The 53,256-nt window shown below is 35.8% G+C and overlaps 3 protein-coding genes and 2 pseudogenes across 3 annotated transcripts; 1 reads left to right on the forward strand and 4 right to left on the reverse strand.

Annotated features, from left to right (window-relative positions):
• LOC133857490 (receptor-like protein kinase 5) overlaps positions 1-3,533 on the forward strand; it is a 3,578-nt pseudogene extending 45 nt beyond the window's left edge.
• A 6,714-nt stretch (positions 3,534-10,247) lies between these two features.
• LOC133857491 (uncharacterized) lies at positions 10,248-11,431 on the reverse strand. The gene is made up of 6 exons (XM_062292759.1): positions 11,342-11,431; positions 11,011-11,244; positions 10,792-10,884; positions 10,581-10,682; positions 10,420-10,486; positions 10,248-10,264 (listed from the first exon to the last, which is right to left on the reverse strand). The coding sequence occupies exons 1-6, from the start codon at positions 11,429-11,431 to the stop codon at positions 10,248-10,250; spliced, it is 603 nt and encodes a 200-aa protein (XP_062148743.1).
• A 7,535-nt stretch (positions 11,432-18,966) lies between these two features.
• On the reverse strand, positions 18,967-29,911 carry LOC133857493 (uncharacterized). The gene is made up of 5 exons (XM_062292761.1): positions 29,903-29,911; positions 19,812-19,933; positions 19,613-19,686; positions 19,426-19,484; positions 18,967-19,281 (listed from the first exon to the last, which is right to left on the reverse strand). The coding sequence occupies exons 1-5, from the start codon at positions 29,909-29,911 to the stop codon at positions 19,045-19,047; spliced, it is 501 nt and encodes a 166-aa protein (XP_062148745.1). The 3' UTR covers positions 18,967-19,044.
• Positions 29,912-30,665: 754 nt separating this feature from the next.
• On the reverse strand, positions 30,666-33,918 carry LOC133857495 (receptor-like protein kinase HSL1). The gene is made up of 2 exons (XM_062292763.1): positions 31,275-33,918; positions 30,666-31,146 (listed from the first exon to the last, which is right to left on the reverse strand). The coding sequence occupies exons 1-2, from the start codon at positions 33,916-33,918 to the stop codon at positions 30,785-30,787; spliced, it is 3,006 nt and encodes a 1,001-aa protein (XP_062148747.1). The 3' UTR covers positions 30,666-30,784.
• A 3,281-nt stretch (positions 33,919-37,199) lies between these two features.
• LOC133857496 (receptor-like protein kinase 5) lies at positions 37,200-50,695 on the reverse strand (annotated as a pseudogene).
• Between the last annotated feature and the right edge of the window lie 2,561 nt (positions 50,696-53,256).

A 53,256-nucleotide genomic window follows, 5' to 3' on the forward strand; every position in this document is an offset into this window, starting at 1 on the left:
AAAAAAATGCATCAAACTCTCTTTCTACACAAGCCTCTTCCTTCTCCTCTTCAGCCATGCAACCTCTGATCAGCTCCATGATCAAGAGCACGCAGTTCTACTGAAGCTAAAGCAACACTGGCAAAACCCCCCGCCCCTCAGCCATTGGACCTCATCAAACTCATCCTCCCATTGTATCTGGCCAGAGATCACCTGCAGTACCGATAGCTCATCAGTCACCAGACTATCCCTCAAAAACATGAATATCATCGGAACAGTCCCTCCCTTCATGTGTGACCTCAAGAACCTCACAACCCTTGACCTTTCATACAACTATATGACCTCTAATGAGTTCCCACGACTTCTTTACAACTGCTCCAAACTCCAATACCTCAACCTCTCGCAAAATTTCTTTGCCGGCACGGTCCCTGACGACATTCACCGCATGGCTCAGCTTCGCCTGCTCAACCTTGGAGCCAACAGCTTCTCCGGAAACATCCCAGCATCCATTGGGAAATTAATAGAGTTGAGATCACTTCAGCTTTTCGCATGTCAGTTTAACGGTTCTTTCCCGCTAGAAATTGGCAACTTGTCCAATCTTGAACAACTAGAATTGGCCTACATGACGACGATCATGCCAGCAAGGTTTCCTTCGGAGTTCACAGGGTTGAAGAAACTGAAGTATCTTTGGGTGGCAGGCTCCAATTTGGTAGGAGAAATCCCAGACACGATTGGAGAAATGGCGGCACTGGAGCATTTGGATTTGTCAAGGAACAATCTCAGCGGTAAAATCCCGAGCGGTTTGTTTTTGCTGAAGAATTTGCGTATAATGTACCTTTACAAAAACAAATTGTCCGACGAGATTCCTCGGGTGGTTGAGGCTTTAAATATAGACGTCGTTGATCTATTTGAGAATAACTTGACTGGAACAATACCCGATGATTTTGGAAGACTCACCAAACTATCGGATTTGGCTTTGTTTATCAATCAATTATCTGGAAAAATTCCAGATAGCATAGGCTGTCTTCTAGGGCTGATAAATTTTAATTTGTTTAGCAACAATTTATCAGGTACTCTACCTCCAGACCTTGGGTGGTATTCTATGCTTGAAGAGTTTCAGGTGTCTTCCAATAAGCTTTCTGGCCCGCTGCCACAACACTTGGATGATAATGGAAGATTGGTAGGAGTGGTAGCTTTCAACAACGACCTGAGTGGTCAATTGCCCCATGCAGTCGCTTGGAAATTGCAACAATTCACTACAAAAACACCTTCATTTTGACGCGTGTCTACAGTACCCGTTACTGTAGACACGCGTCCAAATTGACACGTGTCATTTTATAGATTTTCTGGAAATGTTCTTAGTGGCCGATGGACATTATTGAATTTGAGCATCTTGATGTTAAGTGACAATTCATTTACAGATGAGCTTCCTGAGAGATTGTCACGCAATCAATTAGAGATTAGTCATAATAGGTTTTCGGGTAAAATTCCGGCGGGAGTGTCTTCTTGGAGGAATTTGGTGGTTCTCGATGCAAGTAATAACCTCTTAGATGACACAATTCCTCAAGAAATAGCAGCTCTTCCTAACTTAACTACTCTTTTGCTTGCTAACAATAAACTCTCTGGTAAAATCCCAACAGGAGTGTTTTCTTGGAAGAATTTGGAGGTTCTTGACGCTAGTAATAACCTCTCAGATGGCACAATTCCTCAAAAAATAGCAGATCTTCCTCAATTAACTTCTCTTTGGCTTGCTAACAACCAACTCTCGGGTAAGATTCCGACAGGAGTGTCTTCCTGGAAGAATTTGGTGGTTCTCGACGTTAGTAATAACCTCCTAAATGGCACAATTTCTCAAGAAATAACAGCTCTTCCTTATTTAACTACCCTTTTGCTTTATCATAATCGACTCTCAGGCTCTCTTCCTTCAAATATTCTATCATGGAAATTGCTGACTACCCTAAACCTTTGCAGAAATGCAATCTCTGGACAAATTCCAGAGGAATTTGGTTTATTAGTAGGCCTTACTGAATTGGACTTGTCAGAAAACCAACTGTCTGGCCAAATTCCAGTGCAACTTGGCCGCCTATCAGGAATTTTTCTCAATCTCTCTTCCAATCATTTGACTGGGAGGATCCCAATTGGATTCGATAATGATGTATATGCAGGAAGCTTCTTGAACAATCCTGGTCTTTGTGCTTATAGCTCATCTGTAAACATTGACAAATGCAATTCCAAATCAAGCAAAATTTCGATTCGAATTCTTGTTTTGATAATATGTTCAGTGATAGCAACACTTCTACTAGCTTTATTCTTCGTGATCAGCATTTTCATGAGAAGAAAGCAAGGATTGGATTTGAGTTGGGAGCTCACCCCATTCCACAGGCTGAATTTTACGGGATCAGACATTATGTCAGGAATGACACAAAATAACGTGATAGGCCGCGGTGGATCAGGGATCGTATACCGTGTTGCAGTGAATCCTTCACGTGATATTGTTGTTGTGAAGAGGATTTGGAATAGTGGAATGCTAGAGCAGAAGCTTGAAAAACAATTTCTTGCCGAAGTTAAAACACTGAGTTCCATACGACATTCCAAGATAGTGAAGTTGCTCTGTTTTATCTCCAGTGAGGATTCAAAACTTCTTGTCTACGAGTATTTGGAAAATGGTAGCTTGGATCTATGGCTGCATAGGAAGAGTGGAGCATCAACTTTCTCAGATTCAGTCCAGCAAGGCAACCTGGATTGGCCTAAGAGGTTGCAGATAGCAGTTGGTGTTGCCCATGGACTCTCCTATATGCACCATGACTGCTCACAACCCATTGTTCATCGAGATGTGAAGTCAAGCAACATTCGTTTGGATTCTGAGTTTAATGCAAAAATCGCTGATTTTGGTCTCGCCAAGATGTTGATCAAACAGAGAGAATCTGCTACAACGTCAGCTGTGGCTGGCTCTTTCGGCTACATAGCTCCAGGTGTACGTGTAACATAATAATTTCTAAGTTCTATTTTGATTATGGTGTTTGTTTCTCCATTTTGTCCAATGGGCATGGCGACAGATTCAGGACAGCAAAAATATAGTTGATGTCTTGGACGAGGAGGTTAGGAAACCCTGCAACTTGGATGAAATGTGCTTCGTCTTCAAACTTGGAATCTTGTGTACATGTACGAATCCTTCTGAAAGGCCGTCCATGAAAGAGGTTTTGAAGAATCTGCTCCGACCAAACCCAGCCCCAAATCGTTGCTCTTCAGGTCCAAATGAACCGCACAGTAGTTCTGGCCGAAGGCCCACCTGTCAAGTATGTGGCAAATTGGGCCACAGAGCTTTGGTCTGCTACTACAGGTTTGATCAAACCTATCAAGCTGATGGGCCCAATCCCACAGCCGACACTGCTGCCGCGGCACAATTCCAGGACCTAAATTGGTACCCGAACATCGGTGCTACCCACCACATCTCCTCCGACCTAAGCAACCTAAATATTCACTCGGAGGAATATGATGGCTTCAATCTAATTCAAGTGGGCAATGGTACGGGACTGATGCAGGAAAATCAGTAGTTTTTTTTTTTTTTTTTTTTTGACATGTCTATACAAGAGAGGGGAGTGAGGATTCGAACTAATGACATCCGCTTCATGTGGCATGGTCCCCAGCCGATTGAGCTATCCCTTGGGGACGGAAAATCAGTAATTTAGTTATCGGATATTGAATTAATGACAAATATTTCAATGCCATTAAAAATATTTTGGTAATTTTTTTTTTCTCCGAGTTTAAACATATCTCTTTTCCACCAGTGATGTAAGATGCTAGTTGTCTGTCTTGATTGAATTTTTCAATTATTAGTTTGTTTTTGTTTGTCTGTTTCTTATTCCCTGTAATTTGTTCCTTCTGCAATACTTATTAAAAGAAAAAAAAAGAGCATTTACAAAAGACTTTCCTATGAAGATTATTTGTTCCATTTAGAATCGATGCATAAAAAGAATTTTTCTCTGAATTTGTCAGAATTTATTATTGGTCATAGTAGGCATTATATTGATTTTTGGTGCAAAGATGAATTATTGATTTGTCCTGATAATATTATTTTTGAGGCTTAAGAATAGAAATAGTTGAAGAGGGGCACTTGAATAAAAGATCAAAGATGACCGTTTTGAAGATTAGTACGTAGAAGAAAAAAGACGACCATTTGTAATAGTTGAACATGCACTATTACACTTACTAATCATTTTGTCATAAAATTTTTATTTCATTCATTATTTAGCTTAATACATATTAGAAAATTGTTATTCACATATGAGATAATACCAAAACAACGTCGTTTTAATAAATTTAATTAAATATATTTTATAAATAAAATGTATGTGGATGCAGTTAATAACTGTATCTGTATACTCTAAAAACTGTTATTTATGCGAATGATAATTTTTGCTAACCACATCCGTATATACGAATAATAAATATGTTCGAATAGCATATGCGAGTAATTATTATCCGCCCCGTTTTTACTCAACCTAATATAACGTGAACAACGGGAAAGATGGCATTGAACATTCAAAGGAAAGAGATCACTTACTTTTGTCTGTGAGCAATGAAAGAGACACTTGGACAAGGATGGATCACGCCTTTGTGGAAACATGGAAGTTCGACAAAAAATTGGTGGAAGACTTCAATTCCACGCACTTTTAACTGGCTCACGTTTGTTTCAATTCACTCACTTTTCCAGTCAAATTTTTGTTTGGATTAGTACATTTCCAGTCAATTTGCACGTTTTCCCTCCTAAAAAATACAAAAAGTTAGAATAAGATGATCATTCCTATTCATTCGTTTAGGATCAAAACAGAAATGATTACAATACCCTAATTCTAAAAATCATATACCAAAAAAAAAAAAATGATTTTTTGAGAAAATGATCTTTAGAGCTATTCCATTTTCGAGAGACAGCTATTCCTACCTTTTTAAGGTTAACAACTATTCCTCATTTCCTCCTTTTAAGGAGAAATATCTCTTAATTAGGAATTGATATCTCTTGGCACAACAGAAGGAAGCAGCGAAATATGATCCGACATACTTTAATTAAGAACTGAAAATACATGTATTAACATAACAACTGACAATAATCTTCATGCGTAGGAGTGGAATTGTTGTTAGAAAAAAGTTAACTAGTCAAGCACTGAGAAAGAACTGGTAATCTAATTTTTATACTTTTATTTGAGTGCTGAGTCCAATCTGTCACATTCTACATCCCTCGAAATAAAAACATATTTAGAACAGAAGATTGAATTGAGTGGATTTAATTTTCTTCTTTCTTGATGCTAATTAACATGGCATCATGAAAATGATTAGTTTGTCTCACTAAAAGAAGCCTATTGGCCGGTAAGACCCTCCCCGTATGTAGCTAGGGATCCCCACCAAAACCTTCCAAAATAAACACTTGGGGTATTATTTCCAAAGATTACTGCCCCAGACCAAACGTACAACAGCTTGATGTAATTGAGTTATATATAAGGTTTTGGCTTTAGGGTTGAGTCGGTCTCAAGTGGGCGCGGTTCAAGAAAATGATAGAATTAAAGTTTAGAAAGCTTCGATTGCAACTCATTCGAATGAATCAGTGCATCATAAATGTTTCAATTCTAAAATCCGAGTTGTGTTTCATACTTAAAAGCTAGAGCCTCGATTGTTGGATTGAAGTGATGTGATATTTAGAAACCCTAATTTTCATTCAAACAAACTTGATCTAACTAGCACAAATTGTTTTAATTCTTAACCGACTTGGCTTAAAAAATTCAAATTTTCCCTCACCTATATAAGTCTTTTGAGCCATGATTTTCATAAGGTGTGGAGGTAGAGGTGAAACAATGAACCCTTTAGGCTGGGGCACTATCCCCCCAAAATTTTAAAATATCTTTTGAACTTTTATATTTTTCTACGAGATGAACTCGATCTTCAAAATTAATTTTTACCTTCCATAGTTTTCTTTTTAGTTTTACCTTCCCAAGCCTAAACTCAAACACAAACCTTCCTTAATTCTCATTAAACCACATAAAAACTTTCAGCCATCAAAGTTTCAAGTTGTAGAGAAAATTCTATAGAAGAAAGGCCGGAATTTTGAAACTACTGCATTATTAGACAATCAAATTGTTTGTCGGGTCAAGTCAAATCCTGAGCTTGCTGCCTTTATTGTTCATATCTTTCCAGTTGAAGATTTATTGGATTTTTTGTTTCAAATTTTTATAATATTGGGTTTCAAAAGAAATACTTTGCACATTATTGAAGACCCGGTGATCTACCTCATCATCCACCAACACAGATACTCAAGATTAAAGTAAGTTTAAATAGGGAAGGAGTTCACCTCTCATCTTTTAGATTATATTTGGATTATCTTGAAGTTAGAAATTTGATGAGAATTGTATTATCTTCGATAAAAATTAGATTACGTTGAATTTAGAGATTTGAGGATATTGAATTACCCTAAATTAAGAGATTTGATTAGGATTATATTGAGTAATGATTCACTACCACCTAAATATACAACTTTTCACCACCTTGTCTATGTGGCAAGGTGGTCCCTCACCTTAATTTATTTTTAAAAAATAAAAAAACTCAAAAAGTAGTGGGGGACCACCTTGCCATATAGACAAGATAGTGAAAAGTTGTATATTTGGGTGGCATTGAATCATTATTCGATTGAGAAATGATCCCTACACTCATTTCTCACAACAGCCCCACAACAAGCTGACGTGGCTGATAATATTTTATTATTTTTTTACTAGAAGAAAAGAAAACAAAACAAAAAAAATAATAAAATAATACCAGCCACGTCAGCTTGTTGTAGGGCTGTTGTGAGAAATGAGTGTAGGAATCATTTCTCTATTCGATTATATTTCATCTGTAAACTTTATAAATAAGAGTAATGTTTCTTGCACAACTTTCACATATTGCACAACTCTAACTACTTAATTTTTTATTTTTTTTATTTTTATAATCAACCATTGAATTTGTTTTTTTCCATGTAGGCCATTTTGTACTGTAAACTCATCAATGAATAAAAGCAACAATGTAGCCCTTTGGGCTTTACATTGAAGACATGGGTCAAAGACAGGACATAAGTTAATACAAATCGGTTTGTAGGAAATTTCATACAATTCACATACAAGAGTAACATGTGTCATTTAAACATGTGATAAACACATATTTTGTTATTAATGCTACAAAAAAAAAAAAAAAACATGGTACAAGAGTAACATGTGTCATTTAAACATGTGATAAACATATATTTCCTTATTAATGCTACAAAAAAAAAACATGTGAAAAACGCATGCTATTAAAACAATGTGCTTCTCACATGTCAATAGACACATTTCAATCTTATATGTGAATTGTATGAAATTTCTTACAAACCGATTTATAAGAAATTTCTATCCTCATAAACTGAATCACGTAAAATTTTTATTCTTATTTTCTTTATTTTGATTTTGATTTTATATTTTTATAGCATTATCTTTTCTCTCATAGTCTCCGACACTATCCTCCACCTACAAAGATACTAATTAATTTAGATCAGTATTAGATTCTAATTTACTTTAATCTTGAGTATCTTCGTTGGTGGGTGATGGGGTAGCTAGACTCCTACTATCATCCACCTACAAAGATACTAATTAATTAAGATCAGTATTAGATTCTAATTTACTTTAACCTTGAGTATCTTCGTTGGTGGATGATGGGGTAGCTAGACTCCTTGCCTATCACTGAGTCTTCAACACACGTCATTATCTCAAAGATATGTGACGCACAACAACCCCAATCACCATAAAAAGAGGATGAATTATGAATACTACTTTTTCCACAACAATCCAACCAAAAGTCACGACTTAGACTTAGACTTGCCTTATACTTGACTTGACCCGGTCTATACGCCTTTTAATATTATATTTTAAAGTATTAATTGAACACTATTTCAAGATACGATTTTTTACTACTTTGCCTATGTGGCAAGGTGGTCTCCTACTTTAATTTATTTTTAAAAAATAAAAAAACTCAAAAAGTAGTGGGGGACCACCTTGCCACATAGGTAATGTGGTGAAAAATTGTATATTTAGGTGGTGTTCAATCATTATTCTATATTTTAATGGCAGATTGCTTTTCCTTCTCCCCACCCCACCCCTTTAAAAAATAAATAATAAATAAATAATAAAAAAGTTCAATACAATTTAGCATTCTTGGCTAACGCTCATTTTTTTTTATAGAGATAGATTAGCTAGATAACAAATTTACCCAACAATTATATAATTATGCTGATGTATTCAGTATTTTTTTTTATTATTAATTTTTTTTAGAAAAAAAAAATGCTGACACATTAACGTTGTTGCGTATATAAGAGTTGTGCAAATAACGTCTCTTTTTCATAAAGCATTATGAATTGACAAATGTTATGTTTTGGCTCTTCAAACTGTCAATTTGTTGCAACTTAACGCATTCCACCAGTCTTGACCGTTATGTTTAATAGAAAATTAAATTTGACCAAAATATTTCGAAATATTCATATTTTGATCATTGAAAAATCAAAATTATCCTTTGTCTTTTTCTACTAATTAACAAAGAAAATGGGTAATTTTTGTTTTTCAATTGTCAAAATAAGGGTATTTTAAAAATATTTTGGTCAAATTTGATTTTTTATCCAATAAAACGATCAAGATTGACAGAAGAAGTTAAGTTATAACAAATTGGCAGTTTGAAGCACCAAATCATAACACTTGTCAGTTCACATAAGCCTCTTTTTAATATTGAGTTTGTTAAGTTAGCGTAATAGCCCTCACTTAACCATAGAGTTTGTTAAGCATATTACCCTCATTTAACCACAAGGTTGTTAAGTGTTTAATAAGTACTCCCACTCGACGCCTTGGATCATGAAAAAATAAAAAAACCTTTTTCTCAAACCCTTTTTTATTTTTCATTTCACAAAACTTTTTCTTTTCCTTTTAAATTAACTTATTTCCTTTAAAATCTCATTTATTTCAAAATTCCTTTTTATTTTTAGAAGTCATTTCCTTTCTACTTATCTAAATCTCAATGTATACGTAATATACATGAACATATTTAAAACCTCAATTATTTCAAAATTCCTTTTTCTTTTTAAAAGTCATTTCCTTTCGACTTATCTAAATCTCAATACGCACTACAAAAAAAATTACTTTTCGCAACTTGCAGTTCGCCGCGTGTACGGTCACTGTACACGTGGCGAACTGTTAGCCGCGTGTAAGTAGCCGCGTACATACACGCGGTGGACTTGGTAGCGCTAAATGCACAATTGGCCGCGTGTATTTTAATACACGCGGCCAATTTGCCGTGTGTACACTAATAAGCGCGGCCAGTTGGCCGCGCGTATTATTGTACACGCGGCCAACATCTGGCCGCGTGTACATTAATACACGCGGCCAGTTGGCCGCGCGTGTAACAGATGGCCGCGTGTACAATAATACACGCGGCCAACTGGCCGCATTATAAAAATATATATATATATATATATATATATATATATTTTACTAAAATTCTCCAAATTTATTTCATCCAAAAATATCACAAAATCAAATTGCACTAATTAATCAAAACAACAATATTTAAAATTACTTTAACCATGTACTAATAAACATATTCATTACTAACAATAACTACTTACACAACAATATCAACAAATTTTTAAATCTTGATTTAATAAAGTTATTCGTGACTAACAAAAAAAAATATATATACAAAATATCTACAAATCTGGAGGACGTCGCTGCGGATCACGAGGTGCAGTCCCGGGCGTGACCTCGCCAACTGTCGATTGTCCCGCAAGAGATGGTGTAACGGGCGATGGAGTCCCGAGAGGGGATTGTTGGCTCAGCAATTGTCCAGAAGGCGACAACGAACCAACCGTTGTCGCATTACCTGCAAGTAATAAAAATAATTAACCTACATAATATTATATGCAAATTTAAACAAATAATGAGAACAAATTAAAAATAAACCTAAATGTATACATAATATGAACCATACCTGCAGGCGCACTACTAACAGATGACGTACTACCTACGTGTGCGGGTGAAGACTGCTGAGCACCAGGGCATACGAACGATAATCCTGTAGAGGACATGAAGGCATCAAAATGTCGCATGCGCTGCTCCATAACATCAAAATGTCGCATGCGCTGCTCCATAGCATCAAACTGTCGTATGCGCTGCTCCATGCTGTCAGCCCGCTCTCTCTCGGCCTGCACTATGCCCTCCAACTCCGCAATTTTATGAGCAGCCCAATCCTGAGACGTGCCCTCGGCCGGTCCCCCCCGTGTGCGGTCCCTATACGAGAAACAAGTCCCGCGAACAGGAGTAACGTTCGGCCCAACCTGCCGAACCCTACCCGCATACTCGGGTCGCCCAACCGCTTGCTCTTACGCGTCGCCAGGTGCCCAACGCACCGTATCTGATGAGACGGGGTCCGAGGCAACAGGATCAATGGACAAACTCTGTGTCATCCGCTCCTGTACGTCGTCAACATACAAAACACTGGTAATTAATAAATACTTTATCACACGCATAACTAATAATAATCGATAACATTTAACAGTAGCATACGCATAGGTCCCGTGTCCGCTCGTTCAGGTAAGTGCCGTCTTTCCTTGTGTGCGTCTTCACAAACGACTCGGCGCGAGTGGGGGGCGTGCCAGATATAGATGCCTGTCGCCATACAGTATAAATATATAACAGACATTGGATATTCATTTAATGTTAAGAAAGAACAATTATGTCCAAATAAGAATTAGGGTTTTTACATATTGTTCCATACCTCATCGTGATTAAATCTGGCATAACTTTTGGACCCCAGACTATGGGGGATGTCATTCTGCTCCCGCAGCCGCTTCATTCGTTCAGACCTCTCCTTTACATTGAACATTTGCAAAAAAATTTAAGAATTGATACACTTAATTACTTATGTGCTATGATTGAATGAACTGTTTATTAAAAAAACACAACATTTTAGTAATACATTGAAAGACCTACATACCACATTTATTTTTGTGCACCACTCGTGCAGTACGTCCTCCACATCCGTTCGGTCATACTTATCAAAAAACGTATCTGGCATTCTCGCACGTATTGTCAATGGCGTGTCACCGTCTCGAATATTTAGCTGGGTCCTCAACTTCGACTTCCACGAACGGTGCTTACGGCCCATATCACCCCAGAATTCATTCTGTGCCAGGCGCTGGTCGACGGATACGGGTACATAAAATTCTTGCTGCACATTCAATCTAATAATTAATTTTAGCCGTTCAATAAAAAAATCATCTTAACTTTAATTTCACAAAATACATATATTAGTTTCATACACATACCATTATGGCATCCCACATCGCCTGCTTAATCTGTTTATCTACCTTCGCCCATTTGTCCCGCAAGTGAATGTGGGATCCGCTCCGTAACATCTTGCCCGCAGCCCGTCTATAACGATTGCATGCTCGTCCCACGGGTTGTGTTGCAGCATTGTACTGCAACACAACTTTCTTACCCCTCGGGAGCACCCAATTTCTCTCCGGGTCCTTAATTACCTCAAAATAGATGCTCCCGTCTGGGTTATACCCTAGTCAATAAATATAAAACGTTAATATAGTAACACTAAATAACTTAATTATATTAATAAATTAAGAATTCAATTTAAATATTATACGAACTTACTAAATTAAGATATAATGATGTATAAAAATGTTCTTACCCATCAGCCGAATATGGTCGAATGCTATGTGCTCGGTCGCTGGGTCACCAGCATGCTCCTCGCCTAACTCATCCTCTGGGTGATGCTCATCATCATGATCGTCATCCGAAGGCATATCCTGAGGGACATCATGGGCTAACTGATCAAGACCCAACATCACATCGTCCCCCTCGCGGGGCAGCTGGCTCTCCCCCACATCTGGGTCCTGACTCTCCCCAGGAAGCGGCAACTGGCTCTGTCCATAAACAGGCATCTGGCTCTCCCCAGGTGCCGGTCCCTGGCCCCCCACCGGTGCCGACAGCTGTCCCGACCGCATACCCGGCATAGGCATCCCCCCCCGCTGTGGCAACGGAAATCTGTCATCCTGATTCTCACTATCAGGGTTGACTGGCATAGGTGGTGTAAGGGGGTGTGGATAGTACAACGGAAATCTGCTCAGATCATGAAACTCTGGCGCCCACCATCGATCAATATGACCCGGTGAGGTCAGCCCCAACTGCGAGAACGTCGTGTATGGAGAAGGAGAATATCCAGCTGAGCTCGTCTGGCCGGGATCTGACCTGCTCATCCCCGCCGTACCCGGGGGCAATGGTCTGTAAAAGGCATCCGGGCCGTGTGGCCACGGTGTGGTATGTAGTGCCGCTGACATCGCCGGTGTGGACGTAGGCGGGTATAGAGAAGGAGAATATCCAGCTGTGCTCGTCTGCCCGGGATCTGACCTGCTCATCCCCGCCGTACCCGGGGGCAATGGTCTGTAAAAGGCATCAGGGCCGTGTGGCCACGGTGTGGTATGTAGTGCCGCTGACATCGCCGGTGTGGATGTAGTCGTGCAAGGCGCGGGTAGGCGTGGTGCACGATGTGCGCAAGTAGGGGGTCTCTGGTCCATCGAAACCTGCGAACAAATGTGAGACAAAATATTTGAAATTCGTTTTAATTTTAATATTACAAAAGAATATGCATAATATACAATGAGCTCTATGCAAACTAAGAAAGTACTTTGAGTTTAAGGAAATTGTACCAATAATAAATATAGCAATCATTGTATAACAGGAGCTTCAATCGAATCAATGTCGGGCCTGTCGTGATCGAATTCATCATTCATATCATGCAGGTCATCAGTGGGTAATATGATCGGTACACACTCGTGATATGCATTATCTGCATCACTACTCCCTTTCCCCTGACCAACATCGTACATGTTGCGCGGTTTAGTCCTCACGGCACAAACCCAGTTTGGGTTCCTTTCATCCTCGACATAAAACACTTGGTCTACCTGAGATGTAAGCACGTAAGGCTCGTCAGTTAGCAGTTCTCCCCTGTGGACGAGGTGAGTGAAGTTGACAAACGCTAGACCATACTGGTCGACTCTAAATCCTCTGTCCATCGTGGGGTCCGCCCAATTGCACTTAAATAGGACGTACGTAGTCCTATCGTAGTACTCGACCTCAACCACATCGGTTAACTACCCGTAGTAGGTTTCGCCTTCAACGGTTGGCACACATACGCCGCTGTTCTGAGTCCTCCTTCCCACATCATGGGCTAGCGTGCGGAACAGTTTCCCGTTTACCACGTACCTGTTATACTTCACTGCTGTCTCCTTCAACCCTCTACTGCGCATAACCAATTGCAGCCCCAATTCCTCCCTACCTTGATCGTCAAGGCCATCAACCTATGTTATCATTTCATATATTACAAGAATACATCGGTTAATACCGGCATATTGTCGAACCCTATCTTAAATTGACACTGAAAATAGGTAAATACTATATACGAAAATACCACTATTTCCTTACATATGCGCGGTACCACTCGCAGAACTGCTCGTGATGTTGGGCTTCAATCAGAGCGTCTGTGATGCGACCCCTAACGCATGATCACCTAATAGCGTCTTTGTGCATCCTACATTCAGCGGATATAATTAAAAAACTAGTTATTATCAATTATATCATTTGAATCCGGTTCAATATGTAAACACTACTTACATCCGCAAATTGAGAAACTCTTCAGAGTTGAACACAATATAACGATGAATCTGATGCATCGTCAATCGGTTCAAACTAACTCGTGTTCCCGCCCCCTTGGAACCATCAGGGTTTCTCAAAGGTCTGTTGTGGAAGGTTGGTGCATTTTCTAGATATCTCGAACAGAACGTTACTAGTTCGGTCGCTATGTAACCTTCCGCAATGCACCCCTCAGGAGCCGCTTTGTTGCGCACATTCGACTTGAAACCTCCAAGAATCCTGGTGCACACACAAACATTAATGGCTTGTCCCCGTTTAATGCCACGAGTGACATGAAAAATAAATAAATATATATATATATATATATATATATATATATATATATATTCTGCTGTATTTTACCTCTCTGCCGGGTACATCCACCTATATTGCACGGGTCCGCCGAGTCTACACTCGCGCACAAGATGCACGACCAAGTGGACCATGCTAGAAAAAAACCCAGGAGGAAAAACCTGTTCCAGCTTGCACAGTGTGATACAGACGTCACCCTGTAGTCGGTCCATCTCAGCTTGGGTTAGCTTGGTTGAGCATATGCCTCTGAAAAATGCTGACATCTCAACTATAGGTCTGACCACTTTGTCTGGCAATGACTGACGCAATGCAATTGGTAGAAGCTGCTGCATCAGTATGTGGCTGTCATGACTTTTTAACCCTGAAATTGTACGGTCCTTCATCCGAACACACCGTGAAATGTTAGACGCATATCCGTCTGGAACTCTCACATTTCGAAGCACCTTTAAAAAGCTTTCTTTATCCTCCCTGGACATCGTGTGACAAGCCGCGGGTATAAATGTTTTACCATTTGCGGCGGTGAACGGATCCAATTTAGGTCTCAACCCCATCTCCTGCAAATCCAGCTGAGCTGCCAAGTTGTCCTTCGTTTTCCCTTTGATGTCCAAAATAGTGCCAAGTATATTGTCCATGACATTTTTCTCTATGTGCATGACATCAAGATTGTGTCTAAGCAAATTGTCCTTCCAGTACGGCAATCTGAAGAAAATACTTTTCTTCTTCCACACAACATCATCAGCACCCCGTGCACCCGTCTTCCACTTCTTCCGTCTCGTCTTACCCGCGGTCTCATCCCCAAACGCAACTCCGTCCAACTGTTGGAGGATCTCGACCCCGCAAGGCACATCAGGAGCACATTCTAACTCCTCAGTCCCATCAAACGTTCTTCTGTTCAGCCGCCACAGATGTTCGGTTGGCAAGTACCTCCTGTGTCCCATGTAACAAAATTTACAACCATTCTTCAGATGTTTAGAACGTGTCGAATGCATGCAACAAGGACATGCCTTCACACCTTTGTTAGGCCAACCGGATAAATCTGCATACGCCGGGAAGTCGTTTATTGTCCACATCAACTGAGCACGCATATTTAAATTCTCCATCTTCGCAGCATCTAGTGTTCGTACCCCTACATCCCACAGCTCCAACAGCTCATCAATCAGTGGCTGAAGGTAGACGTCGATATCCATACCAGGTGAGCTCGGTCCGGGGATAACCAGTGACAGGATGACGACGTCTGTTTCATGCACATCCAAGGAGGCAAATTGTACGGTACAAGCAATACGGGCCATGTGCTGTGGGATGTACTCATGTTCCCAAATGGATTGAATCCATCTGCTGTCAGTCCAAGCCGCACGTTCCTACTGTCAGCCATAAAATCCGGATGTAGAGAGTCGAACGATCTCCATGCCTCACCGTCCGCGGGGTGCCTCAATACGCCGTCCCTAGTGCGGCCATCTGCATGCCATCTCATATTGTGCGCCGTGTGCTCCGACATGAATAACCTCTGTAACCGTGGGATGAGTGGAAACCATCTCAACACCTTCACTGGACGTTTTTTCCTCGACGATATTACCTCACCATCCTGATCGAAATGTATATCAGCCATCCACTTAGATTCTCCACATACTGTGCAGGTATCTAGATCTTTATTGTCTTTCCAGAATAGCATACAGTCATTACGGCATGCCGGAATCTTCTCATACCCGAGACCCATGGAACTGAGGAATTTCTTCGCTTCGTACGTATTCACCGGCAATGCCTCATCGCAATTAGGCAATAACTAACTGACAAGCTCAAGAATATCAGAAAAAATCTTGTTACTAATACCTCCAATGCACTTCAAGTTGTAGAAATGTACAGTAGCACTCAATTTACTGTGCTTTGTCCCGGGGTGAAGTGGCTTGTCGGCAGTCTTCAACAACTCAAGGTACTTCAATGTGTCCCTTGCAGAGGTTCCTTCATTTACTTCTCCGGGCTGCCCAACATGATCGGTATCTGATGCATCGTGCACGCCGAAGGCGTCATGCAACATGGCGTGCATGTCACCACCTTGTTCCAGGTCTCCGCCTTGTTCTGTGACTTCTACATGTTCAATGCCACATGCAGCCATATCTGTGACACTGGGATGGTCGTGACCCCGAACAGGAACAGCAGGGTTTAGGGTTGTCTCACCGTGCATATACCAGAAACCGTATCCCGTGCACATTCCCCTCCCCCCTGTCAGGTGGGCAAGAACTTAATCTGTGGGTGCCGCTGGTTATTCCGGCAGTACTTACATGGGCAGTAAATTTTGCCATCAACAGACCTACAGTTACGAACGGCGAATGCCACGAACGCTCTACACCCGTCGTTATACTGTGTCGTACCTCTAGGTGCTGACATCCACGACTTGTCCATATTCCTCTGTACGAGAGTTAACAGTCTGAAACGAAATATGTTATTTGATTACAGCAAATAAAGTGCTTGTTTGTTTAATGTTTGTTTTAAACAGTTAACTCAAAGTATCATTTTTTCATACTTTTTTTAGGGGTTAGGGTTTTTTCTTTTTAGGTTTTAAGGTTAGGGTTTAGGTTTTTAAGGGTTTAGTTTTTAGGGTTTCGGTTTAGGGTTTAGGTAAAAATATTTGTAGGGTTTTGGGTTTTTTAGGGTGTAGGGTTTTAGGGTTTAGGGTTTAACTAAAATAAAATAGTAAAAAAAAAAAAAAAATAGAGAGATCTCGAACCTTTTTCTTTTATATTTTTTAATATTCTTCTTTCTTTTTTTAGGGTTTAGGGTTTTGTTATTTTTATTTTTAGGGTTTATGGTTTTAGGTTTTTAGGGTTTAGTTTTTAGGGTTTGGGTTTAAAGGTTAGGGCTTAGGTTGTTAGGGTTTAGTTTTTAGGGTTAGGGTTAAAAAGGTTAGAGTTTAGGTTTTAAGGGTTTAGTTTTTAGGGTTTCGGTTTTAAGGGTTTAGTTTTTAAGGTTAGGGTTTAGGTTTAGGGTTTAGGGTTTAGGGTTTAGGGTTTAGTTTTTAAGGTTAGGGTTTAGGTTTAGGGTTTAGGGTTTATGGTTTAGTTTTTAAGGTTAGGGTTTAGGTTTTAAGGGTTTAGTTTTTAGGGTTAGGGTTTAGGGTTTAGGTAAATATATTTGTAGGGTTTAAGGTTTTTTAGGGTGTAGGGTTTTAGGGTTTAGGGTTTAACTAAAATAAAATAGTAAAAAGAAAAAAAAAAATAGAGAGATCTCGAACCTTTTTCTTTTATATTTTTTAATATTCTTCTTTCATTTTTTAGGGTTTAGGGTTTTGTTATTTTTATTTTTAGGGTTTATGGTTTTAGGTTTTTAGGGTTTAGTTTTTAGGGTTTGGATTTAAAGGTTAGGGCTTAGGTTGTTAGGGTTTAGTTTTTAGGGTTAGGGTTAAAAAGGTTAGAGTTTAGGTTTTAAGGGTTTAGTTTTTAGGGTTAGGGTTTTAAGGGTTTAGTTTTTAAGGTTAGGGTTTAGGTTTTTAGGGTTCTAGTTTTTAGGGTATGGGTTTAAAGGTTAGGGCTTAGGTTGTTAGGGTTTAGTTTTTAGGGTTAGGGTTAAAAAGGTTAGGGTTTAGGTTTTAAGGGTTTAGTTTTTAGGGTTTCGGTTTTAAGGGTTTAGTTTTTAAGGTTAGGGTTTAGGTTTAGGGTTTAGGGTTTAGGGTTTAGCTTTTAAGGTTAGGGTTTAGGTTTTTAGGGTTTAGTTTTTAGGGTTAGGGTTTAGGGTTTAGGTAAATATATTTGTAGGGTTTAGGGTTTAGTTTGTAGGGTTAGGGTTTGGGTTTACCTCACCATAAAAAGTAATTAAAAAAAAAGAGATCTCTCCCTTTATTAATTTTTTCTTTTTTAATATTCGTCTTTCTTTATTTATGGTTTAGAGTTTTAAGGTTTCTTTTTTTAGGGTTAGGGTTAAAAAGGTTAGGGTTTAGTTTTTAGGGTTAGGGTTTAAAAAGTTAGGGTTTAGGTTTTGAAGGTTTAGTTTTTAGGGTTAGGGTTTTAAGGTTAGGGTTTAGGTTTTAGGGTTTAGGGTTTAGGGTTTAGGTTGTTAGGGTTTAGTTTTTAGGATTAGGGTTTAGGTTTTGAAGGTTTAGTTTTTAGGGTTAGGGTTAAAAAGGTTAGGGTTTAGGTTTTTAGGGTTAGGGTTTTAAGGTTAGGGTTTAGGGTTTTAAGGTTAGGGTTTAGGTTTTTAGGGTTTACGTTGTTACGGTTTAGTTTTTAGGGTTAGGGTTTTAAGGTTAGAGTTTAGGGTTTAGGGTTTAGGGTTTAGGTTTTAGGGTTTTAAGGTTAGGATTTAGGTTTTTAGGGTTTAGTTTTTAGGGTTAGCACTACAAAAAATTTGGATTTTAGTAACCTAACCTTAGTAACATGCAAAACCCTTTTGCACGTTACTAAAATTTAGTAACGTTACTTTAGTAACGTGATTTTCAGGTGACTAAACCCACAGTTACTAAAATAATTTTAATAACGTGGAAATTGACACCACGTTACTAATTAGTAACGCACAAAATTTCGCACGTTACTAAAAATTTAGTAACGCGCAAAATTGTTGCACGACACTATTTAGTGGCCTGATAGTTTTGCACGTTACTAAAATTAGTAACGTGATAAAATTGTCATGTTACTAATTTTAGTAACGTGCAACACTTTTGCACGTTACTAAATTATAAATTATAAAATTTTTTTAAAGAAAAAAGCACGTTACTAATGTACATAAAAAGAAAAAAAAAAAAAAAAAAATATATATATATATATATATATATATATATATATATATATATATATATATATATATATATATATATTTAGTAACGTGTGTTCACACGTTACTAAAATTATGTAAAAAAAATTAAAAAAAAAAATTATTGAACTGCCAGATGAAGCTGCTGCCAGACGGAAGCAGCCTGGCAGTCCAGCCTTCAATCTCTTTAACACCAACATCAAATCGAGGACTTATAACCCCGCACTTGTTCAACCTTCCATTCAATTCAACCTCAAATTTTCCAGATCTGTGATCGTCAACATATATACTCAAACTCCACAATATAACCTTCAAAACAAAATAAAAAAATAAATAAAATTATAAGAACGCAATCGAACAAACCATGGTTCTGCATGACCAGAAGAAACTTGATGATCACTTTGGAGGACAGCCTGATCATGACCTGTTGCTTCCCCCTTTTCTCGGCATTGTACATGCTCTTGAGAGCATCATTCAACACACTGACTCTCACCATCCTCACAAATTCAAGCTCCTGAAAAAGGTTACACCCAATCATTCACAAGCCCAAGATGTACTATTTACAACTCAATCGCTACAGAGGGGTTGCCATTCAACAAACAATATAAACATTTACAAATCTTGCTAGAGAGACAAAGAGTGAGATCCTGTGGTTTACCTGACAGCAGAGATGGCAGCCGCGAGTGGAGCTGATTGCTTTTTCTGGATCATGTCTTCCTTCGGTAGCATCAGATAAAATAAAATAATTAAAATTATGTAAAACAGAGTAGCGACGTAGCACAGATGGCTTTAAACATTGTAGCAGATTTCAATAATTACAATAAATAAACCAAAATTTGAATTACCAGATTTGTGGATCTGATCAGCTGAAGCGTCTTTTTCCTTCTTCTTTCTCTTTTTTCTGGTTATTGCTGGTTTTCTTGAGAGAGAGATAGAGAGAGAGAGAGAGAGAGACAGACAGATAGAGAGAGAGAGAGAGAGTGAGAGTGATGGAGAGTGCAAGAGAGAGAGTGAGAAAGTGAGAGAGATAGAGAGAGGACGTACCTGTGGTCGACGGAGAGCGGCGACAGGTGGTGGCCGACGGTGTCTGAGAGAGTGAGACATAGATAGACGAGTGAGACGAGAGAGTTGAGAAATGGACTGAGTTGAGAGAGAGAGTAAAGCAGCTTTTTAGAAAGGAGCAAAAAAATAAAATTTGAAAAAATAAAAAACAAAACAAAAATTAAACTTTTGTCTTTTGGGTGAGGCGCGCGCGGGACACGAAAGTTTCGTGTCCCGCGTGAACGCCCCCTTCCCCCCAAATGCTCAATATGAGCCTTTTTTATCTTTTAATTAATTTTTTTGAATATCAGTTATATTTTTTCGTTTGTATTTTTTTAAAAAATAAAATAAAATTCTTTCTCTTTTTTTATTTTAATAGAAAACTAGTTTTTTCTTTTTACTTTTCGATTGTTTTCTTCTTCTTCTTCTTCTTCTTTTTTTTTTTTTTTTTAAAAAAAATGTTTTAATAATTATTAGTTATTTTTTCGTTTGTTTTTTTTTTTTAATAAAATTCTTTTCCGTTTTTTAATTTTCATTTTTTTTTTCGTTTTTTTTTATTTTAGTTTTTTTTTTCAAAAAAATGGTTTTTTATTATTTTTTTTAATTTTAATTTATAATTTTAATTGATAATTTTAATTACAACTCAATCATTGTAGATCATCCGATCGATCATGATAGATCAATAGGATCGATAGATCATCCGATCAATCATGGTAGATCATCCGATCAATCATGGTAGATCATCCGATCGATCATGATAAATCATCTGATCAATCATGATAGATCAAAAGGATCGATAGATCATCCGATCGATAATGATAGATCAATAAGATCGATAGATTATCCGATCAATCATGGTAGATCATCTGATCGATCATAATAGATCATCCGATCAATCATGGTAGATCATCCAATCGATAATGATAGATCAATAGGATCGTTAGATCATCCAATCGATCATGATAGATCAATAGGATCAATAGATCTTCCGATCAATCATGATAGATCATCCGATCAATCATGACAGATCATCCGACCAATCATGGTAGATCATCCGATCAATCATAGTAGATCATCCGATCGATCATGATAAATTATCGATCAATCATGATAGATCAATAAGATCGATAGATATTCCGATCAATCATGGTAGATCATCTGATCGATCATGATAGATCATTCGATCAATCGGATCGATAGATCATTCGATCGATCGTGATAGTATTGATCATATCCGATCGACCGTGATAGATCAATAGGATCGATAAATAATCTGATCGATCAATAGGATCGTTAGATAATCTGATTGATCAATAGGATCGTTAGATCATCCAATCGATCGTTATAGTATCGATCCTATCCGATCAATCGTGATAGATCATCCGATCGGTCGTGATCGATCAATAGGATCGATAGATCATCTGATCGGATCGATAGATCATCCAATCAATCGTGATCGATCAATAGGATCGATAGATCATCCGATCGATCGTGATGGATCAATATAATCGATAGACCATCCGATCGATCATAGTGCGTTAATTAGTCTGATCAATTGTGATAGAGTTCGATCAATCGTACTTGACACATTGAAAGTTTGATCTAACGTGCAATTGATCCTAATAAGTACTAGTCCAATTGATCATGACATGATCAAATGATCGATCAAACTTGACACAAGTGAAGGTTTGATCAAATATCTAATTCATCCTAGTGCATCGGTCTGATCTATTGTGACAAGAACATCTGATCAATCAAACTTGACACAGCTATAGGTTCGATCTAACGTGTGATCGATCATGACATGATCATAGGATCAATAGAATTATCCTATCGATCCTAGTGTATTACTCCGGTCGAAAAAACCAATTTTTCGAAAAAAATAAACTAAAAATTTATTTTTTAAAAACAAATTAAAAAATTATAGAAAAACGAAAAAAATTGAAAATTAAACAACGAAAAAGTTTTTGTTTTTGTTTTTTTTTTAAAAAAAAAAATAGTTGAAAATTATGAAAACAATTTTTTTTTAATAAAAAAAAAATAAACGAAAAAGAAAAAAGAAAAACCAGTTTTCTATTAAAAACATAATATAATTTTTAAGAATTAGTAACGTGCAAAATTTTGCACGTTACTACATTAGTAACGTGGACAATTTTGAATGTTACTAAATTAGTAACGTGCAAAATAGTAACGTGACTAAATATTTGAAATTGTATCATTTTTAAAAAAAATATATTGACATAATATTTAGTAACATGCAGAATTTTGCACGTTACTAATTTAGTAACATTCAAAATTGTCCACGTTACTAATGTAGTAACGTGCAAAATTTTGCACGTTACTAATTCTTAAAAATTATATTATGTTTTTAAAAAATATATTGACATAATTTTTAGTAACATGCAGAATTTTACACGTTACTAAATTAGTAACGTTCAAAATGTTCCACGTTACTACATTAGTAACATGCAAAATTTTGCACGTTACTAATTCTTAAAAATTATATTGACATAATATTTAGTAACGTGCAAACTTTTGCACGTTACTATTTAGTAACGTGTAAAATTTTCCACGTTACTAAATTAGTAATGTGCAAAATTTGCATGTTACTAAATACTTTAGTAACGTGCAAATTTTTAGCACATTACTAAATTTAGTAACGTGGAAAATTTTACACGTTACTAAATGCTCAGTTTTTTGTAGTGTAGGGTTTTAAGGTTAGGGTTTAGGGTTTAACTAAAATAAAAAAGTAACAAAAAAATTTCACTCTTTTGTAGGGTTTAGGGTTTTTAGGGTGAACGGGATTTTGGGCTAGGGTTTAGGGTTTATGGTTTTTGCTTGTTTTTTAGAGTATAAAGCTTAGGGGTTTGGTTTTGAGATTTGATCATAGGGATTTTTATATTGGTTTTGATTTAGGGTTTAGGGTTTATTGTTTACACGTTTGTTATAAATTGAATAATAAAAATAATTATTATAAATGGTAGACGGTGGCCAAATTTAATTTTCTGTATCTATCCAATAATCGTTGGATACGATCATTTTCTTATAAAATGATAGCGAGTTTACTTTGAAATGTTTTTTTTTTTTTTTTTTTTTTTTTGTAAAAAAATTACCTGAGAATGAACTCCGTCCAACTTTTTTTCTTTGTTCTTAAAAAACCCAAAAATTGTTGAAATAGTACCGCATAGTTATTTATATTTTATTGGTTTGGATCATTGATTTTATGATGAAGTTAATAAAATAATTACCACAAATAATAATCCACACACCAATTCGTAGTACAGTAAAACATATTACAAAAAAAAAAAAAAAAATACCACAACTGTACGAATATTTTTCATGCATAACGACCAACCACATCAAAATACATAAAATTACACAACAATAGATATTCAAACCCAACAAAATTAACAGCATTGCATAGACCATTATATATTGCTAAATCCACAATTATTATATGAAACTATTAAAAAAATTAGAAACAGATTTGAAACAAATTAATTTAAATGCACCAAGTTTATTATAGCCAAAATTAAAGAAAAAAAATTAATGGTAAAATTACTCACAAATATTTTTTTTTGAGTGATTTGTATGCTCCTTAGCCAAAATGTACCTGCATTAAAACATATTAGTCCCAAAATAATATTCACGTACAAGGCAGAGAGAGAGAGAGAGAGAGAGAGAGAGAGAGAGAGAGGTTTCAGAGAGAGAGAGGGGTCCGGACCTACTGTGGTTCGGTTAGAGAGAGAGAGAGAGAGCAAGAGAGAGAGAGAGCAAGAGAGAGACAGAGAGATAGAGAGAGAGACAGAGAGAGAGAGAGGGAGATGTAGAGAGAGATAGGACCTGGTTCGGTTAGAGAGAGAGAGACCTAGAGAGAGAGAGAGAGCTAGAGAGAGACAGAGAGAGAGAGCTAGAGAGAGAGAGAGAGCTAGAGAGAGACAGAGAGATAGAGAGAGACAGAGAGAAAGAGAGAGAGAGAGCTAGAAAGAGAGAGAGCTAGAGAGAGATAGGACCTGGTTCGGTTAGAGAGAGAGAGAGAGAGCTAGAGAGAGAGCATGCACCGGAGAGGGAGCTGGCCGGAGAAGACACCGGAGGGCGGTGGTCGGTGGTTGGTGGACGGTGGACGGAGAAGGAGAGAGAGAGAGAGAGCCGAGTGAGAGAGAGAGAGGTGAGGGAGAGAAACTAATTTTGTGGATCGCATGGGGTAGCTTCCTCTGGAAGCTACCCTGTTTTTTTTTTTTTTTTTTTTTTTTTTAATTAATTGAAAACGAGGCCAGGTGGCGCGCGGGAATTGTCCCGCGCAGGTCACCTGGCCAAAAATTGGCCACGTGGCTTAATGCCACGCGGCCAATTAGAGACGTGTATAATAATACACGTCTCTATCGGTTTTTTAATTTTTTTTTTTTTTTTAAAAAAAAAAACGAAAATTATATATATATATATATATATATATATATTTGTATTTGTAAACACAAACCCTAATCCGACCCTAAGTGTATGTAATATATATAGTGTTAACGTTTACGTAGACTCTAACCCATAAAACTAAACCCTAAACGATAACCCTAAAACTAATTCTTAAACCCTAAGTCTCTGTTAAGTTTCATATATATATATATATATATATATATATATATATATATATATATATATATATATATATAGGTCCTATATATATATAGGGTTAGGGTTTTATTAGATTAGTAGTCCATTAACGTAAATCCTAATTAGAGTTAGGGTTTACTTATAAGTATACCATATATATGTAAAGTACTCAACACGTAAAACGTAAATATACTATAAACATATTGCACGTAGCCCATAACCCCTAACCCTATGTTTATATACTATATATAGTCATAAACCATAACCCTAAGTGTATGTACTTTGTTATGTTGCATATTATTTTTTTGTTCCTCGCCGTATAATTATGCATATATATATAGCACAAATTTGGGTTATTTATGCATTTAGTACTCTATATAAACATAAACCTTAACACTGAGTGTATATACAACGTTATTATATATATCTATAAACCCTAACCCTAAGTGTATATATATACTATATATAGCTATACTGTATATAGCTATATAAGTATACTATATATATATATATATATATATATATATATATATATATATATATATATATATATATATATATATATATATATATATATATAGCCATAAACACTAATGTTATGGTATATACAAGTAACTATAAAGGTATATAGTTTCGGCACGCCGTTTACATGCATGCATGCATGCATATATTATATATATGTATATACATAATATGACAAGATAGATTTGAAATACAAATACAAATACAAATACAAATACAAACACAAACACATGCAACCCTAAGTGTATGTACTGTACAAATTGTTAAACCCTAAGTGTATGAACTGTAGAAATTGCTAAACCCTAAGCCATAAAACTAAACTGTAAACTATAAATTAAAACTAAATCCTAACCCTAAGTATATATATATATATATATATACTATACTAAACCCTGACCATAAAATTGAACCCTAAAACCCATAATCTTAACCCTAATCTTAAGTGTATGTACCATATATATGTAAGCCATAAACCCTAACCTTAACCCTAATATTAAGTGTATGTACTATATGTAATCCATAAACCCTAACCTTAACCCTAATATTAAGTGTATGTACTATATGTATAAGCCATAAACCCTAACCCTAACCCTAACCCTAAATATATATACTATATATATAGTGATAAACCCTAACTCTAGGATCAAATGATAGTTCGACCAAGTTTTGAACATTGAACTAGATCAAATGATAGAGGCATGCAATTTTATACTTGTGTAAGGTATGCTATAATGATCGGGACCACAAGGCGAACACATTCAAATGGATGTTCTACGAACCCTAACCCTGAGAGTATGTACTACACATACAATAAATTAAGTCCTAACGCATAAACCATATTCAAGAAACTCAACCTGCATGTAAACCCTAAAACATAACTATAAGTACAATACATACTAAATATAGCACAAATTTATTGTTGGGGTATATAATAAGAATTTTTTATATAAATAAATTCAAAAATATTTAACTACAAGTACTGTACAAAACTAATTAGTTTATAAACTCTAAGTTGGTATAGGGTACATAGTAATATTATCATGTACATAATATTTGATTGTTTTTTTTTTTTTTTTAAAAAAAGGAATTCTAAAATTAATTTTCTGGAATACACCAGTTAGCCACGTGTATTTTTATACACGTGGCATTCTGTTTGACACGTGTAATTTATACACGCGGCCATCTGGCCGCGTGTATAAATTACATGAGGCCAATTGTTTCTACGCCCCATCTTGCCATGTGGCCTTCCACGCACGCTGCCAAATGGCCGCGTGTCTACAGTAACGGTTACTGTAGACACGCGACGATTTACACTGTTTTTTGTAGTGACGTAATATACATGAACATATTTAAATTCACATGACTCATTATCACTAATAAAGTATGCAAAGCAGTTCATGGTATGTATCATATGGCATGTAAAACAATTTAATAGATGTTGGATACCCTGATAAAAAAAAAAAAAAAAATTTAATAGATGTTGGTCAATAAGGTTTTTTTTTTTTTTAGATGGTCAATAAGTTTTTTTACTTACATGCACTTTCCTCTACGTATATACATCCTCGTTAAACCTTCAACCAGTGTCACATGCCTGGAATTTATTATATTGCATTATTAGTCGTGATTAAATTTCTTAATCCTAATTAACACTACTTCCATGCATAGTAATTATCCCACTAGCTAGCTCCCATGCATGTAGCATACCTCACTTTTCTTAAAATTAATTGGCCAGGTAATTCCGTTATCCTCTTGGCTATTACTCAATTACAGTTGTTTGATTAATGGCTTCTCTAGCTTAAACCTAGCTACTTCATTAGTTTCGTTTCTTCTTCATTAAAACCTAAGCTCTAACTTGTATATTTTACCCTTCTCGTACAAGTGTCACATGATCACCCGTAACACTAATCAGTACTTTTGTTAGCTCGGCAGGTTTTTTTACACGGTATATATACTGTTTTACATGACCAACTATATAAGGAAAATAAAATTACATTTAGTACAGAATAATTCATGTTAGGAAAGATTGGCTGTAAATGGAATGGCCTTTGAATGAGTGTGGTGCACAGCTGCATGCAAGGATTCTTGGAGACATTGGCGCATGTAAACTTGCTGTATTGGACCTTGGGAAGTTGCCTTGGATGTCATGCACAATTTTAGGAGTGTTGCCTTCTGTGTCACTCTTGACTATATAGGTGATATGCGTGAGAGATTGTTGTGTGAGAATCATTTTGTCAGGAAATTTTCATCTCATACATTATTTAGCTTTATGTATGTTAGAAAACTGCTATCCGCATATGAAGGAACACCAAAACAACTTTGTTTTAGTGAATTTAATTAAATATTATTTTGTCATGAAATTTTCATCTCATACATTATTTAGCTTCATGTATGTTAGAAAACCGCTATTCACATATGAGGTAATGCCAAAACAACGTCGTTTTAGAGAATTTAATTAAATATATATTTTATATAAAGGGTATGTGAATGCAGTTAATAACTACATTTGTATAATCTAAAAATTGTTATATATGCGAATGATGATTTTTGTTAACCGCATCCGCATAATAAATACGTGTGAATAGCATATGAGTAATTACTCTACCTAAATATTAACGTGAACAACGGGAAAGATGGCATCGAACATTCAAAGGAAAGAGATCACTTACTTTTGTCTATGAGCAATGAAAGAGACACTGGGATGGACTAGGACTTTGTGGAAACATGGTTCGACAAAAAATTGGTGGAAGACTTCAATTTTCCACGCACTTTTAACTGGCACACGTTTGTTTCACTCACTTTTCCAGTCTTAATTTTTGTTTGGATTAATACATTTCCAGTCAATTTGCACGTTTTCTCCTAAAAAATACAAAAAGTTAGAATAAGATGACCATTCCTATTCATTAATTCGTTTAATTAGTATCAAAGCAGAAAGGATTTCAATACCCTAATTCTAAAAATCATATCCCAAAAGAAAAAGAATGATTTTTTGAGAAACTGATCTTTAGAGCTATTCCATTTTCAAGAGATAGCAATTCCTACCTTTTTTAAGGTTAACAACTAGCTATTCCTCATAATTTCCTCATTTTAAGGATAAATATCTCTTAAGGAATAGATATCTGTCGGCACAACAGGAGGCAGCGAAATATAATCAGACATATCCTAATTAAGAACTGAAAATACATGTATTAACATAACAATTGACAATAATCTTCATACACGAGTGGAATTATTGTTAGAAAAAAGTTAACTAGTCAATTAAGCACCGAGAAAGAATTGGTGAGCTAATTTTCATACGTACCTTTATTTAAGTATTGAGTCTAATCTATCACATTCTACACCCCTCAAAATAAAAACATATTTAGAAAAAAAGATTGAATTGAGTGGATTTAATTATATTCTTTCTTGATGCTAACATGGCATCATGAAAATGATTAGTTTGTCTCATTAGAAAATGCTTAAGCTTTTGAAATAAGTGATAATTTAATATGATATCAGAGTCAAATGTCCTGAGTTCGAACATTTATATTTCAATTAAATATTTCACATGTTGGACCTCACCTATTAAAATGAAGTCTGAACCCACACGTGAGGGAAAGTACTGTTAAAGTATTAATTAAGAGATTAAATTTACCTTTTTTTTTATTGGCTTAAATTTTTTAGACTAGTGATCATTTAAGTTTCAAGTTACTGAAAAAATTCTATAAAAGAAAGGCCAAAGTTTTGAAACTACTACACTAGTGGACAAACAAATGTTTGTTGGGCATAGTCAAGTTCTTTATTTCAAAAATTTTGTAAGTATTGACTGATTGTTATGACTTTTTTTTTTTTTTTTTTTTTAATTTTTTAAATTTCAAATGTTCTTCTACTAAGGGGTTTCAAAAGAGATACGTTGCACAACAACTCCATTCAGCACTTAAAAAGAGGATGAATACTACTTTTTCCAACCAAAAGTCACGACTTGACTTGACCCGGTCTATACGCCTTTTAATATTATATTTTAATGCCAGATTGCTTTTCCCTCTCCCTACCCCAGACGAAAATAATAATAATAAGAAATTAAATACAATTTAGCCCTCTCAGTACTTATACTAATTTTTTATAAAGCACCAACAAATGTTTCATTTTAAACGTTCAAACTATATCTATCAAAAAAAAAAAAACATTCAAACTATCAATTTGTTCTAACTTAGCCCATTCTGTCAGTTTTGACCATTATGTTAAATAAAAAATTAAATTTGACCAAAATATTTCGAAAATACACTTATTTTAATCATTGTAAAATCAAAATTACCCTTTATCTTTTTTCTACTAATTAATAATGAAAGAGAGTAATTTTAGTTTTTTAATTGTCAAAATAAGGGTATTTTCGAAATATTTTAATCAAATTTAATTTTTCATCCAACATAACGGTCAAGACTGATGAAAATGACTAAGTTGCAACAGATTAGCAGTTTGAAGGGCCAAATAATAACACTTGTCAATTCACACAAGCCTCCTTTTAATATTAGGTTTGTTAAGCGAAATAACTCTCACTTAACAGCTGAGTTTGTTAATCGTATTACCTTCATTTAACTGCAAGGTTGTTGAGTGTTTAATATATAACTCCCACTCAACTCCTTGGATCATAGGAAAAAAAAAAAAAAAAACCTTTTCTCAAAACTTTTTTTTTCATTTCACAAAACTTTTCTTTTCCTTTTAAATTAACTTATTTCCTTTAAAACCTCATTTATTTCAAAATTCCTTTTTCTTTTTAAAATTCATTTCCTTCCAACTTATGTAATAATATACAGTTCTATAATATATGCATGAACATATTTAAATTCACATGACTGATTATCACTAATAAAGTATGCAAAGCAGTTCATGGTATATCATATGGGATGTAAAACAATTTACTAGATGTCGGTCAATAAGTTTTTTTACTTACACTTTCGTCTACATCCTCGTTAAACCTAGCTTCAATGTACCTGTGTCATGTGCTTGCCTGGAATTTATTATATTGCATTATTAGTCGTGATTAAATTTCTTAATCCCTAAACATTACATCATCGCTTGGTAATCACCCTCTTGCTCCCATGCATGTAGCATACCTCATTTTTCTTAATGGCTTCCCTTAAACCTAGTTCATTAGTTTCGTTTCTTCATTAAAATTTAAAACCTAATTAAGCTCTAACCTACATATTTTACCGTACGTGTCACGTGATCATGCGTAATACTAATCATTATGTTTGTTAATTAGCTAGGCTTTTTAGGTAGCTAGGCCGTTTTAATTATATTAAAGTTCTAAACCCTTACAGAAAGAGTAACGCTAGAAGTTCTCTTTATGTTTTTTTACGCTAGAAGTTCTCTTTATGTTTTTTTTGTGTTTCTTCAAAAATTATAACTTTTAAAATTTTAATTTTTAATAAATTACTATTAAATTTTGATCCAATAATAATTTTAAAAGCCAGCCAAATCATTTTTAAAAAAACACTAAAATTATATAAAAAAAGACTTCTAGCATTACTCTGAATGAAAACTTCACCACTCTCTTTTTCCTCGAAAAAAAACCATACGTACTCCTTAACCCTAAAATGGTTTTATTTGAGCAAATTGCAAATGCAAGGGTTGACTCGTTCGAGAACAAGAAAGTAAACTTTGAACGATTAAACTTTGCCGCTAAAACTGAAAAATTTTGCTTTCAATAAAAAAAAAAAAAATGTTTTGATACACGTAAAGTACTACTTGAAGTTGAAATAGTTAATTTTATTGATAAATGATAATGGTTTAAGACAACAACAATGAAAAAGCCCTGGTACAACATGTTGAACGTACGGACGTTTTCCTCGTTGCATTTGATTGAAAAAGCATCAAACAGTGGATGTCAAAGTTGAAGCATTCTTCTTCTCTCCATAAACGAGCGGTTGGTTGCATCGGAGCAAAACCTTCAGAACCTCTTTCATGGAGGGCCTGGTAGAAGGCAGAGTACCTGTACAAATGATTCCAAGTTCGAAGACACAACACATTTCATCCAAGTAACAGAGTTCCTTCACCTCCTCATCCAAGGCATCAACTATTGGCCCGCCTTCTTGAAACTGTCGCCATGCCCATTCAGCAAGGGATGTGTGTTCATCACCATCACAAGCTTTTCTTCCAGTTGCAAGCTCCAGAAGGATAACCCCAAAGCTATAAACGTCAATCTTCTCATTGACTCGTGTCGTGCGAGCATACTCTACAGTAGTTCAAATTCACGACAAGAAGATATAGAAGAAAAAAACTAAAAATCCTGCCGATAGAAAAAGGAGACAAACCAATATCATAATTATCAAAATGAAACTTGGGAAATTTGATGTCACACACCTGGAGCTATATAGCCGAAAGAGCCGGCCACATCTGACATTGTAGCAGATTCTCCCTGCTTGATCAACATCTTGGCCAGACCAAAATCAGCGATTTTTGCATTAAACTCAGAATCTAAAAGGATGTTGCTTGACTTCACATCTCGATGAACAATGGGTGGTGAGCAGTCATGGTGCATATAGGAGAGCCCCCGAGCAGCCCCAACTGCTATCTGAAACCTCCTAGGCCAATTCAGGACGACATGTTGGACTGAACCTGAGATAGTTGATGCTCTACTACTCTTCCTATGCAGCCATAGATCCAAGCTACGATTTTCCAAATACTCGTAGACAAGAAGTTTTGAATGACCACTGGAGATACAGCAGCGCAACTTCACAATGTTGGCATGTTGAATTGAACTCAGTATTTTAACTTCTGTAAGAAATTCTTTTTCAAGCTTTTGTTCTGGCTTTTTGTTATTCCATATCCTCTTAACAGCAACAATATCACTTGAAGGATTAACAGCAACACGGTATACCTTCCCTGATCCACCAGAACCAATCATGTTATTTTCTCTGATTCCTGACAAAATGTCAGATTCTGTGAAATTTAGCCTCTGGAATGAAGTGAGCTCCCACGTCAAATCCAATCCATGCTTTCTCTTCATATACTTTCCAACCACAAAAAATGAAGCTAGCAAACCTAGTAGAATTGCTATAACCAAACCTATAATCCAAGCAAGTAATTTGAATGAATTTTTGCTTGAATTTTGGTTTTTGGAATTGCATTTGGCAATGTTAAGTGACGGCCTATTAGCACAGAGACGAGGATTGTTCAAGAAGCTTCTGGCATATGCATCATTTTCGAATTCACTTGGTATCCTCCCAGTCAAATGATTCGAAGAGAGATTGAGTGAAGTGAGCTTCAGGAGGCCAAGTTCACTTGGAATTTCACCAAACAGTTGGTTTTCTGAGAGGTCCAAAACAGTAAGTCCTGGTAAAGAACCAAATGCCTCTGGAATTTGTCCAGAGAATGCATTTCGGCTAAGGTTTAGCATATTTAGCGATTTCCATGATAAAAAATCTGATGGAATGGAGCCTGAGAGTCGATTCTGATTAAGAAAAAGAGTTATTAAAAGAGGAAGAGCTGTTAGTTCTCGAGGAATTGTACCGTTTAAGAGGTTATTGCCGGCGTCAAGATACACCAAATTCCTCCAGGAAGATACTCCCGCCGGAATATTACCCGAAAACTTGTTGTGACTGATCTCTAATCGAGAAAGATTCCAGGACACTCTCTCAGGAAGCTCACCTGTAAATGAATTGTTGCTTAACATCAAGATGCTCAAATTGAATAATGTCCATAGGCCACTAGGAACATTCCCAGAAAACCTATTATTATGAACATTAACAATTATCAAATTGTTGCAATTTTCAAGCGACTGGGGCATTTCACCACTAAGGTCGTTGTTGAAAGCTACCACTCCTACCAACCTTCCATTATCACCTAAGTGTTGTGGTAGCTGGCCAATAAGCTTATTGGACGACACCTGAAACTCATTAAGCATAGAATACCGCCCAAGGTCTGGAGGTAGAGTACCTGATAAATTGTTGCTAAACAAATTAAAATTTATCAGCCCCGGAAGACGGCCTATGCTATCTGGAATTTTTCCAGATAATTGATTTATAAACAAAGCCAGACCCGATAGTTTGGTTAGTCTTCCAAAATCATCGGGTATTGTTCCGGTCAAGCTATTCTCGGATAGATCAACAACATCTATATTTAAAGCCTCAACCACCCGAGGAATTTCGTCGGACAATTTGTTTTTGTAAAGGTACACTATGCTTAAATTCTTCAGCAGAAACAAACCGCTTGGGATTTTACCGCTGAGATTGTTCCTTGACAAATCCAAATGCTCCAGTGCCGCCATTTCTCCGATCGTGTCTGGGATTTCTCCGACCAAATTGGAGCCTGCCACCCAAAGATACTTTAGTTTCTTCAACTTTGTGAACTCCGAAGGAAACCTTGCTGGCATGATCGTAGTTATGTAGGCCAATTGTAGTTGTTCAAGATTGAACAAGTTGCCAATTTCTGGCGGGAAAGAACCGTTAAACTGACACGCGAAAAGCTGAAGTGACCTCAGCTTTGTTAATTGCCCGATAGATGCTGGGATGTTTCCGGAGAAGTTGTTAGCTCCAAGGTTGAGCAGGCGAAGTTGAGCCATGAGGTGAATGTCATCAAGGACTGTTCCGGCTAAGTAATTCTGCGAGAGGTCGAGATATTGGAGATTGGAGCATTTGTAGAGGGCTCGTGGGAACTCATTAGAGGTTATATAGTTGTATGAAAGGTCAAGGGTTGTGAGGTTCTTGAGGTCACACATGAAGGGTGGGACTGTTCCGGTGATATTCATGTTTTTGAGGGATAGTCTGGTGACTAAGCCATGGGTGCAGTTGATCTCTGGCCAAGAACAGTGGGAGGAGGAGTTTAACGGGGTCCAGTGGCCGAGAGGCTGTGGGTTTCGCCAGTGTTTCTTTAGGTTCAGTAGGACTGCTTGTTCTTGATCATTGAGCTCAGAGTTTGCATGACTGAAGAGGAGGAGGAGGAGGTGGAGGAAGGAGATGGTGTAGAAAGAGAACTGAATAAGCGGTAATAAGGTTGTTTTCCTCATGTCGAGGTTGAGTTCGGCAGTTCTGGTTTGAACTCGATCGGCTCAACGATGGGCTGAGAAGCGGGATAAAACACGGTACGAATGGCACAATAACGAAATCAGCCCTTATTTATTTAACGTCTTATCAAAATAAAAAAAAATTCACGTGTTAGCTAGATTAAAATTAAATAGAAAAAATACACTTTACTATCCGTACGAAGATTGATCCCTTTTGCGTTTTAGCCTTTAAAGTTTTAAAAAATGAAATTCTAACTCTCACAAACTATTAAATTGTGACAAGTTAACTCATCCATTAAGTTTTTCCATTTTTTTGAGCGGAATGTCGAGTATGTGCGCCACCCGTGACTTTAAACACATAAACTCTCAAAAATACCCCTCAGGAAAAAATACATGTTAACCCCTCCCCCAGCCATTTTGGTGTGGCCAAACTAGTACCCCATGGGCTGCATGTGGAGGTGATTTTTCATCCTAGTCCAGCTAAATAGGAGTGGTCGAGTCACCTTCGAACCATTTAAAAGTAGTTTTGGCCACTCCCATTTGGCCATTTGAGGGTGGCTCAACCACACCCAATTTTTTTTCTTTTTGTTTCTATTTTTTATTTTTTTATTTTATTTTATTTTATTTTATTTTTTTTGTGTTACACTTTACCCATGGACATTTTTGAGAGTTTAGGTATCTGACATGCAACACACATGAGTTGTGACTGACATTCCGTCTAAAATGACAGAAAAACTTAACGGATGGATTAATATGTTATAGTTTGGTAGTTTGTGAGGCTCGCATGTCACTTTTTTAACTTTGAAGGCTAAAATGCAAAAGTGGAGGTAAAATGTATTTTTCTAGGGGCATTTTTTTGAAAGTTTAGGTAGTTAAACATCATGTGTAACATTCGTACATGACTGATATTCCTTTTATAAAGACGAAAAAGCTTAACGGAAGAGCTAACTTGTCACTATTTGGTAGTTTTTGGGGGTCGAATGTCATTTTTTAAATTTTAGAGGTTGAAATGCAAAAGTAGTCATACTTCAAAAAAGTAAAAAGGTATTTTTTTTATTTAAATAATTAAATTTATTAACTTAAGCTTTTAAGAAGATGAGTTGCCCAACATACCAATGTCAATTTTTTTTTTCCTCGAATGTATATAACTAATAGAAAAAAGAAAAGAATAAATAAATTCTTTTTTCGTATAAAATTAGTAGAGAGTTAATCCAATGTATTTGGTGGAAACCATCAGGCTAGCTAATTAATCCAATGTACAAGAGAAACGGTTATAAATAGGTAATAACCACAATTACAATCGCTCGTACACTTCTATGAATCATCAATTTTACAAATTTATCATTGGATTTGCTCATCCACTGTATGGAAATGTACAGAAAATGGGCAAGATGGTGGTTTCTAACATCTCAATATATATAGTAAGCAAATCATGCAAGCTAGAGTAACAAAATGTCATATATATGCTTATTGAAACCTAATCTACGTAGTTGTTACCAACATCAACCTTACAATATTTACCTTAGAAATTAAACTTAAAATCACAAACTCATATGTAAAATTACAAACATACAACTAATTACACAATAGCTAACTATAAGAAAAGCATGCTTATAACAACATATAGAATAAAATTGTGGTAGGAGGTTACCTCTCTTGAGCTAAGGGGGTGACAAAATTGGGGTTATCGGATGTAAGAATGCTTAGATAGGCCTCCCATGCACGCATAAAAGGGCTGAGGTGGTGAATTTTAATTGCTTCTAGACTGTCATTCAAGCTCAAGGATCCAATGATCGATGGCAGTTATGCATCGAATGTTCGAAGTGGGGTTGATTGATCAATGACAGCTGTACATTGATCGTTCAACTTGAGATCAATAGTTAGAGATTTGAAATTCATTTTGAATATTTATTTTGTTAATACACTTTTGAAAACAATTTATCATGAAGCATTGGTTATGCATGGATATTTTAAATATTTTGTTGAGGATTAACTTTTTATTTTTTTTATATGTAAATTATTTTAAAATATCTGAAGATCTCGGAGTTTGTACACTATCTTTATACGTATTTTTAAATATTTGGTACGTGTCTAAACGGAGTGTTACAAAAATATGCACGTTTAGCTTATGTGTGCCATTTTCGGTTAATGTTGATACCAATAGCTAATGGAGAAGTCCTTCTACTAATTTGAGGAGCTCGATCAACTTTTATAAATAGTAGCATATCTTCTTCTTTTTTTTTGATTTTTTCTTTTTTTTTTTTTTTTTTTTTTTGTTCCCCGGTCGTTGTTGAGTGTTTAACCCCTTCCTCAACGTTTTGGGTCATGTAAAAACCATTTTTTCTTATAACCTTTCTGTTTCATTTCACAAGTATTATAAATATTTGGTAATTCACTTATTCCAAATCCCACCTCTTCACAGCAACAATTTCGCGGGAAGGACTAATAGCAACATGATATACCGAGATGTGTTACATGCACATTACTTGTACATCTTTTGTACACTACTTTTTTAAATCAACCATTAGATCTATAAGACCAACATGTGAATCTTTACGGGTGCTACAAATTCAATAGTTAATTTAAAAAAGTGATGTACAAAAGATGTACAAATAATGTGCAAAAATCATTTCTCTACGTCAAATTCAATACATGCTCTCTCTTTCTGTAAGTTCTGATGACAAGGGATGAAGCTTTGCTTTAAGCCTTTCTTATTGGGTCCATTTGCAAAGATAATGGATCAAACTTTGCCAAAGCCTTCCTACACCTTAGGAATTTGTAAAAGTCCATAAACTAATGCTGCATCGATATCTGTATATACACGCGGCGGTGGTGGAGTCAGAATTTTGATTTACAAGTGGCAAGATTTAAAATAAAAAAAAATTGAACGAAAATTAATTAAAGTATAACTAACAAAATAAATAAACAATTCAACAAATTTTAATTATAGTTTAAAACATTTAAATGTAACTTGCAATTTATTTTGTCATGCCTAACGTTAATTTATCTCGTTGTCCTCAACGGGTTTTCATGTTACATATTTGTTAAATCTACCGTGACACATGTTCATTCAAAATTTGATTGGAACTCAATGAAATATTTGTTATTCTCCTCCAATAACTATAATTATATATTTCATATAACCAAAATATTTAACAATACATATATATCATAAACAAATAATTTAAATTTAAATATAAAAACTTACATGGACATTTTTTATTATTTAATAATAAACTTAAAAATAAATTAGTATAAAAATTTGACTACATACATGAAATTTTTTAAGGAAGATAAATTTCAGTATTCTTCAAAATATTCAAAACCTCTTTCATGGAGGGCCTGGTAGAAGGCAGAGTATCTGTACAAATGATTCCAAGTTTGAAAACAAAGCACATTTCATCCAAGTAACGGGGTTCCTTCACCTCCTCATCCAAGGCATCAACTACAGGGCCCCCTTGTTGAAAGTGCCGCCATGCCTATCAAATGAGAGGATTGAATGAATAGAAGAAAACTAATTTTCTGTATATTGAATAATGATCTGAGTACAATCAGAAGGTTTATATACAAAACAAGAAATACACGTGCCTAACTATATTCTAATTAACTGACAGCTGTATAACAGAAATACAGATAAGAATTAAGCAAAAACAAAAACACGTGCTATATACATCAATACTCCCCCTCAAGATGGACTGTGAATATCATGAACAGACATCTTGGACAAAAGCTTATGAAAAAGAGAGTTCCCAAGAGCTTTAGTAAAGACATCTGCTAGCTGATTTTGAGAGGAAACATGGAGCGTTTTGATGAGACCAAGCTGAATTTTCTCACGAATAAAATGGCAATCGATATCATTGTGCTTGGTACGCTCGTGGAAAACTGGATTTGCTGCAATGTGTAAAGCAGCTTGACTGTCACAAAACAAAGTAGCTGGATGAGGATGCTCAATCTGAAAATCATGAAGTAAATTGAATAACCACAGGAGCTCACAACCAGTAGAAGACATGGAACGGTACTCGGATTCTGCAGATGATCTAGAGACCGTTTGTTGTTTCTTGGACTTCCAAGAGATTAAGGAAGTGCCAAGAAACACACAAAATCCAGTGATGGACCGACGAGTATCATAGCACCCTGCCCAGTCGGCATCACAAAAGGCCTTAAGCTTTAAATCAGATTGAGCAGAAAAAAATAAACCTTGACCAGGAGCATGCTTCACATATCGAAGAACCCTGTAGGCAGCATCAAGGTGAGGCTGTCTAGGCTTGTCCATGAACTGGCTTAAGGTCTGGACAGAATAAGTCAAATCTGGCCGAGTGAGGGTCAAGTAAAGGAGGCGACCAATAAGCCTTCTATAAGAAGTAGGATCAGGCAAAAGAGTACCAGCATCTCTAGAAAGCTTCAAATTCTGTTCCATGGGAAAAGAAACTGGTTTAGAAGCTAACAAACCAGAATCTTGGAGGATCTCTAATGCATACTTTCTCTGTGAAACAGAAATACCCATGGAGGAACGAGCAATCTCAAGACCCAAAAAATATTTAAGTGAACCAAGGTCCTTGAGACAAAACTTAGCATTCAAGTCTGCAATGAGAGAATTAACTGCGGCAACATCATTGCTAGTAATAGCAATATCATCAACATACACCAATAAACCAATGAAGAGAGAACCTTGAGCTTTAGTAAACAAAGAGTAATCCGCTTTTGATTGAGAGAAACCAAGATCAAGCAATGCAGTAGAAAGCTTATAAAACCATTGCCGAGATGCTTGTTTCAATCCATATAGAGATTTGGTTAACTTGCAAACTTTAGACTCCCCCTTACCCTTAAAACCGGGAGGTAAAACCATGTAAACTTCTTCATCTAAATCACCATGAAGAAAAGCATTGTTTACATCAAGTTGATGTAAAACCCAATGCTTAGCAGCTGCAATAGCAAGAAAGGTCCGAACAGTAGTCATTTTTGCGACAGGAGAAAATGTTTCATGATAATCCAATCCTTCACTTTGAGTGTACCCTTTGGCAACGAGACGGGCTTTGTATCTTTCTATACTACCATCAGCCCGATATTTGATTTTATAGACCCATTTACATCCAATTGGATGCTTGTTTGGAGGTAAATCTGTGACAACCCAAGTGTTGTTTTCCTCAAGAGCTGCAATCTCTTTGCTCATAGCATCACGCCAATGTGGATGCTTGACTGCTTGATGATAGAATTAAGGCTCAACAGTAGAGGAAATAGAGAGACAAAAATGTTTGTAGGAAGGAGAAATATGATCATAAGAAATGGAAGAAGACAGAGGAAAAAGAATACCTGAAGAGACTGCAGAAGTTGAATCTGAATCCTTAGAAACCGAAGGGGGTAATGTAGAAGCCATGTGACAATGATACTGCTGCAGGTAAGTTGGAGGATTACGAATTCTGGTTGATTTGCGAAAATTGGCAGTGGAATCTGTGGGAGGTAAATCAGAAATTATAGGAATAGAATCTGCTATAGGAGAAACAGAATCAGAAACAATTGGAGGAGAAGTAGGAGGAAAAACATGAAGATCAGAGGAGAGATTAGAGGAAACACCAAATGAAGGATCATCAAAAGGAATAGGAAAGGACACAGAAACAGGATCATGAGCAAGGGAAAGCAAGAGTGAAGGAGAAGCAAAAGGAAAAATGTTTTCATGAAAGATAACATTTCTAGAAACAAAAACAGATTTGGTTTGAAGATTGTAAAGCTTGTAACCTTTAGTGGCATAAGGTTAGCCAATAAAGATACAAGGAATGGCACGAGCATCAAACTTAGTTCGATTTCGAAGCAAAGTAGATGCATAAGCTAAGCAACCAAAAACCTTAAGATGGGAATAAGAAGGAGGTGTGGAAAACAATAGCTCATGGGGTGATTTATTAGAGAGATTAGGAGTTGGAATTCGGTTAATGAGGTGAGTAGCAGTAAGGACACAATCAGCCCAAAATTCCAAAGGCAAGTGAGCTTGAAAACGCAAGGACCTAGCCACATTTAAGAGGTGTTGATGTTTCCTCTCAACAACAGAATTTTGTTGAGGGGTTTCAACACAACTTAATTGGTGTATAGTTCCTTGGTGAGCAAAAAAATCTGACATTTGGAATTCAGCACCATTGTCAGATCGTAAACACTTTATTTTGAGCTGAAATTGAGTGAAAACTAATTGAAAGAAAGCTTGAAGAACAGAGCGAGTTTGTGACTTGTGTTTCAGAACATGTACCCAAGTAAAACGACTAAAATCATCAACAATAGTGAGAAAGAAAATAGCACCATTTATTGATTTAGTGGAGAAAGGTCCCCAAATATCACAATGTATCAAATCAAATGGGGAATGAGAAACAGAAGTGCTACTTGAAAAGGGCAACTTATGTTGCTTGGCAAGTGGACAAACTGTACAAACATTGTCTGAATCACAAGAAATAGAAGGTTCAAGTTGATGCAACAAATTTATTCTAGAAGAAGAAGGGTGGCCTAAACGATAATGCCAAATATCAGCATGTGAAGGAGTCTTTATTGAAGTAGAGAAAATCCGAGATTGAAGTGGAAGCAACTGAGAATTGTTTACAGAATCCAGCTTAGATGAAGGCAGCAAGTAGTATAATCCATGATGCTCCTTACCCACCCCAATCGTTTTCCAAGGGCTCAAACTCTGTATAAAGCAAAAACCATAGAGAAAAATGAAGCAACAACATATTTGTTTAGTGAGTTTGCTTGCAGAAAGTAAATTAAAAGTGAAAGAAGGCACACACAAAACATTAGTAAGAATGAGGGTTTCAGAAAGTTGTACAATGCCTATATGAGTAACAGAAGCAAAAGCACCATTAGGTAATTGAACACATGTGGAGACAACACTAGTAATTTTGGTGAAAAAGGAAGGAGAACAGATCATGTGATCTGTAGCTCCTGTATCAACAATCCAGGGAGTCTTTTGTAAAGGATGTTTCGAAGAATGATGTGAAATGGTGGAAGAAAAAACAGAATGTATTGGGTTGAGAGTGAAAATACCAGATGTGAATGGACCTGTTATCTGAGTATTCGGATTAGCAGCCGAATGAGCAGAAGCAATGGGAACACCACTTGGACCAGCAGGTTGAGCAACAGACTGATGCTGAATAAAAGCCAACAACTGCTGACATTGTTCAAGGCTAATAGGAAGCTTTGGAGGTGGACATTCAGATGAATCCAACTCTTGAACCTGATTAGCAGAGTGAGGTGAAAACTTGTTCTTGGTGAATTTGAAACCAGGGGGGAATCCGTGAACCCTGTAACATTTATCAACCGTATGGCCGTTGATACCACAATGGGAACAAGTTGGCTTTTCTTTACGATTGTTGAACTTGATAAACTTCTTCTGAGGTGCAGCATCGGCCTTTGTCATAAGAGCAGCAGTCTCATGAATCAAAGGGCTAGCTGAGATTTCCTTTTGACGTTCCTCTTGTACGATCAAAGAGAAAACTTTATTGATCGGGGGAAGAGGATCATTGAGAAGAATTTGGCCTCGGATATGAGAGTAAGAGTCATCAAGGCCCATCAAGAATTGAAATACACGATCTCTGTTATTCTTTTCATGTATAGAACGCATACCTTCACACGTACAAGAAGGCATTGGATCATAGTTGTTGAGCTCATCCCAAATACTCTTGATTCGGGTGAAATACTGACTCACGGATGAGTTTTCTTGGGAGAGAGTGGTGAGAATTTTCTGAAGTTGAAAAATTTGTGGACCATTACCTTGAGAGAATCGGTCCTTCAAATCTTGCCACATTTCCTCACAGGTAGTGATGTAAATGATGCTAGAAGCGATTTCCTTTGACACAGAATTGAGAATCCATGCAATAATCATGTTGTTGCATCTAGTCCAAGAATGATACAGAGATTCATCGTCAGGGGACGGCTTTGGCAGAGAACCATCGATAAACCCAAGCTTGTTCTTCGCGGTTAGGGATACGATCATGGAACGACTCCATGTATTGTAATTCTCTCCAGTTAAAGGCTGAGAAACCAGCACAGTACCTGGATTGTCGCCATTGTGCAGAAAAAATGGACTTGCAGAATTATCGACAGGAAATTGAGAAGAAGAAGAGGATGAAACAGCCATTGATGAAGTTTAGAAGAACTTTCACAAAAAAGTGAAGTGCTTTGATACCATATCAAATGAGAGGATTGAATGAATAGAAGAAAACTAATTTTCTGTATATTGAATAATGATATGAGTACAATCAGAAGGTTTATATACAAAACAAGAAATACACGTGCCTAACTATATTCTAATTAACTGACAGCTGTATAACAGAAATACAGATAAGAATTAAGCAAAAACAAAAACACGTGCTATATACATCAATAATGCCCATTCAGCAAGGGATGTGTGCTCATCACCATCAGTAGCTTTTCTTCCAGTTGCAAGCTCCAGAAGGATAACCCCAAAGCTGTAAACGTCAATCTTCTCACTGACTCGTGTCGTCTGAGCATACTCTGCAGTTCAAGTTAACAACAAAAACTAAAACTGAAATTCCTACTGAGGGAAAAGAAGAAGACGCGCGAATTTCGAACATCATGAATTCATGATCAAAGTGAATCTTAGAAATTTCATGTCACGCACCTGGAGCTATATAGCCGAAAGAGCCAGCTACAGCTGACATTGTAGCAGATTCTCCATGCTTGATCAACATCTTGGCTAGACCAAAATCTGCGATTTTTGCATTAAACTCATAATCTAAAAGGATGTTGCTTGACTTCACATCTCGATGAACAATGGGTGGTGAGCAGTCATGGTGCATATAGGAGAGCCCCCGGGCAGCCCCAACTGCTATCTGAAACCTCTTAGGCCAATCTAGGACGACATGCTGGACTGAACCTGAGATAGTTGATGCTCTACTACTCTTCCTATGCAGCCATAGATCTAAGCTACGATTTTCCAAATACTCGTAGACAAGGAGTTTTGAATTATCACTAGAGATACAACAAAGCAGCTTCACTATGTTGGAATGTCGAATTGAACTCAGTATTTTGACTTCTGCCAGAAATTCTTTTTCAAGCTTCTGTTCTAGCTTTTTCTTATTCCATATCTTCTTCACAGCGACAATTTCACCAGATGGATTAATAGCAACACAATATACCTTTCCCGATCCACCGCTACCAATCACATTATTATCTATCAGTCTAGACAAAATGTCAGATTCTGTGAAATTCAGCCTCTGGAATGAGGTGAGCTCCCACGTCAAATCCAATACCTGCTCTCTCTTTCGATATATCCTAATCACAAGGAATGAAGCTACCAAACCTAGTAAAGCTGCTGGTAAAACAATAATCCAAGCAAGTAATTTGGATGAAATTTTGCTAAAATTTTGGGGTTTGGAATTGCATTTGGCAATGTTAAGTGACGGCCTATTAGCACAGAGACGAGGATTGTTCAAGAAGCTGCTAGCATATGCATCATTTTCAAATTCACTTGGTATCCTCCCAGTCAAATGATTCGAAGAGAGATTGACTGAAGTGAGCTTCAGGAGGCCAAGTTCTCTTGGAATTTCACCAAACAATTGGTTTTCTGAGAGGTCCAAGACAGTAAGTCCTGGTAAAGAACCAAATGCCTCTGGAATTTGTCCAGAGATTGCATTTCGGCTAAGGTTTAGCATATTTAGCAATTTCCATGATAAAAAATCTGATGGAAGGGAGCCTGAGAGTCGATTGTGATCAAGCAAAAGAGTTGTTAAACGTGGAAGAGCGGTTAGTTCTCAAGGAATTGAACCATTTAAGAGATTATTACTAGCGTCCAGAAACACCAAATTCCTCCAGAAAGACACTCCCGCCAGAATTTTACCTGAAAACCTATTGTGACTGATTTCTAATCAAGAAAGATTGCGTGACAATCTCTCAGGAAGCTCACCTGTAAACAAATTGTTGCTTAACAGCAAGCTGCCAATATTCAATAATGTCCATAGGCCATTAGGAATATTCCCGAAAAACCTATTATTCTGAACATCAAGAAATATCAAATTATTGCAATTTCCAAGCGACTTGGGCAGTTGACCACTGAGGTTGTTGTCAGAAGCTACCACTCGTACCAACCTTCCATTATCACCCAAGTGTTGTGGTAGCTGGCCAGTAAGCCTATAATTGGAGGCCACCTGAAAAACTTCAAGCATAGAGTACCGCCCCAGGTCCGGAGGTAGAGTACCTGATAAATTATTGTTGAACAGTTTAAGATTTATCAGTCCTGGAAGACGACCTATGCTATCTGAAATTTTTTCAGATAATCGATTTTTAAATAAACTCAAACCCAACAATTTGGTGAGTCTTCCGAAATCATCGGGTATTGTCCCGATCAAGTAATTCTCGGAGAGATCAATAACTTCTATGTTTGAAGGCTCAACCACCTGAGGAATCTCCCCAGACAATTTGTTTTTGTAAAGATATACTATACTCAAATTCTTCGGAATAAACAAACCACTCGGGATTTTCCCGCTCAGATTGTTCCTCGACAAATCCAAATGCTCCAGTGCCGCCATTTCTCCAATCGTGTCTGGGATTTCTCCTACCAAATTGGAGCCTTCCACCCAAAGATACTTCAGTTTCTTCAGTCTTGTGAACTCCGAAAGCAACGTTGTTGTGATCCTCGTCATGTAGGCTAATTCTAGTCGTTCGAGATTGGACAAGTTGCCAATTTCTGGCGGGAAAGAACCTTTAAATGGAACCTGGAAGAGTTGAAGTGATCTCAACTCTGTTAGTTTCCCGATGGATGCTGGGATGTTTCCGGAGAAGCTGTTGGCTCCAAGGTTGAGCAAGCGAAGCTGAGCCATGCGGTGAATGTCATCAAGGACCGTGCCGGCGAAGTAGTTCTGCGAGAGGTCGAGGTATTGGAGATTGGAGCAGTTGTAGAGAGGTCGTGGGAACTCATTTGAGGTCATATAGTTGTATGAAAGGTTAAGGGTTGCGAGGTTGTTGAGGTCACAGATGAAGGGTGGGACTGTTCCGTTGATACTCATGTTTTGGAGGGATAGTCCGATGACTGATGAGCCATCGGTATTGCAGGTGATCTCTGGCCAGATACAATGGGAGGAGTTTGATGAGGTACTCCATCGGCTGAGAGACTCTGGGTTTTTCCAATGTTGCTTCAGTTTCAGTAGGACTGCTTGCTCTTGATCATTGAGCTGAGAGTTTGTGTGGCTCAAGAATAGGAGGTGGAGGAGGATGGTGTAGAAAGAAAATTGGATGCATTTTAGGGTTGTTTTCGTCATTTGGGGGTTGAGCTTTAGTTCTTGTTTTAACTCTGATCTCAACATTGCCCAAAGGAGCCATTTATAAATTGAAGTAATAGTCAAGTCAACGTGACTCTTAATTATTATATTAGTTACTAAAATATGGACTATAATGTTATATTACAAGTGACTAGCTAGATTTGAGTCTTATTTTTGGTGGTATAATGTGAATGCGAAAATTAATTTTTCCATTCGTTAAATCCTTTATTTAATGGCTTTCAAGTTTTTTTGCAGTTACATTAAACATGCGATTTTCTAAACAACTCATCTATTGAATTGTCTAAAAAATTATCATTTTCAACTACTCCTTTCTTAGATTGTGTGCCAAAAAATTATTGGGCCGGGTCATTTTTGGCCTTTTCTCAAATGTTAGGTTTTATTTTGCACTGAAATATTTATACATAGGTTTTTGTTGGGATGTTCCTTTATTTTATTAATGAAATTTCACTTGCCCAAGGCCACCCTTGTGTGGTGCCACACAGATAGTTTGCTCAACAACAAAAGAGCCAGGCTAAACGTGCGTGTAACCGAGGGAAAACTATATACTTTTATTCATGAACTTACACTTTAATTTCAATGTTATCCTCAAATTTTAAAAAGTTGTAATTAATTTCTCAAATTATTAGCCCCCTTAGTGCTGCCATTATAATTTTTTGTTAACTTGCATTGCAAACACATGAAATGTCCATTATACCCTTTATAAAATGTGTGAAAATAATGCCCTTGAATTAAAATAAAATAAAAAATTCTACAAAGACCAAATCATAGCCGTCCGCCCTGGGTCTCCTCTTCCCTAATGATTGAGTCTCTATATATACTATGGAACACACAAAGTATAGTTAATGCTTTAACACATGGAACACACATGTGCATAGTTAATATTTTAGCATAGTTCAGTAACTTTAGCACCCAAGTTCACATGCACCACACTCAAGAGATATAAAAAGAGTGGAACATCGCTATCATTACAGATGCAGACAAATAAAGGGGGAAAACAAGCCCCACAAATAGCACATAAAGATAAAATAAGGCCCAAAAGCCAAACTTTTTGGAACCCACTGTCTCCAACCTCTATTTAATCCCATCAGTGACCGATCAAACTCATCTATCTTCAACCCATCTATCTCCAATTCTGAAACAATTAAAGGATACAGAACCAATTCCGACATTTCAAGAGAACAGAGTAAACCCTAAACAAAAATCTGTTCTACATACTAAAGGGGGTTCTCAACAAAAAAAATCTACATACTAAAAATAGTGGAACAAAAACCCCTAAATGGTGGTGACCGGCAAACCGGCAAAGAAGAATGAAAAAGAATGACGAACAACGACAATACCGTCGACGACCGGCGTGACTCGTGGCCGGCGAAGCAGACGATGGGCTGAGCAGCGTGACCGGCGAAGCAGATGATGGGCTGAGTAGCGTGACCGGCGAAGATACGAGTGACAGCGTGATCGGCGAAGAAGACCGTGAACTGGCGAAGAAGACGACTATGGCTTTCGGGGAACAAACTGTGCGATAATGGATTGTGGGGGAGTAACTGGAGGGTTTTTACTGTTGGGGTAAAATAAGTCAGCCCTAAAATTTACTTAACTCTGGTCAGTCGACGTGCCCAACCCAGATGACGTGGAAAAACCAAAAAATGACCAAAAAATAATTTGAAAACAAATATACACGTGTCAATTTTTTACTAGGTCTGATGTGTAAGGCTAACAGATTCCGTCGAAGGGGTTGACGAAAAATTGACCGAGGGAGCAAAATGTAATTATGACATACCACAAGGACCTCTCAGTAATTTTTTCAACCATAGGGAGTAAAAAATAGTTATGGCATACCACAGGAACCAACGGTGCAATTTTCCCTAAAATTAATGTTTCCTTAATTCATGAGCCAAGGAATATATTTAATTGTTTAATTTATATTATTTTAAATATAAATTGCTTGATGCTTAAACCTAAGAATAATCATTATATTTAATGGTGTGTTTACAATAATATCCAATAATGCAATGTCTATAAAAGTTCTGGCTAGTAAAGTCTTGGGATTTAAGTGTGTCCTTGTAACCTCCCTCACTTTCTTGAAAACTCACCTAGTTCCACCTTGGAGAATGATGTTTACCCCATTTAGTATTGGTTTGTTATATTCTTGGGACCATTTATGGGCATCTATAAAATTGTTAGATGTTAATGAAGTCGCAATAATTATGATAATTTTGGAAGAGCCAAAGCATCCCAATTTTGAATGATAATTGCATCAAGATTACACACACGTAATTATCATAATAATTTTGAGAGAGCTACAGCATCCCATTTTTATTGATAATTACATCAAGATTACACGTATGAACATCGTAAAGAATTTTATTAGATGTTCATGAATTGCAGCGTAATTATTATGATTTTTGGAGAGCCACAACATCCTAATTTTATAATATTTACATAAAAGTCGTACACATTTGAACTTCATATAGAAAAATTAACATCATGTTGTAATTACTCATAAATTTAATTGCTTATCCCCAAAGTGACGTTTTTATTTTTATGACTTAATTAGAATAAGATAACAAATTTAGGATTAAAAGTAAAGTTTATCTTAGGCCCATAGGTACGGAGAATTTATTTATTAATGTTTAAATTTATTAGTCTTATTAATAAAGGGTAAATTTCATGCATGATGCAACATTTGCCCACAGGTATGTTGAAATTTACTATTTACTATTAAATTGGCAATGACTAATTTAAAATAAAGTTATTTCATAGTATTAAATTATTCTTTTGTTTATTTTCTTGGTTATTACAACTATTCCTATCACTCTACTTTTAGTAGTTGTATGTTACAATATTTTATGCTAGTAATTTTTCTGACTAGAAAAAGGCTTTTACAGTCTCAAAAATATTTTTAATCGCATTATGGGAATGAAGGATATGATACGTTAGCTTAAGTTCCTAAATGTTGAAATTATTTAAGTCATTCTTGGTATATATTTCATTTTGAATTCTTTCTTCTGATTATGGTATTTTATCTTGTGGCACACATAAGGATAATTGGTTAATTAAAGGAATTTCTAACCATGTGTGTTCAAGAAGATGAAAGAATCCAGAAAGTCTTTACATAGTTACTCATGTTAAGGTAAAGACCAATAAAGGTAATCGTGCCCAACATTTAAAGCATGAGAATAAGGTGCAAATAAAGTGTTTTGGCAGTCAAGATACCTATTTCTCCTGCAATAAAGAAAACATAAGGGCATATAAAGAAAAATTGCATGAAGTAAGATAAATGACTTGAAATGAAGAAAATCTTATATATCTAGTGTGTAGTGAATCTCCTTTATTGACTCCTTTAAATATGTTGTGGATTGATTCTGATTAACAATCCACATTGTCAATACAATGCAAAGTTTTCTTAAAATAAATAACACGTGTTTACAATTGAAGGTTATTGGGATTTATAGATTAATTTTAAAATTCAGTTCTTTTTAGACCTCAATAATGTTTTAAATATTCTATAATTTTCAAGAAAAATTTAATTTATATTTTAGCTTGTTAAATAAAATTTCAATTTTTAACATGAAATTTTTATTTAGGGTGGAATATTAGTTGATGGTTTATTAAAATTATTCTATATCACAACTTTGAAGCAAATTTATTGTTTATTTCTATATATTGATGTTGACGTAAAGTGGAGTCGTGTGAATGTAAAATGCTCTTATTATGTCATTGGAGATTTAAATATATCTCCATAAAGAAAATAAAAGTTAATAAATAATAATTTATTGACTTTGGTATTTGTGTGGACTGCATAAGGGAAAGCATACCAACAAGACCACTAAAGATGCTAAAGAGAGCCTTTTGAAATTCTTGAGATGATGCACATTAATAGGTGTTGACCTTTTCATACTCACTACCTAAATGGTCAGATATATATTTTTTTTTTATCTCTTTTAGTGATGACCATATAAGATTTATGTATCTCTATCTTCTAAAATAATAAGGCTGAGGTATTGAATGTTTTCAATACTTAGAAGGTAGAAGAAGAGAAACAACATGAAGATCATAAGATCTGATATAGGCAAAGAGTATTATGGTAAGTACACACAAAAGGGGAATTGATTAGTAATACTAATCTTCTATTACACTTATAGAGTAAATCCCTGAAGACCGTTGTGTATATGTTAAACATGATTCCATTTAAAGTTGTTCTTAAGACATCTTTTAAAGTATGAAATAGATGAAAGCCAAGTTTAAATTATTTACACATTAGGGTTGCCTTACTAAAGAGGGGATTTACAATCCTCTCCTAAGGAAATTAAACTCAAGGACAACCATCGGATCTTTTATAGGCTATACAGTAAACTATAAGGGTTTTTATGTTTTATTACCCTTTCATATAATTCTAGAGTTGTTGATTGTAAAATTTCTAGAGGATGTTGAATCTAGTGGAAGTGTTTATCCTCAAAGGTTTTACTTAAGGAAACACGAGAGTTGACTAAAGGTTCTTTATATGAAGGATTTTTGATTGTACTAATGGAAAATCAAATTGATTATCCTAAGCTACAATCAGTTTTAGAATTATCAACTCACGAAAAACAGGTTCAGTTTGAATCTACTTAGACTTTGCAAAATGCAGAGGAAGTAGAATTAAGAAAATCCTATAGAATAAGAAGATCAACAATTTATAGTGATTATGTTGTATACCTCAAGAGTCTAATTTTGATGTCAGACCTAAGGATGATCCAAATTGTTTTCACAAGTCATGAGTAGAGATAACTCCACACTGTGGTTCAATGCCATGATGTAAGGGATAAATTCATGGCTAAAAAGTCAAGCTAGACTCGTAGCCAATGGTTTTACTCATAAATAATGCATTGATTATCATGAAACACTCTTTCCAGTGTCGAAGAATGGTTCATTAAGATAATCATAACATTAGTAGCTCATTTTGACCTAGAGCTACATCAAATGGATGTGAGAGCAACTTTCCTGAATATGGATCTTAAGTAAGAGGTTTATATGAAACAACCAAAAGGTTTTATAAATAACAATCAGAATGCTTCAAAATTAAATAATTCTATTTATGTGGGCTGTGACAGATCTCTCATCGGTGATATGCTTTTTACAAGGTTATTGCTTCATTGTTTATTGAAAAACTTGTTAATTAGTATATATAACTTAAGGTCAGTAGGAGTAAAGTAATCTTTCTAGACCCATATGTAGATATTATTTTTGTAAGTGGTGATTTAGGTTTGCTACATGAAGTTCATTTCACAAAACTTTGAAATGAAGGATTTTGGTGAAACCTCTTATGTGTTTTGATATAGAGATTCACTGAGACATAAAGAACATTAACATAATTGTCTCGGAAGGTCTACATTGAAAAAGTTTTGGAAAATTTTAGAATGAAGGATTTTGCACCTTCAGTAGCAACAAAAATGAGCATATTCAATACAGATTATTGTCCCAAAATGTATTGGAACAATGGCAGATGAAAGGTCTTTTGTAAGCATCCGCATTATGCAACCTAATGCAAACATAGACTTGCACTAGACTTAACCATTGGACTAACAGTAAGATTATTGGGTCAATAAAGTGCTGCAAATAAAGTCTTGTGGTATACGCAAGGAACTAAGAAGTACAACTTAACCTAAAGATACACTTACCATTTGGTGGTGATTGGTTATTCAGATTTTGAATTTTGCTGACTGTATAGATAGTAGAAAGTCTACTTTATAGTATATATTTTCTTATTGAGGGATATATCCTAAAGATACAGTAAGCAAACTTTAATTGCTACGTCTACCAAGAAAGTTAAAATTCTTGCATGCTATGAATTTACTACACAAGCATGATGGATGAGACATTTTGTTAAAAGTCTCAAGATTGTCGATTTATAGTTAGATCATAAAGATATTCTGCGATAATTCAACTATAATATTCTTTTATAAGTAGAAGCAGAAATAAATATATCAACATCAAGTATCTCAGTACGAGAGAACATTAAAGAAACATAAAATGTCTATTAAGCATATAAGCACTGAATTAATGATTGCGGAACCAATGACTAAAACTTTACCGGTAAAGAAAGTATAAAGTCATACGGAGTATATGAAATTCATTAATTCAATTTTGCTTTGTCTCTCTCTATTTGGTCTATAGACATGAAGTTATTGTTAATAAAGTTTTGTGCACATTTGTTACCTTATCATGGGGATAAATTTAACGTTGAACCAGAATAACTTATAGGAAGTTTATTCATAAAGTTTAATTGCTCATATAATGCTCATTTTGGGAATATGATATATGTATGTAATGCATGGAAATGACAACTTATTATATAAAGTTTTATCACCATGATTCATGTGTAGTATTCCTTGAGTGAGTGAGAGTATTTCATGAATAGTTGGAATAAATAAAGTAATGGTCATATTGAAGAATCGAACATTATACGGAATTATATGTGTCATAAGAGCTAAGTGAGAGAATGTAAGAAATTACATATGTGTCCCTATGCCACATTTAATAGTTGTATCGGTAACGGCTAAATAATTACTGTAACAGTAATTATAATAATAATTGTATTCAATATGATTTAAACATTTTTTATATTCCACATTATGGTTAATGATAATAACGATTTTATATTTATGTTTCTGATTTAATTCATTGATGGAAGAAAGAAAATCAACTAAATAATGAATATGAGGGGACCCTGGCTTACCTATATAAAGAGTCATGTGTATCCATTTATTAGCACATGTAGGCATAGGTCAGAAGATCTTCTCTCTAATTTTATGTTTTTCAAAATCCATGTTGTTGCAGAAAAATTTATTTGTTTCATTTGAACAAAGCAGTGGCTAGAGGTATTTATAATTATTCCGCTGCTTATTAAAATTAGCATTTGATTTATATTATGCTAACATGGTGGATATAACCTCAAAATATTCATAGTAATCAATGCTCACAAGAAACACCCTTATGTTTTTTATCCTATGATTCAATGAGCATAACAATCAAGTCAGCAAACATTAAAAAAACATAAATATAACTTATTCATAACTTAATGTTAATGGCGTTGTTTTGTGTTGAATATATTAACTATAATATATATATATATATATATATATATATATATATATATATATATATATATATATATATAAAATTATCTCTCTCTCTCTCTCTCTCTCTCTCTCTCTATATATATATATATATATATATATATATATATATAAAGGTTGCACTCACTTACCTAAAACCGCTATTCGCATCCGCACATGCGAATAATATTTTTTGCTAACTACATTCACATGTGTAGATAACAAATACAGTTAATATCTGCTTGCATATATACTCATAATTTTGAGCATCTTAAAATTATTTTAACTAAACATGATTGCCTAAGGAAAAGGGTGTTAGCACGAAAAACTATAAAGCAAATAATGTATCAATCTCCCCATTCCTTGAATTTCTTCATTTCACATTAAGCAAAGATTGCATTGAATAGGCTCCTTTCTATTTCATTTGGCCAATTTTACCCCCTAAAATAAAGGACTATGGCTAGTTGAACATCAAATTAAAGAAATATGGTCGTTCGCATTCTTTTGGAAATGAAAGTCATGTGATAATACTATCACATTTTAGTAGCTAACATAATTAATGTCATGTGAGCTGTCACGTCAATTTGTAAACGTAATAATTGTCGTATAATCTATCACGTAACGTGACAATTCACATTTTAATGCTGCCACGTTAATTTGTAAGAATTTTATATTAAAAGTTATAATACCCTTAGTGATAATTATAATAGATCTTTTATATAGACTCAAAGTACAAAGAGATAATTGAAACCTAAAAAATAGAAATAATATCTCATCAACCCTTATCAAAATCCTAAAGATTCTATCACATCAACTAAACCGAACATCTCACCTTATGATATACTCTATCATGCTCCATGAAACACATGGTAATTTGTAAGATTAGCATTTTTTTTTAAAAAAAAAGGTTTAAGACACACGTAAAATATTTGAATAATTAGTGATTTTTTTTTTATATGCCTAAGATAATGTAAAAC

Source organism: Alnus glutinosa, chromosome 14 (assembly GCF_958979055.1).
Source record: "Alnus glutinosa chromosome 14, dhAlnGlut1.1, whole genome shotgun sequence".
In the NCBI taxonomy this organism is placed as follows: domain Eukaryota; kingdom Viridiplantae; phylum Streptophyta; class Magnoliopsida; order Fagales; family Betulaceae; genus Alnus; species Alnus glutinosa.

Bases quoted from the DNA above. Each gene is read 5' to 3' on its own strand.
- LOC133857493 (XM_062292761.1), bottom strand. The intron at 19,485-19,612 runs GTAATTCAAATT...ATGCTACCGAAG, and splicing joins TGATCAGATCCACAAATCTG to GAAGACATGATCCAGAAAAA. The intron at 19,282-19,425 runs GTAAACCACAGG...AACCTTTTTCAG, and splicing joins GCTGCCATCTCTGCTGTCAG to GAGCTTGAATTTGTGAGGAT.
- LOC133857495 (XM_062292763.1), bottom strand. From the start codon at position 33,918: ATGAGGAAAACAACCTTATTACCGCTTATTCAGTTCTCTTTCTACACC. The intron at 31,147-31,274 runs GTGTGTGACATC...GAACTACTGTAG, and splicing joins TTTCGGCTATATAGCTCCAG to AGTATGCTCGCACGACACGA.
- LOC133857491 (XM_062292759.1), bottom strand. From the start codon at position 11,431: ATGTTACGGAGCGGATCCCACATTCACTTGCGGGACAAATGGGCGAAG. The intron at 10,885-11,010 runs GTATGTAGGTCT...TTCAATGTAAAG, and splicing joins GGTGCACAAAAATAAATGTG to GAGAGGTCTGAACGAATGAA. The intron at 10,683-10,791 runs GTATGGAACAAT...GTATGGCGACAG, and splicing joins CCAGATTTAATCACGATGAG to GCATCTATATCTGGCACGCC.